Source organism: Brachyhypopomus gauderio, unplaced genomic scaffold (assembly GCF_052324685.1).
Source record: "Brachyhypopomus gauderio isolate BG-103 unplaced genomic scaffold, BGAUD_0.2 sc114, whole genome shotgun sequence".
In the NCBI taxonomy this organism is placed as follows: domain Eukaryota; kingdom Metazoa; phylum Chordata; class Actinopteri; order Gymnotiformes; family Hypopomidae; genus Brachyhypopomus; species Brachyhypopomus gauderio.
In genome coordinates, this window is record NW_027506935.1 from 489329 (window position 1) to 561174 (window position 71846).

A 71846-nucleotide genomic window follows, 5' to 3' on the forward strand; every position below is an offset into this window, starting at 1 on the left:
ACACCTGCTAAGCAGAAGGGTGCCATCTTAGTTAGAAGGGCATTTTAAGAAGCTGAAAGCAGCACAACCCGAGATACTTGGGACAAGCCATTATCTGAGAAGTTGAGAGAAGAAACCATTCAGCTCTTTTCACACCTTCCACAGAGGCCTCACAACAGTGAACTGAATTAGGAAGCCTTGGAGAGTAACATTCTCTGATGGAAGTGACCAGAGCTATGGAGCTGTGGTGCACCTCAAATGGGAAACTGCACAAGGCGTAGAAGTCAGATTGTTTGAGTCTAAAGCAAAACCACCATTCGATCAGAAAGGAGAACCACTTAAAGCTGAAATTTGTGGTGCTGTCTACGCAGTCCGACTCAGAAGGTACGTTGAAAAGCACAGTCTTATGGAGATTGAACAATGGTTACATTTACTGGATAGTCAAACCATGTTGGGAGCAATCCAAAGAGATAGTTATGGGTATCAGACATTTTTTGCAAACAGAGTTGGAGAAATTCAGAAATCTGCATATGTTGATGACTGGTGATGGATCCCTGGGGACCTCAACATTGCAGATATCATAACAAGAGGTGCAGCTCCAGATTCTCTCCAAGAAAATGCTGTGTGGCAGGGCAGACCCGAGTTTCTAAAGCAACCTGTAGAAAAATGGCCAAAAAAGTCTGTTAAAGAGGTCACAGCCTATGCCAAAGAAGGTATAAACAGACTCCAATTAAGCCAACTACAGGAAAGTCTGATGTATGGAAGTCATATTCCATTGTAATTAATGGAGAGGGAAATCGGCTTGTTGTGATTGATATCAGAAAGTGTTGGTGTACATCACCTGACAGCATGTGTTTGGACTGTGGTAAGAAATGGGACAGCGCGATCCATCGCTATATAGCTGTTTTAATAAATACCAGGGGCGTTGCCTGGGTATGTAAAGATCCGGGGCTCAGCCCAATTAATTAATTATATATATATATATATATATATATATATATATATATATATATATATATATATATATATATATATATATATATATATATATAATATAGAGTTATATATTTTTTATTCAACAGATTTAAAATTTAACAAAGGGTGCACAAATTCTGCAGAATGACTTTTGATGACCTAAAGATAGTGAGCTTTTACTAAAGGACATGGACCAGGTATATTCCATCAGTAAATCCATTCCTCAATAAAGTATGCAAAACAGTATGTCAACAATGGATTTAATGCAACTGTGTAATCACGGATGTAATTTGGAGGGGGGACGGGGGGGACATGTCCCCCCCACTTTTTCAAAAGCCGGTTTTGGTCCCCCCCAGTTTTTACGGTTAAAACCAAATATTTAAATAGCGACGAATGTCCCCCCCCCCCACTTTTGAAATCAAAATTACATCCATGTGTGTAATAATGTAAACAATTCACTTGTTTCTAAATTGTTCTTTTACCTTTTATGACACACTGAAACAAATTATTGAAAGAAATATTAATAAATATTAGTGTTAAGGGGTCTACACAATTAATACTCTTTAAGAATGACTTATTATCTATCCTGTATGTTTTTGCACAGTCTTTCTTCTCCTAACCTGTTCTTTCTTTAGATCAGTCCAGTCCTGATCAGTTCATTTCAGGTCTCTCCACATTTAATATTTCCTCTCTCTCCACTCTCTCTTCTACCCTGTTAAATAGTAATTCAGGAACGCATGCTTAAAATAAAGCTGGAAACAATATTTTAAATACAAAAGACTGTGCTAAAACAAACTACATCTGGCATTATTTTTCTAGTCTTCGTAATAAAAACACGTGTATTTTATTAATAATGTGTTTATTAGGCAGTTTTCCAAACCGCTTGTATTGTCTTCTCTCATCTCCTCTCCTGTTCTACTCTGTTCTCCTCTCCTGTTCTCTCCTCTTTCATCTCCTGTTGTCTGTTCTCCTCTCCTGTTCTCTCCTCTTTCCTCTCCTGTTCTCTCCTCTTTCCTCTCGTTCTCTCCTCTCCTGTTCTGTTCTCCTCTCCTGTTCTCTCCTCTTTCCTCTCCTGTTCTCTCCTCTTTCCTCTCCTGTTCTCTTCTCTTTCCTCTCGTTCTCTCCTCTCCTGTTCTCTGTTCTCCTCTCCTGTTCTCTCCTCTTTCCTCTCCTCTTTCCTCTCCTGTTCTCTCCTCTTTCCTCTCCTGTTCTCTCCTCTTTCCTCTCCTGTTGTCTGTTCTCCTCTCCTGTTGTCTTTTCTCCTCTCCTGTTGTCTGTGTTGTTCTCATCTCCTCTCCTGTTCTCTCCTCTCCAGGTCTCTGTTCTCCTGTCCTCTGCTCTTCTCTCCTGTTTGTTCTCCTCTCCAGTTCTCTCCTCTCAAGTTCTCTTTGTTCTCCTCCCCTCACTTGTTTTCTTCTCAATAGTTCATTCTGCTGCTCTCATCTCTTCTCCTGGTCCAAGTATTATCTTTGTTATTTTTCATTTAATTACCTACTTTTATTGATATTGTAAATGCCCTAATTTCTATCAAAACTTAAATTTAATGAATCAGTCAATTTAATTAATGTTACACTGTAATAATCTGAAGTTGATGTATCAATTTATGCTGTACTTTACTTTCTTTGCTTTAAGATTAAATGTCTCACCCTGTTTGGGCAGGGGAGAACCTGTTCTGTCACGAAAGCACAGTTATTGTGTCGTTAAATTACTTATCTGTTACAAATGTGTATAGGGTGGGCTTTCCCTTTAATTCTTTGAGTGGGGAAGCATGAGACTGTACCGCCTAGGCTTGATTTCGGCAAATCTGTTAATGATGTTTCCCTGGTCTATAGAGGTCAATAATTCCTTCTCAATTGACATGACAGCCAAATGATTTAGCCTGTCCTGACCCATTGTGCTTCTCAGCCAAGTATGTAGTCGGCGCAAAGCACTGAAAGATCTTTCGCAACTGCAACTGCTGACTGGGATGGTTAAAGCCACCTGAAAAATTGCTTTGAGGGATGGGAACATATCAACGTGCAGAAGGGAAAAGACACTTTGGATATTGGGAAGTGCATCTTTGTCTTTCCTAGAAAATAACTGTTTTGCAACCATTACTTCCTCAGGCTGTAGGGAAATTCTGTAATGTGTGGCCAAGTGCCTCAGTGATTCTTCATTAAGAAAATATTCTGAGGATGGATGGCATGCCTGTATGCCTGTCATAAGTTGGGCTCCAGCTCCTGAAAATCTAATCTCAATCTCATTCAGCATTCTGTCTAGGACTGGAAAGAACACTCTTTGCCTGAGAAGATCCCCTGTGCTGAGGTCCGATCTTGTGCCACAAGGAGACTCAACTACATATCCCTCAATCTTTTTCTGCTTCCTCTGGGTACCTTTAGTATGTTCCTCGATCCCAAGATCACTGCATATGGTCTTTGTCTTGTCAAAGATCTCCATAGCTTTTTCTGAACAGCGACAATTTTTTAGTGCATCATGCACTGCAGTTTTAAACTGCATTGCTTGAGCCAAGTCAACACTCTCCCTTTGCAAATACTTGTGCAAGCCTTCTGTGACTGAGAACAGTATTTGGAACATTACTAGCATGTACACAGTGGCAAATCTGCAGAGCTTACTCTGCAGTCCAATAGCTAATGGTGTTGAGATGTTTTGAAGTGTCTGGATCACTGCAGGGAGGTTTTTCAGGATTGCATTGATGGAGTCAATCTGGCATGACCAGCGAGTTCTGGACAGCTGGACAAGTTCCCCCTCTCCAATTCCAAGCTGGTTCTTCAAAGCTTTCAGCTTATCATGAAAAACAAGTGATGTGCTAAAGAAAGAGTAAACACTCTCCAGCATGTCAAACACATCACAGGCTTCAGGGATGGCTTTGCAAGTGTGACAAAGAACCAAATTTAGTTCATGGGCGTAGCAGTGGATATAGACTGCTTCCGGATGTTTTTCCTTAAAGCGAGCTTGAACGCCCCCTACAGCTCCCCTCATCACTGATGCTCCATCATATGCTTGAGCAACACATGTAAGATGCTCCAGTCCATGTTTGACCAGCTGTGTCTCTATGGTTTCTGTGATGGTGTTAGCATCAAAAGCTTTGAGTTTGCAAAATCCAAGAAATCGCTCTTTTACCATGTCTTGTGAATTCACATATCGAACACACAAAGCAAGTTGCTCTGAATGGTGATCCCTTGCCTCATCCACCATTATGGAATACATTTTCGCTGCTTTGATTTCTGAAACAATCACTGATGTTATGACTTCAGATGTGCTTTGTATCATTTCATTTTGTGATGATGGTGAGAGATAGGTAACATATGATGGTGGTTTGTATGTTTGCAAAAATGGATCAAATTCCTCAAGCAGCTGCATGCACTCCATGAAGTTCCCTTTGTTATTGCTTTCTTCCCCCTCTTTGTGACCTCGAAAAGCAATTCCCTGCTTTCCCAGAAACGTTGTCACTGCTGCTACACGACGAAGATATTCTCTACGTTGGACAATTTCACTGACATTTGCAACTTGCAGCAGTTCTGTTACATTGCCATGAACTTCAGTTGCTTTAAAACTCATCCAAGAGATCACTGAGCTCTTATGTATGGCAGAACTCTCATGCTCTCTAAAGGAATCTAGGGCTCTTTTCCAGTTTGTAAACCCTGTAGTCAGTAGGGAATCTCTTTGGTCTCTTGGCTGTTTTGATTTGGAATAGAGTCTGCACATAAAGCAGAATGCAGCATTTTTCTGCACAGAATATTCCAGCCACTCAAACATTTGAAACCAGCTTTGTTGGAATGCCCGTTTTTGAGTACCAAACTGGCTGTGTGGGAACTGGTAATTTTGCACTTGCTTTGGACCGGTTTGTGGGTTCCCTAAGTCAAGGACTTCTGGGACATGTGTACTGGTGCCACATGCTTCCTGGCTTTTCTCTGCCTCATGTCTGCTTCCTTCCCCTAACACTTCAAATTCCTCAGGTTGTCCTACGTCACTTTGCTTTTCTCCCTCTTCTGTACTCCCTTTCTTGTCTGTGGTATTAGGAAATAAATTACACCACAATACTTGAGATTTGAACAAACTCTAACAAACCCTAACCCTCAACTGTTCAAAGTAAATTATTTTTTGCAACATTCATTCATTTATGTATATTCTAAAGTTTTCTTTTAAAAGCACTTGATAAAGTAAGTGGTGATATGCTGTACTGTGTAAACTTTTTTTACTGTGTAAAAAAAGGATTGTTTGTTAGCTGATCAGTTGGCTCCAGTGGAAAACACACAATTTTAGGGCAGTGACCAGGGTTAAGAAACTGCTTTAAACTACCATCATAAAGTATTGTACTAAATTATGGCTATCCACAACGTCCACCTTCTAGCTAACTAGTTAACTGCTAGTTAGCTAAATGGATTTTCATTCATTATAACTTACAGTCCTACAATCCAAGCTAAAATTATTAAACACAAGCTACAAGCTAAATTATTAAACACGATTTGAAAATGAAATAGTTATTAGCTTATCAGGTACATCAGGGCATGTTGAACATACTAACTATAACTATAGATATAACATAACTAGCTATATAAGTTTTTTTTCCTCAAACCTTCACTACCTAAGCTATCTAGGTTAACCAGCTAGGTCGGTTAACTAACTAGGTTAACTAACTAGGTTAGCTAACTAATTCCGAAGCTGACTAGTGACAAGCTGCATTTTATTAAGCACACAGTGGGTTTGTGTGTTTTGATTCGGAGACGTGTGTTTTTAACCAGCTATCAGATAGCTCCACAAACAATGTCATCACAGTTTACATAGTTCACTACCGTTACCTTTCTCCTTGAAAAAATGGCGTATATCCATTGTTTTACTGTCAGCTATCTACAACCTGCTGCCAAATATGGCTAGAGCGCATGTGCGCTCCCCCACGGGGGTGGGGGTGGGCTCTCCTCCGCGCCCGCAAAACCAGCAAGCTTATTGGCTGTTTCTCCTGAAAGGCGGAACTTTATCCTTGAAGCGGCACTATGATTGGCGTTAAGAGATTTCCTATTCTCACAGCAGCATTAGCCTCCTCATTAATAGTACAGCTGAGCGAAAAGGTTCGGGGCTACTGGATAATCATTCGGGGCTGAAGCCCCGGAAGCCCACCCCAGGCGACGCCCCTGATAAATACATAAGAAAATTTCAAGTACTAAATCTAATTAATTCAATTCATATTAGGATTGCGGGTGGGGGCGACAGAAATGTGTATGTGGCGGACGGGTGCGGGATTAAAACAAGCGATTTTTTGGCCGGTGCGGGCGGGAGCGGGACTAAAACAAGCAGGTGCGGGCGGGAGCGGGATTAAAACAATCGATTTTTTGGCGGGAGCGGGATTAAAACAAGCGGGAGCGGGATTAAAAAAGCAGTCCCGCGCAGACCTCTAAACTGCAGCAAAAGAATCGATATTTTCGCTGTGGTATCGATCCGATACCGATCCTCACCTTTGTATCGATTCTATCGATATAAATATCGATCCGCCCACCCCTAGTAAAAACTAAAAACTGTGTGGACAACGACGGCTGAAAGCCAAACCGAGGAGCTGGTAACGAAGAGGAAATCCACCTCTGTAATCTGAAATTGATTCGGATTTTCTTCCACTGACCAAGACCAAACTACAGCGATATGTAAAGTGTGCAAAGAACACGTGAAAACGTCCGATGCCAGTACAACAAATTTATTCAATCACTTGAGACGTAGACATCCCAAGTAATATGCCGAAAGTGAAACAATGCGGGCAGCCTTCTCACAAGTGACCATAGCGCGCGACTCCGCCACACCTCGCGCGAACGATATGTGGTAGTATAAAGAAACATCCCTCAAAAACAGGGGAAGGAACATTTACTTGACGAAGTTTAATGTTGCTTTGTGTTTCAGGTTTGAAAAGTGCTGGAATTTAGGCTAAAGTACTTGAAAATGGTTGAAATTGTAACTACTTCGTTTCACAACAAATATCTGTCTGACTGAACAGTTCTCTCGTATTATGTTAACAAATACGAGCCTCTTGTAATTCCAGGACGAAACATGAGAGAACGTGAAGACGTTAAGATTGGGCGTTTTGAAAATAAACCACTATTAAATAATTTGATAAAAAAGCGAATTATATCGAATCATTTCGACTATATGTATAAATATTTAACTTTAACTTTAAAGTGCTGGGAAATATTTAGTGCAATAGTGCACTTTAACAGTGTAAGGAACTGCGTGACGCAGAGCAGGGAGGCGGACACAAACGCTGAGGAGAGCGAGATTTATTGAATGGACAGAGTCGTAATACCGGGCAGGGGTCATAACAGGTAGGCAGTCTGAACATGAAATATAAACGGGCATGGTGACACAAAGAACAAAACAAGGCAGGGGAAACAAAGACTAGGCTGAACGTACTTACGATGAAGACGAAACAGAAACAGTTAAATCCACTAGAGCACGAACGAGGCAAGAGAATAAAACAGGTAAGTAGCACAAAATAACCGATACCGACATGGGAGACACAGGGACTATAAATACATTGAACTAGACTAGAAACAGGCAGGGTTGCCAGGTCATACAAAAATATCCCGCACAAAGTCAGTGTAAAACCCACCCTTCAGCAGCCTAAACTAGCGTGTTTAAAATGGAGACAAACTGAGTAGCCCTACGTGACACAGTGTCACGTGTGTTGTTTACATTTTTTGTTTACAATGTTTGCACATGGAAAATTGCAATATCATTAATTAAAATCTGCTTAAAAAGAAAGCTTTGTAGCCCCAATTTTTTTTTGTTTTTTTTGGATGGAAGATCGTGATAAAAAATCGAAATCGTGATTTTATGAAAAAAATTGTGATACTATTTTTTTTCCCATATCGCCCACCCCTAGTGCAGACATAGAGCAGTATACATCTTCTGTCCTGTCCTATATACAGTTCTGCACAGACTCTGTCCTGCCAACCAAGATCATCAAAGTGTTTCCCCCCCCCCCCCCCCCTTCACACACGCGCAATTAAAAAAGATTTTTTTTAAACGCGCACTTTTTTTCACACACGCATTTTTTATTATTATTTTTTCCACATGCGCACGCTCACACGCGCATTTTTTTCACACACGCATTTTATTATTATTTTTTGTTTCACACATGCACGCTCACGTGCAATTTTATTTATTTTTTCACACGCGCACTTTTTTATATATATTTTTCACACGCGCCCTTTTTTTCACACGCGAACTTTCTTCCACATGCACACGCTCCTGATGTCCTTTTTCACACGCGCCCTTTTTTTTTCCACACGTGCATTTTATTATTTTTTGTTTCACACGTGCATGCTCACACAAGCGCAATTTTTTTTTTCATACGCGCACTTTTTTTTACTATTATAAAGCTTACACTTATACTATTATCAATAATGTAATATGCAAATAACAATAAACTTTTTAAAAAGCTGTGAGTTGCTAGTTAGCAACGTTACACTAGCCTTGAAAAAGACTGTGAACCTTTCAAAGTTTAATATAGTTGTAACGTTCGGGCGCAGCCAAGGACGAGACACGGAATCCCCGCTTACGTAGCAAACGTTACGTTTAATAACAACAGATATTGCGCAATGGCGCACGAGAACACTGAAGCACATACACTCAACGTGCAGACTTTAGACAATGACGAGCACAAGACACTGCGCGAACGCACATTAAATAGACAGACCACATCAACCCCGCGTGATGATGAGATGAGCCACAGGTGAGACAGATAATTACAAGACACACCCGCACCCACAGAGATACACTGACACAGACAAATAGACGCAGACAACGTTAACACACGCCCCAAAGGAAGGGTTCGGGGACCGTAACGTGACAATAGTAAATATAGTAATGTAATATTATATCATGTTACAGTTGTGATCAAATTTATTCAACCCCCACTGAAATAAAGTGTTTTGGCCAGTTTGACATTGATTTTGATCATTTCAGTCATCTTATTTACAATTATATCAAAGAGGCACTTATAAATTAGACAAACATAACATAATATTTATGATGGAATAACCACAAATGTCTTTACTGTGCTCACATCATTATCAGTTTTATTCAACCCCCTAGTGACATTATTTTTTAGTACTTAGTACAACATCCTTTTCCAGTTATGACAGCTTTCAAGCGTGAAGCATAGCTTGACACAAGTGTCTTGCAGCGACCTATGGGTATCTTAGCCCATTCTTCATGGGCAAAAGCCTCCAGTTCAGTCACATTCTTAGGCTTGCGCACTGCAACTGCCTTCTTTAGGTCCCACCAGAGGTTCTCAATTGGATTTAAGTCTGGTGATTGCGATGGCCACTCTAGAATGTTCCAGCCTTTCATGTTCAACCATGCTCTAGTGGACTTGGATGTGTGCTTCGGATCATTGTCCTGTTGGAAGGTCCAACGTCTCCCAAGCCGCAGGTTTGTGACTGACTCCATCACATTTTCCTCCAAGATCTCCTGGTACTGAAGGGAATTCATGGTACCCTGCACACGTTGAAGCTTTCCTGTACCATTAGAAGCAAAACAGCCCCAAAGCATAATTGACCAATGTTGGAAAAAAGAAATTTAAAGGTGAATAACAATGTTTAAACTTAATGTTTTCCTGAAAGGCTATGGAAGAGCAGAAGTGAGAAGGCCTCAATGGCCTTGAGGAGAATAGAATGGGCCTATTCAGTGTAAGCTGCAAAACAAGCAGTTTGAGATAAGGAGATGGATGGCTAGTGAAGAGCAGGGGGGGCTCTAAGGAAGAGTAGCAAAGGTGGGGGCAGATATCGAAACTTAGAGAAGAGGTATGAAAGGGAGGACATCGCCCAGCACGAGGACTTTTTGCTTGGACGCTGCTGAGATCCACTTGGGTTAGGTAGAGTTCTAGGCAACTAGTACCAGTGCACTGGAGAGTTTGTACCACGTATACTTTGACTATATCGTATTCAATTATATTCCATATAAATTAATCTAAAAGAACTTTTGGTGTTAAGACTTTGCTTGGGTAATTCAGTCAAAACCAATCGGTTCATCGGGGCAGTGTTGGGGCCTATCTGGGTCAAGAAAAATATCCCAACAAATGGTAGCAGAGGATGGTTTTGACTGGAGTCGAATTCTGCAATTAAGACGAGAGAGGAGGTCAATCCGTCCGTGAGGTGACTGAACTAAGCCGCGCGGCCTGTTAAAAAGGTAAGGAGCCATTCTCTCCTATTGACTGATTTATCATAGGCGAAATTAAAGTTCAGTCACTGAATGGTCGAGGCGAAATACTCTCTGTAAATTTAGTATTAAAATTGTATACGTGTTACAAACTCGATATATAGACAGGAGGATTGCCCTACGACTCATAAAGTCGTAGGAGGACGCCCTGTAAACTGCAGTAAATTTGGCAGGTAGCCCGATTATTCTTGGAACAATCGGAGGTCGCGCCGTTTGTTATTTTAATTAAGGCAGGTAGCCTGGAATTCTGTGAATTCCGGAGGACGCGCCAGTTTATTATTTTAATTAAGGCAGGTAGCCTGGAATTCTGCGAATTCCGGAGGTCGCGCCAGTTTGTTATTTTAATTAAGGCAGGTAGCCTGGAATCCTGTGGATTCCGGAGGACGCGCCATTTTGATTATTGGGGGCCCCGTGTGTTTTGTTAAAATTCCGTGTGAAGTTGGTGAAATTGCAGCTGTGTGTGTGTGTGTGTGTGTGTGAGAATCTGCAGTGTTCGGTTGATTCCCATGTATTGTGTGGTTTTATGCTGACTAAAGGCCTATATAAATTGTTGTTAAACAACGATGTAATAAACATTATGAGTCTTGTTTTGAGAGACTTTTTGATATGGTGAAATATATGAGCTTCAGAGAAGGAGGACTTAGAACCTGTTAAATCACATGAGCCTTGAGAAAGAGGTATTCTATAAATTAGGACCACACCCATGAGCCTCAGTTTGAGGACTTAGAGTAATAAATAAATATAAGCCTCTTTCCAGGGACTTAAAATCTAAATAAATTCTATGAGCCTCTTATGAGAGGACGTTTGAACACATGAGTGAATTATATGAGCCCCCAAGAAAAACGTTCTTTTGAAAGAAAAAAAAAAAACAGAACAGGGAGGATCATTTGTGTACACAAGCATAAGAGAAACATTTTATGAGAGGTGGTAGAGTGAAATGCATGAAATTACAACTTGGTTCATGACATTCTGAAACATATGATATAAGTGTTAGAGGAAAAACTCGCGAGAGCTGTATTGAACTGAAGTTGCTTGGAGTGTGGAGATAGTAACTTTGGGTCTGTCTGTCCTTGGTGTGTGCGCTGGCGAATTAAAGCGCTTGCGAACACGACGATAAAGTGATAAAGTTTACTGAATTGATTCTGGGGTATTAAAGCGCTAGTGAGTATAACGAAAAAGTGATAAAATTTACTGAATCGAATTGAAGCAAAAGTGAATTGGGTGTAGTTTGAAAAATTGGAGTTACATCATGGATAATATTAAAGGTTTGGAGGATTATTTGGTTGATACTATGGAGAAGCGCGCTGTGCCGAAAGTGAGATCGGACACAGTGGTGTATGTTAAAAGGTGTTTTGAGAAAATGCGATCCGAAGGGTTGTGGCCAGACCCGGACGATCGCGGTATGTATAAGGTGGATTGGGAACATAATGAGAAGCACTGGGTTACACAAATCAATAAAGAGAAAAGTAAATTAGAAACTAATGGAGTTTTGACAAAACAGAAGCGTAAAAAACAACTGGAAAAAGCAGAAACTTATGCCATATGTAAGAACATTCAGAAAAAAATGGTCTAAATATTAACTCCAAAGAAAAGTCTGAGACCAAAAAGGCAGACTCTCCTCAGCCCCTCCCTAGATAGAGGCTGATGGCGCCCTTGTTTGTGGGAGAGAGATGAACAGTATGTATGTGAGTGTTTGTATGTAGTGGGTTTGATAGACGTGCGTGTGAGAAAGATGTATGCATGTTTGTGTGTGTGTCTGTGAGTGAGTATTCGAGAAAGATGTACAATATGCATGTGTGTGTCTGTGTGGAGTTTGTATGGGAGAGATGTATGAATGTGCGAGTGTGTGCGTGGGGGACAGAGACACTCACTGTCTCCCTGACTGGACAATCCTTGTTCAAGGCGAGAACATTGTTTTATCATGAACTGGTCGATTTTGAGGTATTAGGCTATTTTGATTCTGTAACATGAATTATTTCAAACTGTTGGAAAGAAAATATCCAAATTAAACATTTAGGTGTTTATTTATCTAAACTTTGTCTGGATGCGCCTGTAGACTTTTTCTAAATTCATGAAAAGTTAGCATCATTACGAAGCATGAACAACATCGTGGGTATCGTTGTAAAGCTCTCTTTCTCGTGAACAAGAATAACTGATTCAAATATGGTCATTTCCTTTCTATCAGCAACCAATCGTGAAAGAAAAGAGGGTGATTTAAACGCAAGCCTGACATCTCGTTGGCAGGTGTCGATTTCTGAGAACGTGATTGGTTCAGATGGGTCACGTGGTCACATGCGCTTACATTTCCTGGTTCAGCTTTACAGTATCTTTATAATATAAAACGCCGAAAGTATTACTTTTAACAGCATCACAGAAAAGACAAAAACTGTCACTTGTGAGAAGATGTAAGGGAAAACTTGCAAAAACCAATTAGATAATGAAATGCTTTCACGCAGTGCATCGATGCGTAAGCTGTCCTTAAGAAATAAGTAGACTTTAGATAGCGGGTCGGACCGATGCGCCACACAGTGAAGCGCGTTTGAACTAATTAGTGGATTAATTTGTCCTAATTGTGTAGGTACGGGGCTTAAAATTAATATCAGACCACGGGGTTTGCAGCAGTTTGAATTTAGAGTGGAATATGTGTGAAAGAGATACCACAAAACTATATACATCAATGCGTCTTAAAGATGTAACTAGAGAAGATGTGGCATTTGAAGTGAACGTGTGAATGATGCTCTTAGCACATGAGTTAGGGTTGGGACATGCAGGTTTACAAAAATAATACAGGTATGGGACAGGGTTGAGATCAGTGACTGTTGAGATAGACAAGAAGCTGATCCACAGACTAATAAAGTGCCCTGACTTTCAATTTGTTGTCAGTTTTACTTTTACACTACAGATTTTTATTTAGTGGCAGAATGGACAAAACATTAAGTTTAATACAAATTACGAATAAGAGTGAATGAATACAATGTTTTATGAATAAAAGTTTTAAACACATGCCTATTTTATGTTATGTAAAAGTAAAAGTAAAAAATAAATGCACTAGTTAAACCTGAGGGGATGAACAGGTAGTGATATCCTAAACATTTAATTTTATTGGTAAATGCAGGGTTGAGGCAGCAGCAGGTATGACCATTTCTACCTTTAGTGAATGTGATTCTGCCATGCTGACTAGTATGGAGAGGTTGTGGCTGCAGAGCACAATCTTACTGTCAATGTAATGAACCTGATATGATCAGAGTATCAAAAGCAGAGGCCGTAACATCTGACATGTCCGCCAGCGTGAAACATAAATGCAATCCTGAGCACAGTGTGTGCGCTGTGTTTCCATTCTATTGAAGTTAAAATTAGTCATTACATAGTTCTGTTTTGCTGTTGTTTGTCTTTCTATCGTTGGGGATAATCTATATCACTGCTGATAACTATATGATTAGATTTTGAGTAAGTAAACAATGGTTTCCAATACAAATCCATTAAATTTCAAAATGTATATCTTTATGTAGTTAGTATGTATATATGTAGTTTCACAGTGATTGCTATTGGATAAAATTTTTAACCTAGCCACCTGTAGAGTCTTGCCTTAAGTGTGATTTGGACCATCCAAACAAACGAGTTTGTGTGAGAGAGGACAGTTTGCTGATGATTGATGTATTTTTGTGTGGTTTGACCGAATAGTGTCTGATTTATGTCAAGTTAAACACAGAGGCAAATTGTGAAAAAGCCAATTCTGATTGAGAGAAATTAACATGGGAGCTAATGGGGCAGCTTTCTGTGTTTAGTGACAAACAAATGCTCATAACTTTAAAACTGATTGATCAAATTATTAGATATCTCTGCATGCCAGAAAGGACAGGTTTATCTGTCATTTAAAATTTAAATTGAGCTTCTAGGTGAATGTGTAAGGATTTTACAGCAGTTTATCCAGGAGCGTTTTGATCACTTTCGTGCCAGCACACTAACTGGCAGTTAATATTTGAATTTATGAACATTACACCATTCATTTTAATGGGGTTTTCTTATTTTTAAACTAAATTTGATTAAAATCTAAAAACTATAATCAACTCCAAAAACAGATAGCACACCTGTCAGAGCAGAGACCTCAGAAACGAAGTTGGAACAGAGTGTACATTAAGCGGTTTGGGTTGAATTAATTGAAAAATTTGGAGAAGAATAATAAGAAGAAGTATGAGGAATAACAATATAGTGCTTTTCAAGCACTATAAATACATAACATTAATAGTTAAAATTAGCCATACACTCCGAACCGTCAGAACACATACTTAAATGATGTTAGATCCATGCAGACACTATAACACAGTCTGTGTGTGAAGTACTGCTTGCACTGATTAGTAACTAACTGTAACCATATTGAAGATATTTTTCTGCAAGACTGAAGTCTTCTGTGCAGTAGCAGAGTTAGCGATAATACTGATTATCCATTTCTATGCACCCAAGGTTGAATCCCAGGGAAACTGAGAACTGCTCCTGGGAAGCAGCATCCTTAGTTTTTTCTATACACACTTTGACTAGAAAGAATCTGGACTGAGAGAGACAGTTCAGAGTTATTAAATGAAGTGTAAGCTTAACATCATAATTCACATAGTTCTATATTTTGTAACTCTCTTGCTATCAAATAAATACTGATTCATAAATTATAAGACCTCAACTTGCATGACATCAATTCCACAACAGTGGTATGTGATGTGGAGAAAGCCATAAGGCAAGAAGAAGATGAGTTAATGAAAGATGAGTTACTCAAGCTGTTAAAAGAGAAATAATTAAAAGCCCAAGAAATCAGAGACAGTCAATATTGTCATTGACAAAGCCCACAACAGTATCTGAAATGATGTCATTATTAGGCCTGACAGGCTACTGGCGTAGCTATATACCTAACTATAGTGATTTGGCTCACAGTCTTAGGAAACTAACAGTGTCTAAGGGTCTGGGTAACGGGAAAGTGGAGCTGGACTGGATGGTTGAGGCAGAGAGGGATTTAATAACTTTGAAACAAGCACTTGCTAGCGCCACTGAATTAGCTGAACCAGTTACACCAAAACAATTAACCTTAATGTTTCTGTAAGAGACAATTTTGTTAATGATTGTCTCTTACAGTAAAAGGGGGAGGGTGAAGAAAGCAGGTTCAAAGCTGGATCAACCAGTAATAGGAACAGGACCATGCACAGCATACATTGCAGGACTCACCACAGCAATAGAGAAAACAGCACACAGTAATGTGTCATCCACTAATAATCAGCACCAATCATGGATTAATGGCGTTCATAAATTCACAAGCCTTTTCTTTATCAAGAGTACAACAGAATAAGATAAAAGCCATACTCACACAGCCACACATCACATACAATACTGAGTCAAAATTAGTGAATCTGACTGATAACATTGAAGTAGCAGAAGATGCGACACCACATGACTGCGCTGACGCCACAGAAAGATACATTCAGCTCAGACCAGAACTGCACAAGGTCAGAATTACTAAACCAGGAGCATGGGAACTCTGTTCAGATGGGAGTTGTTGGAGACAAGGTAACGAACTGAAGGCCTCTTACGCTGTGGTACAAGCGTGTGGGGGAGAGTGGGAGGAGGTGGAATCAGGAGAGATTCCACAACCAGCCTCAGCTCAACTGGCAGAAATGGTCGCACTAAACCAAACTGGCCAAAGCATTTAGCGCAAAGGGGGACATGGACTGGGTACAGGCACTAACACTAGTGCTGATTTCCATGAGAGCAACCCCATGGGAGAATACAATCTCTCTCCGCATCCCTGTCCCGATAGTAGTATTTAGATGCCACACCATGTATGTAAATACACAACAATTGCAAATACAGAGCCATTTTTGTAGTGAACTTTTTGTAATATACTTAATATTTCAAGATTTTAATTACTGTTATTACTTGTCACAGTTTTCGTTCTTTCGTTCATTTTCGTTAAGGATTATAACCTTGGTATTAACCACGATTGTTGTTAAATGTGGATGTTGTATAACATGTATCAGAGCTCTCGCCCAAAGGTTGAGCAGTGTTGTGATCGAGAAGGGGGACACGAAGAACCCACCGCCATGTACCATGCCACTGGTGACGGCGGATGATGATGACCTATCATCCGAAGAAGACAATTCTGTATGAAAAACTTGTTGTTTTTGATTAATTATGCTTGCTTTGTAGGTATTGGCAGCGTCTGCGACTGATGAAGAATGAAGACGCACCACATATTAGAGCACAACCAACAGTACATGAAAGCCAATCCACTAGTTTAAGAAGTAATATGCATGACACATGGGCACATTATTAGAACGGGTCGAGGTGATCTCCCACCAGGCGGGACCTGGGTCTCGTGGACAACGTCAAGTCACGAAACCGTGGGAGATGAAGGGGGGCATCTCCAAATAGTCTGAAAGGTCTCGGCCCACGACAGGATAGTGATCCAGAACCCACAAATCACATAAAAGAACACATAGACATTGTACTAACTGACATAGTCACACTATGAATGTATACACATTTAGGGATTTTTATGATTGTCTTTCTTTTAAGAAGTGCACTGGGCTAGATAAAATTTTGTATTAGACTAGAGTTAGACCAATGTTTTGGTCTAAAAGGGGGAATGTTGGAAAAAAGAAATTTAAAGGTGAATAACTTAATGTTTAAACTTAATGTTTTCCTGAAAGGCTATGGAAGAGCAGAAGTGAGAAGGCCTCAATGGCCTTGAGGAGAATAGAATGGGCCTATTCAGTGTAAGCTGCAAAACAAGCAGTTTGAGATAAGGAGATGGATGGCTAGTGAAGAGCAGGGGGGGCTCTAAGGAAGAGTAGCAAAGGTGGGGGCAGATATCGAAACTTAGAGAAGAGGTATGAAAGGGAGGACATCGCCCAGCACGAGGACTTTTTGCTTGGACGCTGCTGAGATCCACTTGGGTTAGGTAGAGTTCTAGGCAACTAGTACCAGTGCACTGGAGAGTTTGTACCACGTATACTTTGACTATATCGTATTCAATTATATTCCATATAAATTAATCTAAAAGAACTTTTGGTGTTAAGACTTTGCTTGGGTAATTCAGTCAAAACCAATCGGTTCATCGGGGCAGTGTTGGGGCCTATCTGGGTCAAGAAAAATATCCCAACACCCCCCGCCATGCTTCACAGTAGGCAAGGTGTTCTTTTGTTCATAAGCCTGGTTCTTCCTTCTCCAAACATAGCGCTGGTCCATTGTCCCAAACAGTTCTAATTTAGTTTCCAAAACCTGTTCCAAAACCTTTGTGGCTTGTCCACATGACTTTTGGCATACTGCAGTCGACTTTTCTTGTTCTTTGGAGTCAGCAAGGGGGTGCGTCTGGGCGTTCTGGCATGGAGGTCTTCGTTATGCAGTGCGCGCCTTATTGTCTGAGCTGAAACTTCAGTGCCCACATCTGACAGGTCTTTTTTCAGTTCCTTAGCAGTCACGCGGGGATTTTTCTCCACATTACGCTTCAGGTAGCGCACAGCAGTCGCGGTCAGGATCTTCTTTCTGCCACGACCAGGTAACGTTTCCACTGTGCCCTTTAACTTGAACTTGCGAATGATACTTCAGATAGTGTCTCTTGGAATATTTAACAACTTCGCAATTTTTTTATATCCATTGCCATTCTTGTGAAGAGCAATAACCTCTTCTCTTGTCTTCTGGGACCATTCTCTTGCCTTCACCATGCTTGGAAACACACCAGTAGATGTCTAGAAGGAGCTGAGTATCACAGTCCTTTTAAATCTGCCTAATTGGTGCTTATCATGCTTGATTGCTGCTCGTTGACATCCACAGATGTTTTCAATACCTGATGGAAAACACTGGAATGAACCTCTGTTCTTAGGAGTGGTAGTCGTAAAGGGGTTGAATAATTGTGTCAATGAAGAAATCACAAAAAGGCCATTTAATACTTTATGACAAAAAAAATTGATGCTATCTTAGTTGCATTTAGTTCTTTAACAAGTCCTTGTAAGATTTCATTATGAACACAATTACAAATGTGCACTGAATTCCATAAAACCCTTCGCAGCATTGGGGGTTGAATAAATTTGATCACAACTGTATATCATATTATATCATTATATCAATATTATATAGCCTTTGAAAATACTATAAAAAGAATGTAACAGAATATATGCAATATAGTATAGTATAATATAATATAAAAATTAGTGCTGTCAATTCCAGGTGCCGCGATTAAAAGTCCTCACCAGGATTTTGCTCAGGCTTCCTGGATTGTGTTGATTCCACTAATTTTACCTCGATTGCTAATTAGAAAATTAGAGCAAGCTTGAGCAAGCTTGAGCAAAATCCTGGTGAGGACTTTTAATCGCGGCACCTGGAATTGACAGCACTAATAAAAATATTTATATATATTATAAAATAATATACTGCAGTATAAAGGTCAATGAGCCTTTAAAAAAGCTGTTGGTTGCTGATCTGGTAATAGCAAGGTAAAAGTTGTAGTAAAAGCACAGAGCAAGTTCACAAGCTGAACTGTCTGAATGTGAGGAGTTTTGATACTGGCAGGGGGTTTTATATAGAACTTGCATATTCACTTGGAAGTTCTCGCAACACCTGATTGGCTCAGCCCCCGTCTTGATCTTGCATTTTTACTTGGAAGTTCTCGCAACACCTGATTGGCTCAGCCCCCGTGGGAATTTATGGCAATGTAACAATTTTTCACCACTGAGTGAGAGGGTGGGGGAGGGGTAGCATGTGTGTGTGTGTGTGTGTGTGTGTGTGTGTGTGTGTGTGTGTGTGTGTGTGTGTGTGAGAAAGAGAGACAGAGAGAGAGAGAGGGGGCATGGAGAGGGAGACAGGGGAAAGGTTTTGAGTATATTAAAAATGCTGTGTTAATGATATTAAATCAAGTTTCATTATTGTCAAGACCCCTTCACACTGCCTTGAAGCATGTCAAGTCATGTCAAACTGTCATTGAATGGTCATTGAATAAGAAGCTGAATAAAATATATTTTCCAATAAATAATCCTCAAACTAAATATCAGGGTTACACGCATACGCAGCCACAGCAACTACAACAAAACCACTTGCTGTTTCATCTGTCACCAAACCAAAATTGTGCTACTCAGTAAAATTAGCTTGCAGTTCTGTTGTATGAAAAGGCACTTTTCCTTTCATGCATTCCTTCAGAACTAGAGTGACCACTTGTCTTTCACTGGTAAACTGTTATTTATTAAAGGTGAAACATGAAACTAGTCAAATGGCTTGTTGTTTTCACATAAGTGAAATCACACCCTTGGCCAAATTCACTCAATTTAATCAGTGTCAAATATAGCATTCATCAGACAAATTGCTTGTCTTAAATTTAAATAATTGCAAAATTGCTAAATTAATTAATTTCTCTGCGCTTAAGAGAAATTGAACATAATAATTTTGAAACAATACAAATTCAGAAGCATTAAGTAAGGGCCTGAGTTTGTAGGTTCCTAGAAAGTCAAGGAGCCATGGTAAACGACTTCTATGGAAGTCAAGGGCCCCGTAGCAGGGGCCCTCGTGATCAAGGGCCCTCTAATGGTATGCCCTGCTCTTCTCTAGGGCCCCCTGGTAGGGGCTCTCATAACCAGGGCCCTCTAAAAATATGCCCCCCTCTTTCCTAGGACCCCTAATAGCCATAAGTCGAAGTCAGAGCAGTGCCACAACTCCTCATCCATTTTCCTAAGGGGCCCAAAAGCATGGCTAGGGGCCCCAAAAGCATGGCTAGGGCACAAAAGCATGACTAGGGCCCTCCAAAGCATGGCTAGGGCCCAAAAGCATGGCTAGGGCCCCCAAAAGCATGGCTAGGGCCCAAAAGCATGGCTAGGGCCCCCAAGAGGTCCCTAATAGTCAGAGGATCCTTAAAATGGAGGGCCGTCGGAAATAAAAATATATTGTACCATAAATGTTGATAGGCATCGCAAAAAGTTTTCGGCCAGGGCACCCCTGACCTCAAGGGCCCCTGGGCGCTGGCCCCACTGGCCCGGTCAGTAATCCAGCCATGCCTCCAACATATTTGTGAAATATGCTGATGACACCGTAGTGATAGGCTGCATCTAAATGTAAATTTAATGTAAATGTGCCATATATTGTCAATTGTGATTTTTACACCCCAATCGAAATTTGTCCTCCGCTTTTAACCCATCTGTTGTTGGAAAAAAGAAAATTAAAGGCTAATAACTTGATGTGTCAATTTAGTGTTTTTCAGGAAGACTGTGGGAAAGCAGGAGTAAGGAGGCCTCAGTGGCCTTGAGGAGAACAGAAGGGGCCTATTCAGTGCAGGATGTGTAGCAAGCAGTTTTTAGATAACCAGGCACACAGGCTGGGAGAAGAGGAGCAGGTGATTTTCCATGGAGAGCAGCCAGGATTGGGGAGTTATCGAAACTTAACAAATCGAAACTTATGGAGAGAGAGTATGAAAGAAAGGACATCGCCCAGCACGAGGGGCTTTTCGCTTGGACACTGCTGAGATCCACTTGGGTTAGGTAGATTCCTAGGCAACTAGCACCAGTGCACTGAAGAGTTTGTACCACGTATACTTCTATTATATTGCATTCATTAATATTCTATATAAATCATTTTAAAAGAACTTTTGTTGTCAAGACTTTGCTTGGACCACTCAGTCAAAAACCAGTCGGTTCATCGGGGCGGTGTTGGGGCCCGTCTGGGTCGGAGAAGAAAATTCCCAACACTGTGCAGTCAGAACACACACTCTCACACACTAGTGATTACTAGGGGGCTGTGGATCACACGTGCCCAGAGCGGTGGGCAGCCCTAGCCCGGCGCCCAGGGAGCAGTTGGGGTTAGGTGCCTTGCTCAAGGGCACCTCAGTCATGGCCTCAGGTCTGGGAATCAAACCCACGACCCTCCGGTCACAAGACCAGTTCCCTACCACCAAGCCATGACTGCCCCTAACAACAACAATCTCTAACAACAATGAAACTCACTACAGAGAGGAGATTCAGCACCTGGCACGGTGGTGCTCAGACAACAACCTAGTTCTGAACACCACCAAAACTAAAGAAATCATCATGGACTACAGGACAGTTAAAAGAACCGCACACGCCCCTCTACTCCTAGATGGAAATGAAGTGGAACGTGTGCACAGCATTAAATACCTCGGACTCCACATCACAGCTGATCTCACCTGGACTCTAAACACCTCACACCTCATCAAAGACTTTTCTTTCTGAGGAAACTAAAGCAGTCTGGACTCACCCCACAACTACTTGTGAACTTTTACACCAGCACAATCGAGAGAGTCCTTTGTCTCTGCATGACTGTATGGTATTCCAGCTGCACAGTACAAGAGAGAAAGGACCTGACCCGGGTGGTCAGAACAGCGCAGAGGGTCATAGGGAGTCCACTCACAGATCTGGACTCTGTGTATGCTGGCCGCCTTCATAAAAAAGCCAGCAACATTATCAAGGATCCCACCCACCCAGGACACCATCTCTTTGTTCCTCTACCTTCAGGACGAAGATATAGGACAATAAAAACCCGGACTAACAGGCTGAGGAACAGTTTCTTTCCCAGAGCTGTAGCATCCATCACTCCCCCTACAAACCCAAACCCTTAGGACCTATTGCACTACACTATTCATATCAGCACTATTGCACTATTTCTCATCTGCAACTTTGCACCCAAAACTTGTATTGCTGCTATTATTATTTTTACTTTAGTTATAATACTTTAATATTATACATAATGTAAATACACTATATGTTATACCATGCCACATAATCAAAACAGTTATACCATCATACTTCAACTGCCTCACCTACACCATGTTGCTGACCACTTGTATTAGATCAGGCTAATGAGTGCCAATTAATCTGCAGCACGTGACCTCCCTCTGGTGGCTGACAGCTGGTACTGCTTCAGCTTTGGTTTAAACACAGGAAAATAAAAACATTCTTTGTATTGACTTAGTTTGGTGCTTTTAATTACTTACTAAGAAAAGCTCTCAGACTCATATAATCAGAGACTCAAACACAGGTGAATCCCAATAAGCCTACCCCTTTATCATAACTCACTCTCCTTTATCATCTCACTATTACCATAACTCACTCTCCTTTATCATAACTCACCCTCCTTTACCATAACACACTCTCCTTTATCATAACACTCTCGTTTACCATAACTCACCCTCCTTTACCATAGCTCAATCTCCTTTACCATAACTCAACCTCCTTTAACATTACTCACTCTCCTTTATCATAACTCACTCTCCTTTACCATAACTTGCTCTCCTTTATCATAACTCACTCTCCTTTACCATTACTCACCCCACTTTACCACTACTCACTCTTCTTTATCATAACTCACTCTCCTTTACCATTACTCACCCTCCTTACCATGACTCACTCTCCTTTACCATTACTCACACTCCATCTTACAGGTGACACTCTTCAACTTCCTGTCACATGACAGATTATCAACAATAATGTGCTAAATAAAAAAGATAATATGTGTCAGTGATGACATGTCAAAGGTCAACAGCAAGCCTTGTACAACCAAACAGGCAGATTAAAACCAGACAAATAATGTCTCAATAGTAAACTAGTGTGCAAAATCTCAGAAGACATCAGATTGTGGATTTCAATTTTCTTGATTGTACAAAAATCATAGTGAGACACAAGAGACCATGAGACCCAATGAACACCCCTCCTTTCCCAGGACGATGGTAGATTAGTGAAGAACCAGAAAAAACACATCCAGGTCAGGTGAGTTCAGGATCCTTTTACAACATTCTGATGGAAAAATCTGCTGCCAGAGGTTTACAGATCTTGACCTTTGGTGACCCCTAATCTCTGTAATTAACAGCTGTGTTGTCTGTACAGAGAAGAAGGCTGGTGTGTTTGATATGATGGAGTAGAGAACACAGTATGTTCCAAAATATCTTTATTAATCCTAAACATGTAATGACAAATATTGTGAGGCCCAAATTGTGTCATAATCAGTAAAGTAAATTTGCACTGATTAAATAAAAACAGTAAACCAGTCAGACTATGATTAGATTAGATGTATTATACACAACAAAAATGCCCCAACATTAAATGTCAAAACTGTAAGGACATTTAGTCATGTACTTGCAAACACCTGTCTCACTCCCAATCTCCTGTCTGTCTCTCCGTGTCTTGTTTTTCTCATTCGTTTCTTCTTCTGACACTGACAGAGCTACTGTACTACTGACACTTCTGCAGTACTGACAACACTACTGTACTACTGATATTCCTTCTTCTCTTTTTTTCAGCAACATTTGTCCAGAGCACACTGCTGCTCCTTCCTGTGAACTACGGATGTACTGAGTGTTTTACAGCTACTCTGATGAATCACTACACCCCGACTTCTACAGCCAATACTGACAACACTACTGTACTACTGACACCACTACTGTACTACAGCCAATAGTACTGACAACACTACTGTACTACAGCCAGTACTTCTGACAGCGCTATTGTACTACTGACACTTCTGTAGTACTGACAGCACTATTGTACTACTGACACTACTGTAGAACTGACAGCACTGTACTACTGACGGCACTACCATACTACTGACAATACTGTACTACTGACAGCACTACTGTACTACTGACAGCACTACTGTACTACTGACACTACTGTACTACTGACACTACTGTACTACTGAGTCTTCTCTTTTATTCTGCTCACTGTGGTGCTTCTTTGTTTTGTGTTGCCATGGAGATTAAAGACTCCATTCCCACCCTCGTGTCTCACTCCCTCTTTATGTTGGTTTTCTTTTAAAACTAAATACAATTTTAGATCACAATACTATCATGCTGTTGCCATTGGAAACAGTAGAAAAAAATGTTTACTTTTATTATTGTATTGTTTTTTTTAAAATAGATTTAAGATGACAAACATTCACTCAGTCTTACACATATATGAGATGATCAGTGGAGCTGAGTTTTTACCTCCATAATTTATACCTGGGCAGAAGAAAGGGTAGAGTTTCTCAGTGAAGGACTGACCAGTGAAAGAGTAGATATGAGACCTGGCCTCCACATCATAAAAGGAGACCAGACCCTCCTCATAATCCACAAACACCCCCACTGTCTGGAGCTTCTCTCTCAGGGTGAGGGGGACAAGGGTGTCAACACAAGCTGAATACTGATTCTCATTCATCAGAATCACAGTCCAGAATCCATTCTGAGGGGTCATTGTAATCTTGCCCTTCCTGTCAACAGACTCTCTGGCCACTCCTACATCCCACTCAGTCTTCCCCTTGACCTGAACCTCATAGTAAAATCTCCCTGATGAGAACCCCTCCTTTCCCAGGACATTGACATATATATCAAATCTCTTTGGGTTGTCAGGGAGATTCCGTTTTGTGTGTCCATGTGTCACTTGTTTTCCATCATCAGACAGGACGAGTTTGGGATGAGCTGTATCAGGATCCAGAGTCACATCCACTGAGAGAAACATACAGTATGTTAAATGTACATAATCATAAACTACATAATAACACCCTCATTATACAGTATATCCTACTGATAAATATAGAGTAAACAGTGTATTATGATTGTATCTTTCACATGTATTTTGTATTGTATTTTTTCACTGACCCCAGGGTTCCATCACTATTTCATAAATATATATCTAATCATTCACCTACAGTGACAGGGGTGTAGAGGTATCTGCTATTTATTTAATATGCTGTCATACATTTAACATCTCTGTGTTCTTCACAGTGAACCACAATTAATACAGATTTATGAATCTATGCATGAATTGCATTAATGTTAGGATAATCTGTTATTTAAATAAAGTACCTGCATACTGTTGACTCCTCTTCAATTCTGTGCAGACTGAATTTTAGGAAAAGTAATAATTAGATTTTAATGAGATGATTTATTAAAGCATCTGAGCTTTATCTGAGCAAATAAATAAATAAATCAGGAGTGAACAATGTGACTTGTAATGTGAATGTAGCTTATATTTCATTATAGCTGCTGGCGATAGATCTCTTGTTTTAGAGACTTGTGCCTGGAAATTATATTTTATAGTAAATCTTCTCACCTGCTTGTTTTAACTTAGTATTCAGTGTTTCGCTGAGTTTCGTATTCAGAGTCTTCTGAAGCTGAGAGAGAACTTTCCTCACAGTCTCCACATTCACATCAGTGTCAATACTGATGTCAGTCCAGTTCTTGGTGTGTGGAGGTCTGTTCATGGTTGGGTAGATCTACAGTACAACAGGAGAGAGGAGAAACCCCTCAGCATGGGGAGGGTTGTCCTGTGATGTGCTGTGTTGTCTCTGAGCAGAGAGAGGAACACTAACCTGTAGGAGGTGGATGTGGTCCTCAGTGTGGGAGAGCTGCTCCAGCTCACTGTCTCTCCTCTTTAGTTCAGTGATCTCCTGCTCCAGGTCTTTAATGAGTCCTTCAGCCTGCCTCTCTGCTGCTTTCTGCTTCTCCTCCATCACTTGAAGCAGCTCAGCCTGTCTTCTCTCAATGGAGTGCACCAGAGCAGTGAAGACCTCAATGCTGTCTGCAATCTCTCTCTCTGTGCTTTTCTAATAGAAGAAGAAATTTTGATTAAAAAATTCAATTTAATCAAACAATGGTGAACTTTAGTTTTCAAAGTTCTGCAAAACTGTATTTAAACCTCTGTTTGTAATAGACATGAAGTAGGTGGTAGTTCACACCTTTCTGAGCTCTACTGAGTGTTTGATCTCTTCCATCTTCTTCAGTCTCTCTTGAATCATCTGCTGGACCACTGACTGTGTCTTCTCCAGCTGTGTCTGGAGTCAAATAAAAGTTTTTTATATTTCTTTTATAAATATGTGTTGTGTTTAATATTGTTAATTTAATATTGTTTAATATTTTATCCAGTGTTAGTGTCTCTCACCCTTTTCTCTCCACTCTCCTCCTCTATGGTAACAGTGTTGTGAGTCCTGTGTTCTCCCTCAGTGCAGAACTGACACACACACATCTCGTCTTCTCTACAGAACAGCTCAAGGGGTCTCTCATGTTTCTGACATATGTAGTCCTCCACGTTCTCCACAGGGTTTATTAGTTTGTGTTTCTTGTGTTTTGGAAGACTATTATGGAGCTCTAGATGAGACTTACAAAATGTCGCACCACAGTCCAAACAGGATTTTACAGCCTTCAATTTCACTCCAGTGCAGACGTCACAAAGAATATCAGGTTTATCAAGACTTTTTTTCTTCTTGAAGTGATCCACTACATCTTTCAGTGTTGTATTAATCTTGAGTTCAGGTCTCTTTGTGAATGTCTCCTTACATAGTGGACACATACAGTGTGGACTGTTGTCCCAGTATTGTGTGAGGCAGGTCTTACAGAAGTTGTGTCCACATGGAGTGGTGACTGGATCAGTGAACTCATCCAGACAGACAGAACACATGAACTGATCCTCAGACAGGAGGCTGCTGGAGTCACGTGTGACTGATAAGAAAGGAAACATGAAGTATTCAATTATTCTTACTCTATATTTTCTGTGTGAATAATTTCACACATTGTTCCTAAATAACCCAGAACTGTGTCTGAAACCACAGGAAATAATAATGTGTAGATATTTTTTACTCATGATCTGAGTTCAGTTTGATCATCATGTGTGTCTTCCATCATTCTCCAGGATTCAGCACCACCACCTGAGACTTTAATCTCCTCATCTGAATCTTTAACATGGTTTACTCTGACAACACTCCATTCTACGGTTTTATTCTGATAATACTGAACCAGTATACACTTATGCTTAAAACCAAAAATATTCCTTAACACAGAGGCTGTGTTCATGTGTGTATGTGGTGTGTGACTTACACTCAGGTGGTTTATCCATGCTCCCCCTTCTACCTTGTAGTGATGCCGATTCTTCCATTTCCTTCTTTATCTAATAACTGTTTAAAAGAAATAACACCACTCAGCAAATACATATATATCTGCCATCAGATTAATTGGACTACATGCTTCTTGCCTTAACTACAGTGGCCCTGAAAACACACACACACACACACACACACACACACACACACACACACACACACACACACACACACACACACACACACACACACAGAGAGAGAGAGAGAGAGAGAGAGAGAGAGAGAGAGAGAGAGAGAGAGAGCTCTGCTCTTTGTAAATGTCTCACACAAACATAATAAAGCAATTTCAACAATGAACATTGTGTGCACTGACGAAAATTGGGGTGAACTCAAGCTCAAAAAGGGATGCACTCAAGCTGCGAACAGCACATTAAAAAAGCATAAACGTGGATATAAACGTAAGGATCCGCAAGGCCTCTAAAACACGGCAGGGTTGGCTACGAGGCTGAAGTTGGTTACTTATTCGCAGTTTGAGATTCGTTTGGTTACTCGCATCTCCGTATTCGGCGGCTGAAGTTGGTTACTTATTCAAAAAGGGTGTGTTCACGATGCGTGTTTGCTGCGCATTTTGTTTAAAAGCGATAGATTAAACGTTACATTAAACGAGCGTAGGAGCAAACATTTAAGAGGTTATTGTTTCCCATACTGATTTTGTGAATGTAAAAAATATATATATAATAAAAGCATTTCATTTGTAAAATGGTTTCTATTTCAAGTCGATTCAAATGTATGCAATTTGTACATGATGATTGAATTCGTCAGCATTTCTAACGTATTCTTAGAAATACATATTCTTAGATTTGAAAACTAAAAACACAGAAATGCTGTTCTAGAACACAAATAATCGGAAGAAGAAATACCAGCACACAACATGGCATATTGAGCAGTGGGCAGATAGGTGAACGCATTTAAAGGGGCAGTTTCAGAGGCTTATTGAAAGCCTTATTGATGATGGGCCAGAGAAATAACAAATGCATCACTCCCTAAGAGAGAAACCTGATTTTAGCCTGATCCAACATCATTTTATACCTCAAATCTAACTGGAAACACGGCATATTGAGTAAGCGCACAGAGAGCGCACTGAAATGGTTCAATTTCTGTGCTGTATGCCTATAAGGCATCGGGCCAGACAAATAACACATGCATCATACATAACTACTTCCTATATGTATGAGCAACCTGATTTTGGCCTGGCCCAGAATCATTTTATGCCTCAAATCTAACTGGAAACATGGCATATTGAGTAGTTAAGTGCACAGGTGAAATGGATCAGAGGGGCAATTTCAGAGGCCTGCTGTATGCCTGTAATGTCTTGGGCCAGGCAAAACTCAATTGTATCATACACAACTAGTTCCTATATGTATGGGGAACCTGATTTTGGCCTGGCCCAGAATCATTTTATGCCTCAAATCTAACTGGAAACATGACATATTGAGTAGTTAAGCACACAGATGTCGGGCCAGTTGCGCTTGCAATAGTACTCTTCACTTCCTGGTTGAATGGCGGACAGAACGAAGATTTAAATCTCAGTCGTTACATTGAACACAAAACACAGAGCAACAAATATAGCTGAACATCATGCGACAGTTTGTTCGTCATTTGCGGAAATTTACAGTTTTCGGGAAACTCATCGCTGGTCAGTGAGCACAGAATAAAATATTTTAAGCCAAAGTTCAAATTGTAACAACTTCAGTTTTTCAGCTGGGTACACGGTGCCTTTCTTATAATGTCCATGAAATCCTTTGACCTTTTTACACCTGCAGTTCACTCCGCCGGCGGTAAAACATCTGAATGATTAGCTACATCGCGGTGGTGTAAAACTACTTACCTTTACTTTCCTCTTTACTGATATATTTAAAAGGCTCTAATGTCCCGTTTCTCAGAACTACTTCATGTCCAGTAACGTTGCCGTTTCACAGTGAAGATTATAAATGGTTGTTTTACTTTCACTTAGCAATATGTAGAGGTGTCAAGTAACGAAGTACAAATACTTCGTTACCTTACTTAACCCTCTATTGCATGGTCTCGCCATATGGCAACAATTACTTTGTCTTGGTTTTAATTAAAATCTAAATATAAAACCCATGTTATTATTTACTTGGGAGGGTTGGATGGACTTCTACTTTAACAAGAACAGTAACTTCTGACATCACATGACCAGCAAGTCCATGTTTGTACCTCCTTTTCCCATTGACACACCACACTGAAGTTCATGAAAATTCATAAAATTAAATTGTTGCCATATGGCAACTATATGCACATATAGTTGTCATATATAGTTGTCTTTGTGCACTTTCAGCCTATTGGACTGTAAATGACTGATGTAGTAGTAGGCTATTCTAAGACTGACTATGCTTACAACTTTTTATTACATAAAAAAAAAAAGTATTTACATTTTGTTATCTTACGTCTAAGCCTAACCCTAACATGTTTTAACTGCAACATTATCCTGATTATACATTTCACCACTGGAAAGCATAGGAATTGTAGACTGCATTTTGGCTGTATAGCCAGTTTACATGTGATGCTTCCATCATCAGAATTGATGAAAGCCAGCATCTTTTATGTTAGAGGGAAGATGAACACAGAGTTGCTCTTCTACAAGAGCAGAGTAAGGATGAACTAGTGGGCAGTGATGAGGAGAATGATGTTGATGTGAACCTGAATGAGAGTAGTAACAGGCCAGAGTCAGGTACAGACACAGAGGCAGAACCAGAAGAAACAGGTTGAGGTAATTTCTGTTAAAAAAAAGTAATAAATGTTTCATATATTGTGACATTCTATCACAATCTTTTATAGCATGGTTCTTTATTTTACATTTCACTAGGTGGGCAAGAGAGATGTGGCATATGTCTTACCTTAGATTCCAATTAAAAAGTAGAATTGTTTTGATTGTTTAAATATTGGGTTAAATACATCACTACATATAAGCTGGATTTCCTTAGTCCGATTTTCTATAAAATTTTGTTTTTAGGAAAAATATGGGTTTTATGGTACTTTTCATAACTGCGCTTTGTTGCCATTGGGCAACAATTTACCAACTTTTTTTCCCATTAAAAAAGCATTTTTACATAGGTAAAACACATTAAAACATTTTTATCATAATTAAAGAATAAGTCATGCAATAGAGGGTTAAGTAGAAGTTTTGGTTATTTATATTTTTCTGGAGTAATAACTTTTCAGCTGACTTTTTACTTCTCCTTTTTCACACCATTATCTGTACTTTCAACTCCTTACATTTTAGAAATAGCCTCGTTACTTCATTTTCATTTCGGCTTGTTTTTAATCTGGCTATCTGGAAAAATCGCACCATTCGGATAGTGTGGATTTGATTGTGGATTCCCATGACAATCACAAAATTATCAAATCTCTGTGGGTTGTCAAGAGTGATTCTGTTTTGTGTCTCCATGTGTTACTTTATAGTGTATCCCCTTAGAAAATAATGATACATTTTAAAATGGGATATGCAGTCCACATAATTTACAGGTTAACTATAGGAATTATGCACCCAAACAGAGGAGACAGATATGCAGCTTTTCTAATGACTAAACACTGAAGAAAAAGAGGTCAAGATGAAGAAATCTAACATCTAACGTACTCAAGTACCACCACTAGATGGCAGTTAAAATGTACCTTTAAGATACTGTACATCAAATTGATAATAAGCACAAGTTCATCCAGTTGAAGTATTTTTTTTCTATGTTGTGGGAATCGTGACATAGACATCTGTTCTGTAGAATGGATACACACACATCATTTATTCTGAAAGAGCTTTTTCTGACTGACTTTAAACTGGTTTTCTGAAATGACTTTTCATTTGTAGTGGATATGACATCAGTGTCCACTATTCCACAGAAGGCTTACATTTAATGGAAATAATAATTTCAGCTTTTTAAAATAAAGGTAAATTTCAAGTAAAAGTCTTTATTTTTTCATCAAAGACAGTGCATTAGAATTTTATATTTGTTGGATTTAAAATATATGCTCAAAATCCTGCCATGGTTTTGAACCACATTTTTAAATCAGTAAACCATTCATACATCCCTAGATAAGAACCCACTTCTAAAATATCATTTACATTTTCTGGTGCTGTAAGTGGAGCTTGTATAATTGTTGTTTTCCAAGCAGTTTTATAAGTTATAAGTGATGCCCCATTTAGGCCCAACATGTCCTGTTCCTTTAAGATGATGTAGCCATATTCATTCCTAGCATGACTCATCCAACTAAACATAAACTATAATGCCCAGCCTGCACACAGCGCCACCTAGTGCTGCAAATATGCATAGGTTAACACACACACACACCACACATATATACGTTTGGTTAACACACATTGGTTAACACACACAGGTTTGGTTCACACACAAACATTAAATACACCTGTTATGGTTGTAAGCTATTTTAATGTATCAAGATGTGCTTTATGTATATTATATTGTAAATGTTCTTATGGGTTTTCTTATTTTTATTTATTTACTTTTTATGCTTGGTTTTATATTTTGTATTTAAATGTTTTATATTTTAGGTGTCTTCTTGCAAATATTGTTCAGCTCTTTGGTCAGCACTTCATTTGTGCTATACAAATAAATTGACTTGACATACATAGGTTTGGTTAACACACACACATACACAGGTTTGGTTAACTGCCACACATGCAGACATATTATTCTAAATGACGAAGAACATAAATAACATTAATGAAGAAATAGCTAACACAAAAATAATGTTTCATAATTCTTTTTATTAAGCAATTAAATGTTGTTTACTTTTAAATTCAACACTTACATTTCAGGAGAATTTCAATGCCAGAATTACCAAGACAGAAAAAAATGAAGGTACTTCAAACAGATTTTTCATATAAAAATAAACAGCAACCAATTGTTATATACTTCACTTTTATTGTTCAAATGAGTTCTATTTCTTTCTAAAAGCTTTCAGATATAACACATCTGCAACCTGCATCTGATGTGAGAATCCAAACACACACCATCAGGATAGACCTGAATCTCTGGGCACAGTCGTTTCCCCATGACAGAGACTCCAGATTCTGCACCAGAGATGTGTTACTGCCAAGAAATGACTAGGACTGGTGTAAAGAAATAAGTATGTGCCCAGGTGCCCAGACACAGTACTTTTGACTAGCATTCCCTCTTGTATGAGCCACATAACCATAAACTGGTGCCAAGATCACACCAGTACTTATACAGTAGTGGGTACACTTTGTCCCAAGAGATTAGATACACATTAGGGAAAATGGAATGGAAAGCACGTTTTCTGTATTTTGGTCCAATTTGGAGAAACCGCAGGAAGTGTACATTAAAATATATAACATTAAAATCAGCTGAAATTAAATAAAATGTGAAACTTTATAAAATTGCTATTTAAATACTTGGAAGAAACGTTAAGACTCTGTAACAGCATCAGGTAAAATGAGAAATAACAGTGCGAGTGAAATAACGGCAGTGAAGTTTCAGTCAGTCTCGAATCAGTCTCATACATCAGAATTGTGCTCAGTTTATAATATATATATATATATATATATATATATATATATATATATATATATATATATATATATATATATATATACACATACATACACTGGCAGCTGCATGACCATTCATGAAATTGCAAAAGACAGTAAAACACAAAAAGACTAACACAGTGAGTTTTTAAACGCTAAATTGGCCAAGTCAATTGCTAAAAGACTTCAGTGACAGCCAAAACAATAACACTATTTTGGAATACTTGAGGTTTTTCTAGGTGTACTGGCTTGTGCTGTGTGCGCTTGTATGAATTGTATTTAGCGGTGTGTGTGTCAGGCATGCTTAAAGATAGAATAGATTTATAAAATATAAACCATTGCACGTACGGCATAGTTTGACCCTTTCACTCAAAACAGGCCAATTTAGGCCTGGAGTGAATGTGGTGGTCCCCAGATGCCACTCTGCTGCCACTGCAGGGTCCTAGCTGTCATTACCAAACACAGTGTTAAGCTGCTGAGACACTCTGATGAAGGTAGTGCGCCGACTCAGCTCCTTCAGCTTAGCGGCTCCCACGTAGGTGCAGGTGGAGCGGACTCCACCCAGCACATCTCGGACGGTGTCCTCCACCGCACCTTTATAGGTTACTTCCACAGTCTTACCCTCTGAGGCCCTGAAGAGCGTGCGTACACACACACACACACACACACACACACACACACACACACACACACACACACACGACTCATAACTGAGCACTACTGTCCATAATGTACTCCTTACTGCATTATAACAAACGTAAACAAACAAACATACAAACGTAAACTCTGCCTATATTGTAATTCATTAAATTAATTTTTTTTTACCTTAGTATTCTATATTACAGAAACAAATGCAGCACCGAGATTCAAAAGAAATACTGGACATTAAAAACAAATTTTGATAATATTTTACAGCTTTGATTTCCTCTCTACAGCTTTGATTTCCTCTCATGCATTTTTAAGTGTTCTTTATTCCAAGCTGCCCCCATTCTGCGTACTCTCCTTTATTCTTTCACCTGTGCACCTGCAGTCATTCACCTGTACTCTGCCACGCCTCCTGCATGTTTCTTCATGGCCGTGTCAGAGCTCATGCCGTAGAAGAGTTTGTACTTCCTGCCATTCTTCTCAATGACCTCACCGCCACTCTCGTCGTGACCTGCCAGCATTCCACCTAGCATCACAAAGTCCGCCCCCGCGCCTGTCCATCACAAAGAATAGCGAATCAGCAAGTTATTACAGTAACATTATACACAAATTATTTTGACAGCAAGAATAGTGACTGAATCATTTCACTAGCTTCGTATAGGAGACACCAAAACTCACCAAAAGCCTTAGACACATCACCTGGACAGGTGCATCCTCCGTCCTGGATAAAAAAAAGTGTAGTCATTTTTTTTAGAATCCCCCATCTATTCCCCCCCCTCCAAACATCCTGGCTGGCTAGTACAGCCTAGGCAGGTGGTTATGCACTGAGTGTCTCACAGAGATGATGTGTCCACCCAGGCCATGAGCAGCGTCCGCACACTCGATCACGGCACTCAGCTGGGGATAGCCCACACCGGTCTTCTTACGGGTGGTGCACACTGAGCCTGCACAGTCAAGCCAATCCACAAACAGATGTGTCAAACAATAATATAGCCAGGACAAAGGACACAAAAGCAAACAAAAGAGTGGTCAAAACATTCTTAAATCCTTCTTCATGTGATATGAGAGAAATGAGAGTGTAATTTGATCACCTGGACCAATGCCCACTTTGATGATGTCAGCGCCAGCAAGAATCAGCTCCTCCACCATCTCCCCAGTGACGACATTACCGGCCTTGGGGGAAAGTGAAACCGTTACCCACACAGAAGAACCTAGAAACTGTCTGACTGAACCACTACACCGTGTGCATGCAGACACCACGGGGTGCTAACTGACCATTATAGTGTGTGTAGGGAACTTCTCCCTCACGTCCTTGACAAAATGCACAAAGTGTTCCGAGTAACCGTTGGCTACGTCGACACAAACATACTGTATCTGAGGCACAGCTGTTAAAACAGCTCCAAGTTTCTCAAAATCACCCTCACTTGTACCAGTACTGACTGCCACACTCTGGGGAAGGAGAGAGAGAGAGAGATTGTTTATTATTTTATTCATGATACTTCAACTGTCTTTGTGTAATATTAATATAAAAGTATAACATCATACAACGCAGCATGATAGATGAGTGACAGACAGAGGGAGGCCAGGAGGCAAAGAACGATACAGCATGAGAATGTTCACAAAAGCATTCAGGTCTAACGATTGCCAATTTACAAGTGAACTACAATAGTGTGGTCAAAGCCAACCATAATCGCGGTTTTACCTCTAGGCATTCTGGGTGACCTGTTGCAAATTCTTTCCAGTCATCAATACAATAATGCTTGTGCACAGCAGTAAAAAGTGAGAACTGTAAGAAAAAAATGATGGGTTAGTGTTTAAAATTAATTCTCCAGATAAAATTCATTCAACAGAATGGCCCCTTATGAAAGCAGAGCTCTGTGAGTTCAAGTACGCACAATGTTCTTGATGTAAAAGTTTTTTTTTTTACTTCAAGAGGTCAAATGTGTGTGCCGCTGTGAGCTCAGTTGTACCGGATGCAATGCCACAGCCATCTCGAAGGTTCCAACTGTATCCATGTTTGCAGCAATGATGGGGATACCTATATAACTGCCCTTTGAGTTTCTGAATGTGAAACTGCGCATCAGGTCCACCTGAGAAAGAAATGAGCATAAAAGAGAGGAGAAAGGGAATGTGCGAGAGAAGAGAGACAATGTGAGAGGAAGTTAAAACGAATGAAAGCGTATGCAAACTGTTCTGAGCAAGAGTACAATGTGAACGTTAGACCTCATGTGGGGGGACACAAGCCGCAATAAGCGCGTTTTTCCCCACATTTACTAACAAACATATAAAAGATTATTTGACCTCGCTGCGAGACTTGAGCGTGCTGCGCTTGGGCCGAAGCAGCACGTCCTTGAAGTCCAGTTTGATGTCGTTCTCAATGCGAGGCATGTTCACTTGGAGCTGTGTTTTTACTACCGTTACAGTATCTCTCCCCGATCTCCACAGCTGCGTGCTGCAGTCTTCAGCTCTCAAGTACCCAGATAAGCAGCTAACGTCGGTGTGTTTAGGCAAACAAAATGGCTCACACTTTGAACCCTGCAAAAGCAAGAGGGGAGAAATTGAGGGGATGTGGGCAAATGTAATGTGGTCCTAGCTAATGTAACACAACTACACGCCAGAACGTAAGTAGTATTTTTCCTATATAAACGTATAATAAAAATGTGTTATATGGAGTTGTCTAAAACGACGTGTAAAGATTACATAGAGTTGTTACACCGCTGAAATAGTTACTTAGGTTTGCTACTTGTTTCTGCAAGTAAAAATAAACAACTTGCTCGCTAGTGCCCTATTTCACAAACAATCCATGGCAAAACTCAAGTCACACACATGTATACGCACTTCAGCCTGAAAATTCACACTTTACAGCGAATATCCTGTATTTCAATAGCATAACCGGTCATGCGTTACCTTCCTCTGGAGCCGTGGTCAGTGTACTGCGTGAGAGACCAACAGCTCTCTTTTCCGGAAAGTTACATGCAAACCTTTCCCTCCGGTTTTTTAAGGTAACGTTGAATTTGTCCGGAAGTGACGTCTAGCCTGTAGTTTTATTAACAAGAGCGTCCCGCTGTACCCCATTCAGACGTCCCCGTCTACGGACTACAAATATGGCCGTCGGCCGTCCACTTATCGCAGTTGAACTGTGTGCTGATTTTAGTTTTCGCTTTATAGTTTATTTTATTGTATAGCCACATAAATGCAAGTTTAAATAGTAGTCACACATTGTCTTTCCAAATGCATTAATTTATCCCCGTCGGAACACAATTCGTACTTCAGGAATAGAGGGAATTATTTTTGCGATGCTCCGGAAGCTCAGCTGAATTTGTGCAGGACAGTGATCTCTGTAGCTTCTTATTGACAGCTAGTCACAGGTCTCTCTTTTGGTTTTCCTGTTAGCTGTATAGCTTTATCTGGCATTCATCGGCTGCGTGTGATTATACAGAACAAAACTACAATGCTGATCAAAGTTAAGGTGAGTGGGTCGGAAATTACTACAATTTCATTCACGTCAGTGAGCTAGCTGGCTAGCGATGTTAGCTAGCTCCCGCTTACTCAAGCTCACTGATGTAGTCGGTTAACGGAGCATCTCTCCCTGGGAAGCTACAGTGCAGCAAAGTTAAACAATTTCTGAGGATGTGCATATGGTTTTAATCTCTTGAGACAGTGTTTATAAAGTTGTAATCATTCTATGTGTAATGGCTAATTGCTTGTCCATTTTGCCAACGCGGTGTGTTAACATGGTCTATCTGCAGTCAGATTTCCATTCAGCTGATTCACTGATCATACGCGTTTGAATTTTCATAGACGCTTACTGGCAAAGAAATAGAAATTGACATTGAACCAACAGACAAGGTACGTTCAATAATTCACAATATCTGTACAGAGTTGCTTGTAAGAAACGTTTTGCATGTATCTGTGTCAATTTTTCTGTGTCAATTTCTTTTTATGTTATTTATTAAGAATGTCAGAATTCACCCCTTTCTGTGCTTAAGGTCATCTGTGCATATCCTGTAGTGTTTTACTTATTTATTTGATCAAATGCAGGTCGAGAGAATAAAAGAAAGAGTGGAGGAGAAAGAGGGTATTCCACCTCAGCAACAGAGACTCATCTACAGTGGGAAACAGATGTAAGACAGGACGATACACGCTCACCTGACGTGACCATTTGTGTTGTTAGTGACACCTTGCAGGAAAAGACTAGTCCATGTGTTGCCACGCACAGTTTGTGTTAGCAATTCTACAACTCCTCATTGGAAAGAGTTTTACCACAGTTCTTTAAATACTTTTGAGTGGCAGACTACTGTAAAACTACATGTAAAAACACCAACAACACTGCTGTCCCCGATTTACTCATGCAACACCCACTGCCATGCAGCTGGCATGTCAGTGTCACTGCAGTGTTGAGAATGGTGTTTGACCAGCAGTAGTTCTGTGATGAACAGGGATGATTGTGAGGACAAAAAGTGTTGTCAAAAAAAGCACTCAAGATTACAGATTAAGAAACAGATTTATCAGGCCATAATCCATATCAGATGTGGTCATGAAATTGTTCAGTCGGGTTTATGTGATTTTCCACCATTTCTACCAGTTTTCTCTCTCTCTCTCTCTCTCTCTCTCTGTCTACGTCTCTTTCACACACTAGATGACTTATTCTGACAAACATTTTCACATCTCGGATGTTTTTACATATTCCAATTAGGGGTGGGACGTGATAAAAAAAATTAATCGAATTAATCGGAAGCGGTGTAATCAATTAATCGAAATTAATCGCATTTTAATCGCATTTCAGTATTTAACATGAGAAATGTGAATTTAAGTTTGAATGATGAATGAATCAATGAACATAATCATAAACTTCAACATCTTGTTTATTGTTTCACCAGTCTACTACACAGACCAATAGATGAGTGCAGAAAACAATTCAGAACACTGGAAATTCTGACCAAAAATGTTGTTTAATTTTGGGAGTTTTGCTCAGGATATTGGAAGAATTGAAGTAAATCAGCAGATGTTTTTTAATACCGTTTTAGATGGTATATTTTTCTTTAATTTCCCAGGCCTCTGCCACAGACATCTCCATAGTGCCTAGAAGTGGTCTTCTGCATGCTCAAAGTAAATGACTGGATCTTCCATTCATCATCTATAATATGAGCTGTCACACCAAGATAATTCTTGTTGCTAACAGAGGTCCAGTGATCCCCAGAACCACATTTGTGGCGCTCTTCACAATAACCTGTTTTACTTCCCTTTCCTTATCATACAGCTGCTGGATTTTCTTCGACATTGTCTTTCTGGACGGTAGTTCGTAACTTGCATCAGTTGTCGCAATGTGCAGCGCTTCTTGTAAGCCTTTATCTTCGACCACAGAGAGCGAACAACACTGCAAATAATGTGACGCGTCACTCGCGAAAGTTTAATCCAGTCTTAATGGTCCAATGAAGGTAATTTAAAAACCAGGACATTTCCTCACTTAAAAAAAACCCGGGACGCCCTGGACAGGATGTGAAATACGGACATGTCCCGGGAAATACGGACGTTTGGTCAACCTATCGTACTAGGAATACATTTAGAAGCTGAGTTATCATTACTGACCTGCGCGTTAGCCCCAACATGTTTTGCGTTGAGGTGGTAACGAAGGGTGGAAGTGCTCCTGTGATAAGCGAACTCCTTCCTACATAAAGTGCAAATAACACTATTTTTGTTTGTACTTCCATCTGGAAGTTTCTTATATTTAAATTTCCCCTCCACCAGCGTAGCCTCTTCAGTAATCTCCATCATGATCTTATTGTGCGTCCATATAATCTGTATGTCTGGAACTCGTGCACTGAGAAACATTCCACGGTGCAAAAGTGTCTCATGCGTTAAATGTGTTATTTTTTTTTGTGCGTTAATTTTCCTGTAATTAATTAATTGAAATTAACGCGTTAAAGTCCCACCACTAATTCCAATTAAATGTCCTATTTTGTCCTTAGGAATGATGAGAAAACGGCAGCAGACTACAAGATCCAAGGTGGCTCTGTGTTGCATCTGGTGCTTGCGCTAAGAGGGGGGCGGGAGTACCAACATTCCAGCAGCCAATCACAGGCCTTATAATCCCCAGACCTTCCTTCACCACCCCAGACATCCAGGCATCCTCAGCACATGCCGCTCTTCCCTAACCAACCACTCAGCCTCCACGGGCCATTGTTGGCTGTTACTGGATAAAGTCTTTCTGTTTTGTAGCATTTTCACCATCTTCCTTTCCACACCCGCTTCCCTCTAATTTATCCTTTGTAGAGAAATGTCAGATTTGGTTGAAGTTTACAAAAAGTGATGCTGAGAAATCATTGTTAAGGTGAAACCGAAGCGATAGAATCATTTGTTGAATAAAACTCCATAATGACATTTTCACTCCTTTTGCCTCTTGAGCGTTTCATCATTTAATAATAAGCAAAAGCACTTAAGTAGTTTGAATAGATTCCTGTGCATGACTGTCCACAGATTTTGAGCTTACCGTTTTGTCTCTGTAGGGGGCGCTGTTTACAACAAACCTTTTTAGACATATAAGGATAGACGCCACTCTGTAGCTCCAGCGTATAGATTTATTTTTCTCTTATTATATACACTTGAAACATACAAAACCCATAAGAAATGACATAGCTTCAGTAGAAACAACACGTGTGAGATGACATAACTAAATGACTAGGCCAAACTGCCAATATACCATACCTACATAACAGAAATAGAAGAAATGCGCTAAACATAATGTGACAAACACGTAAATACCACAAACATCAATCACTTGTTGCTGATGGTAGGTTACGTACTGAGGACACGTCAAATGAGCATCGTCTTACGGGTTGTGCATGGCTGTCGGCGCCCCATCTCCGAGCGTCTGTGGGAGTAGACGGTCCCTGCCCTGGCGGTCAGCGGTTCTCTGCAACATTAGAGCACGGCTCCTACATTGAGAAGCTCTCTGCTGGTTTTCATGATTAAGCCCAGGACTGTACTGTCATTTAAAACTTGGCCATCATTAAGGAATCATTCAAAGTAAAGTAATTATTTTCTCTGCTCTAATTTGATTAAATGGAAACAGTTTTTTTATTTATTGTTATTTTTAATTGTTTCAGGACCTCATCAGTTTAGTGTTAAACAACACACCATCAATGGTTCTCTATATGAAATCGTTTTAGACCACAGCAGACTAAATCTGTAGAACGCCACTGGGTTTATGGACAGTGGGCTGCAGTATTCATGTCAGTACACTGGGAATCAGCACAGAGCTCAGTGGTACAAATGAGAGCACTGGTCCCCTGGCTCAGAGATGCACAGTGCAGACCTGATGAAGAAGGGATTACTACAGGGTTGAATATGCCCTGAAAATCAGGTATAACATTCTATTGCTTTTTTTTTTTTTACAGCACCTATACACATTTACTATATATATGAGGGGGAAAGGGGGCGTTACAAGTGACACTCAAAGTGACAATCACTTTCTGCAGTGACAAAGTATTATCTAAGTATAGGATTGACATCACATAGACAAATCTGGGTCAGCAAATACATAAATGTGTGGTGGCCACGCGTCTGTGAAGACAGCAGCAGTATGACCGCTGCGTTCCACTGTACTGGACTCAAGCTGAATAGTGTACATCTCCTGTTTCTCCTCTCCGATTCTGCATGTTTGTGATGTTTAACTCGTGACTTGAACACACGCACGATGCACGACAATCGTACAGGAACGGACACGAGGCTGTGGCAGCACAGAACACGTTTGGTTTATGGTGCTGAAATGTCGTTTATATACTATGTAGGATTTTCATCTGTAAAAACCTGTTCACAAGAGACAGTTTGAGATTTCTGCACTGATGCTTGGTTATGTCAACACCTAGCTTCAAGGCTGTTCCACCCACTGGCTTTGGTTTGTCTTTGGTGATTACTGGGTGAACAGCGGCAAACGTAGACAACAGGCCAAGAGGCTGTGGAGTCCTGGTGTTCATGATACAGTGGCAGTGTAGATCTAGCAGTCTGTGCGTAACACAGCAGGTCAGTAAGAGGGCTGGCGTGGCCCGTTCATTCATGTTTGTTGTTGCACCCACATTAACATGTATAATACATCTGTGTAATTTCAGAGTTTTATATGAAATATTTTATCCAGCTCTAAATACATAAGCAGAGCCTGTTCAAGTCTTTTTCCACAATCACATTTAACATTTGTAGACCCAAAATTTTGCAAATATAGCACAACATGACTCCATTTACATTTGTTTAGTAGTGTAGGGGTTTTTTTTTTTCTAAAAAATATATTGTTACGTAGAGACAATGCATGAACCCCCAAAAGTGACTTTCATGAAACTTAGAGTTATTTTTAATTGACTTATTTAGTTAATTTAATTTGCAATGGAACACATGCACTTAAAGAGTGTGGGCTGTATAGGGTTTCAGGATTTATGAATGCAAAAGAAATCTGTGGCATAACAGAAGGGTATTTTTCTATTGCTCCTATTTTATCAGTCTGATTTGCCAAACCTACTACAGCCTGTGTTTTACATTCTTTTTTTCTTAAATATATTTTATCTTCAAATATATATATTTATATTTATATATATAAAAATGTTCAATAGTGAGAGGATTACAGATGCACAGGCTCTATGTATCATATTAGAATTAAGGCAATTAAAAGACCTAGAATTGTACTTGCACCAGAAAAAGAGTCTGGTAATAACTACACTAAACCACAAAATGTGGTACTGAAATATATATCTTTAAATATACTATCTCAAGCATTAAAAAGAAATCCCAGAGCTATCACCTGGATACAACAAAAAAAAAAACAATGTGACTGACAAAAGACCAAAACATCAACAATGCTGGAACGCAGTACAAATAACCAATCAGTACAAATAACCAATCAGGTCAAGACAATTAAGGCAGAAAGATGAAGGAAAAAAAAATAAAATTGGAATCAAATCCTGAAATGTTTCTTAGTGTGTTATTGTAACTGAAATGATTTATTTTTTAATCAAAGCAAACAACCATAAAAAAAAAAGATTTGACAGGAAGTGAAGGATCCTGTACGATGTAGTGACCCTGTTGACGTCGGTGTGGCAGTATAGGGAGTGTGTGGGGGAGTGTGTGGAGGAGTGTGTGGGGGAGTGTGTGGGTGAGGGGCTACAGCAAACGTCTGAGTCATTTAACGCTGAGCAAGGACTGCGTCATCAGTGTGGTTACCATAGTTACTGCTTTGTTAAAGGTATGACATCTTCAAGGTATTATTTTAATAAATTGTAGTAAATAACACTAATGTATTTTTTTTATCCGCCAGACCTTACTAAAACATCGGTATTTTATATACATCCTGGACTTCTGAGGATTTGCAATACCAGGCACTCTAAAGAGGCGGAGGCAGTTGCCGTGGTAAGTGATGAACTGATGTGCTTGAGTGATTCATACAGAGACCACTGAGGAAAGACATATGCCAAGTGAAAATGTAAAGGTGTACATCCAGTTCCCTTAACCACGCCCTCCTGACCTCTGGCTCCGCCCACCCTTCCATGCAAAAGGCGTGTTCAGAGACCAGGAGCTTGTACTAGTGTGTGCGGTGTTAGTCTTTACCCCTTTTTCCCAGTGTGTGTTAGTGCCAGTCCGGCACGCAGCATTGTGTTCCTCTGTGCACGTGACGGCTGTGCACGTGACCGCCGTGCATGTGGCCGGTGTGCCCGCTGCGTTTGCTCTCAGCAGTCGGACGGTTTCTTGGGCTCTGCCTCTGCCAAGCAGGCTGACTCCACGTTCATCTCCATGGCGTCCCCTCCAGACGGGCTCTCCGCCTTCTCCTCCTCAGCCGGGTAGACCACCATGCACATCTTCTGCCCCGCGTACGTCATCTTATCTGCGGGGAAACACAAGAGGGACAAGCGATCCTTAAACACCTGCAGCTGTGAGGCAGGAAGTCTCATAGCCGCGAAGGCATTACTGAAAGGTTCAGTGCCACTTACCGACAAACGTATCAAAGCACTGGGGCTTGTTGTCCCAGTAGACGCCCAGGAAGTAAACGGGCACGCCGGTGAGCATGATGGCCAGGCCGATGCCACACACCACGGGCTCAGAGTACAGGGAGAACACCAGCAGGAAGGCCCAGAACAGCAGATAAATCACCGGCCACACCAGACTGATCTGAGATCAGGAAACGGCTCAGTGTTATAAGATATTCTAAAAATACTAGTGGGGTTTACGTGTTTAAGTATTGCCACAGTAATGCTAGATTTGGCTTGTGCTACACATACATGATACATGTGAAAAATGGTTTAATATTTTACTAAATGATTTTATTAGTTATTCTTCAGACATACTTTGATAGGTCGATGCATGTCTGGTTGCTTGATGCGTAGTACAATCTGCCCTGCGACAGTGACACCGTAGAAGAGGTAGTTGATGAACCCCACATAGTTGATCAGTGTGTACATGTCACTGGTGCACAGCATCAGCAGGGTTGAGATACACTGCAGAAGAAAATCACAAAGAACCCAGTTTAGATTTCCAAGGTTTAAAGGTTATGGGCCAACTGAACTGGGCTGAATTAGTTCTTAGTTCAAACTTTCTGATGCATTTAGCAATTCTTGCACAGTGAATTAAGTACAATGAAGTTGTGTGTGTGTGTGGGTGTGTCTGTGTGTGTGAGAGAGAGAGAGAGACAGAGAGGGGACAGAGGGTGCAGAGCTCGAGTGTGTGTGTGAGACTCACAGTGAAGAGCAGGGCAGGAATAGGGGTGCAGCGTTTGACGTGGATCATGGCCAGCAGGCTGGGGAGATGACCCTCTCGGGCTCCGGCGAAGAACAACCTGACCCATGGGAAGACACGGTTATACTTACACACTGTAGGACACCTGGATTGAGGAAACTGAATGAAGAAGAGAATGACGAAGGAGAAACAGACAAGATGCCAGAAGAAGAAACCGGCACAAACGGTACTCCTCATTATGAGAAGCGTAAAAGGCAGAAGACAACATATCTGAACTGAGGGATCGACGCTTGGGAGTGATAGTGGTAATGAGGAGAATGATAACATACGGGGAAAAAGAGGACACGTTGGAGAAATAAATAAATAGATGGAGGGAATGGAGAGACTGACCGAGAGGAGGTGAAGAGGGAGCCGTTGACCCCCCCAAAGGTGGACAGGGCCACCGAGATGGGCATGATCCATGACATCACCCCCAACAGCTTCTCACCAAACGTCTGGGAGAGAGCAAAAAGAGTGATGACCAAAAGATGAGAGAGGGAAGAAGGAAGAGAGAGTGAGAGAGAGAGAGAGAGAGAGAGAGTAGAGGAGAGAGAGTGAGGGGGTAGAGGAGAGAGAGAGAGAGAGAGAGGGAGGGTGGAGGAGAGGAGGGAGGCCTGTTGAATTTATTTTGTCAGATGCATTTTAACTTGTGGAACTGACACTGTAGAAAGCATATGTGTAGGTATGACATACTGGCTGCATTCAGGAGTCGATATCAGTATCAATTGTGAGAAAATGAACAATTGATACTCAGTTAGATATGCCACAGAATATTAAGAATATTCAGATTGATCCCGTCTAATTGGAGGAGAGGATACTCACCACAGCAACGGCATTGGATGCCAGCAGCTCCTGAGGACTCATGGCGGTGACATAGGCAATGTTAGCAAACACATAAACGAAGGTCACCAGGGGAATAGAGATGAATATAGCGCGAGGTAGGTTTCTGTACAGAGAAAGAGGGAGAAACAGAGAGAAAGAGAAACTTAAATACACACACAAGCATTATAAGTGCTGCTTCTGTGTTTCTATTGGCTGGTTTGAGGAATGGAGAGGAATGGTGGTGTGATTGGCTGGGACTGGAGAGGAATGGTGGTGTGATTGGCCAGGACTGGAGAGGAACGGTGGTGTGATTGGCTGGGACTGGAGAGGAACGGTGGTGTGATTGGCCGGGACTGGAGAGCATTCTGGGGCACATTGGGACAGATGGGCAGTTTGTTGGTCTTGGCACCCTGTGACTAGTGAAAAATACATCCACTGAGCCCAGTGTATTACATAACTCTACACTGACTAAGACAGACGTGCTATCAGGTGTATGAGATCCAGAATAGCGCAGGTGTGAATCTTACACGTAGGGGTCCACCAGCTCTTCCGTGACATAGTTGAGGAAGTTCCAACCTCCGTAAGCAAAAGAACCTTGCAGAAATGCGAGCGCTATCAGCCCCACGTCATAGTCCTGAAAGGGCTCAAAGGCATTGGCTGGTTCTAGCCAGTAGTACTCGCCTGCAAAAAGAGAAAAGAACCACATCACAAAACACGACCAGGACAACATCTTCTCATAGAGCACTAATAAAAGTCACTATTGAATCACACAGATTGAGATATAAAGGCCTGGGAATGGTGTAACTGTGCTCTCCTTGACATTTGACCTCTTCATTCTATCTGTCCTCCCTCCCTCACACATCATCCTCTACCTCACACACATGATCAACAAGTCACACATGTGCACACGTCAGTACACACACGTGCACACGCAGCAAGCACACGTCAGTCCTGTTTCCTTGCGTTTTTTGCCGTTTGGAGTAAGCTGTTGCTCCAGTCATGTCAGAACAATTTCTGAATTAACGGTTTCATTCACACCTTCCATCACACTCCTCATCACAATACTCATCACACGCCTCATCACACCCCACATCACACCCCTCATCACTCCTCCTGTGTACTCTGTGATCTTATCTGACCCCAGTGACACTCTGGCTATAAAAACTGAATTATCAAAGCTTTACTTCAGTGCCGGAGGTTTTGAAACCGATAACATCTGTGTCCTCATTTCACTCTAATCTAAAGAGTAGAATGACCTCGGTACAGAGAGGTGAGCAACACACATACACACACACACACACACACGCACACGCACACACACACACACACACACACACACACACACACACACACACACAGCTCATACCCTTGCAGATCTGCACGATTCCCATGATGATGATGAGGATGAGGGCGAGCAGTTTTCCTGCGGTGAAGATGTCCTGTACACGCGTGGCCCAGCGCACGCTGGCACAGTTCACCCATGTCAACACCACTGCAGCAGGAAGAGAGGGACACATTAGTATGCTAAACACACACACACACACACACACACACACACACACACACACACACACACACACACACACACACACACACATTTTCACATAGAGCAGCACTGAAACAGCAGAAACAGCAAATTTAATGATAGAGACATTGCAGCTTCAGAGCAGAAAAGCACAAATATTTGACAAACTACATTCCTGTGAGTCATTTTGCTTGTCACAGATTAAGCTTATGACTAATCTAAAAAGGTTTATATGCTGACAGATCACTGGTTCATTTATTTCACAGTGTGCTAAATCATGTACCAGAAAACTGTACAGTCTTGTCATGCTGAATTTTAATGCGATTCTAAGAGCAGGTGAGTTAGTCAGTTACTCCCCAACCATTTTATACTCCGTAACTAAATACATTCTCCCAAGGTCAATGCACTTAGATGAAACAGATAAACTGCACTGTATAGTTGTATAGATTGTATAGTTGTGCAGGGCTTGTAGTTATCAGGCATGTCAGAGGCGCTAATCTCAGGTCATACCCTCCCCATCCAAAAAATCGCATTAATGGGATTTTAAAGATGAAATATCTTTAATCCTACATCTGTTCTTCCCGCATGATTTATATAACATAAAGACCGGAATAAATGACAATTCATGCAATGCATGTCCAGCTGCTTCAGTCTCCTGCTCAAAACAAGAGGAAGCAGGGTGATGTGGGTGGGCCAGTGTGGACCACACCCCACCATGTGCTCTCCACTACTCTCATGGAGGAACATGTGACCAACGTGCAGTACGAATCATAAACCCAGGGGTCATGGCAACCTTTCCAGCTCATTTGCGGTGTCCTCAGCGTGAATGTCGACCCACAGACTTCTCATGCGCTCTTAGACAGCAGACTTTCTGCCGGTTCCCTGTTTTGGCTGAACACACGTGCCCATATTGCATATTCAATGCGGACACCCCCACATTTCACCATAGTGACTCCCCCCTCTCTGTTAACTTGTAAGGCAGACACGCACAATCTGTTCCCATTCTCTGGTCATCTGATGAAACGTGTACAAACTGTTCTGTGTTGGACCGTTAAAGGGGAAGGCACTCCTCGGAGAAGCACTCTCGCTGTTGTGTGTTGAACCGTTAAATGGGAAGACACTCCTCAGAGAATCACTCTCACTTTTCTTTCACACACTCATGCACACGCCTGCTCTTCAACGGCTTTTAGCGCCTCAGGAGATACAAGCAACGAACGTTTTTATCGGAAGGGCGTTTTGTTTACATGTAAGCATAGCCCTTTGTTGATTCAAATATTCTACACAACCGTAAAGATATACCATCAAAGGAAATGTAACACAATAGTGCAGATATGTGCACTATGATAACAAGTCCATGCAGAATGATGCCTACAATGGAAGACCTAAGGGCAATCCTTAAGTCAAATATATAGATTACTCTTACACTAGCTCTTCCTTCAACTTATCTCCGGCCAAGAGTGCTAAGGGCAGCCTGGTCAAAAGTCTCTTGAAGTCTTGTTGTCAGATAAAAGCAATGGATTCTGGGTAATGAACTGCATGCCTTTGAGGGAGGACCCTTCACATGTTATTGAAATTGTACACTATACAGAGAGAGAAAGAAAGAGGGAGAGCGAGAGAGGTAGAGGGAGAAGGAGAGGGAGAGAGAAAGAGAAGGTGAGGGGGGTGAGAGCGAGAGAGACAGAGTGAGAGGAATGAGAGAGGTAGAAGGAGAGGGAGAGGGAGAAGGAGAGGGAGAGAGAGAGAGAGAGAGAGAGAGAGAGATTAGTCAATAGATTGGCCAGTGAGGTAATCTACCCCAAAGAGTGGACATGTGTTACTTAGTAAGGCAGAAAAACACTCGGATTACTGGCATTCACAGCCGTCCCATCATCCACCACTGCACATATGATACGTAGTAAAACGGATCCCTGCAAGCACACCCACACCATAAAACAAGCCTTTCTAATACTCAGGGAGAGGGAGACACTCACACACAGTACTCTCTTACTTTACTTCTCTTCTGTTATCTGCCTTTTCGGCAGTGAGTGTGTCAGACACAGAAACACACTGGGGTCAACAGAAACAAACATAATAGCATCTCCAGGTATCATTCTGTAACATAATCTTTTGCACATACTCATACAAAACCACCCCAGTCTGTCCATGTAGTCACCAAGAAAGTTTTTTGAGCAAAGAGTGAGCTAAAGTGTGATAAGGTCTTAAAGGGAATTGCCATCTGCAACGTTTCCTTTGTGAACCTTCTTTCATTTACTGTCTTTCTCCTGCACAGACCAAGAACAAAAACATGGGCACAAATCAAAGAAGGACCCTCTGTTCAGCTTTTCCTCAGCTGCCTGACAACATCTGGCCAATAGAACATCTCCTAACACAGTGACTCCTTCCTGCCACAGCCAACCAGAACGCAGCGTTCCAAGGACAATCCCACCCCTCTGATGTCTCAGTGTTGAGAAACCTAAGAAGGAAAACAGAAGTAGTGTTCTGGGACAGCCCTTCTGTTCCTCCTGTTGCAAGAGTTTGGGATAAACAGGTAAAACCAGGTCAGTGGCTGTTTGCCAACCACGCAACAACACACTCCAGTCCCTGACTGAAGATCAATGGATTCGTGATCTCCTTCATAAATACAAGATATTGTTATCAAATGTCTTATTTTTTTCTGTGTGCACAGAATCATAACAAACTCATAACCGACTCCATAAAGTGAGATCCATTACTGCATTTGGCCATAGTAAAACTATATTGACAATATCTGTGTCTACTTGGCAGATTCAAGCTCAGTATCAGTGTCTCTCTCTCTCTCTGTTCCTCTGTGTGTGTAAGATATGTCTACACTCATCCTGCAGTATTTCTGACATGAGTGTGAGGTTTGTCAAAAGGTCGTGCTCCAAGTCTGTGGACTCAAAGGCACGCCCCCCCTTCATTTTCTTACGTCTGTCAGCTCTCAATACCTCATGTGTCTGGACATGCTGTTTGGGGTTCTGTTTGTTTCCAAGGACTTTTTGAAGTGAGTTGTTATGGAAACCTAGCCCTATTACTATAAAATTACATACACCATCATTACATACACCATGACCAAGACCTTCTGGTATGAATATCAAAACAACAACAACAAGAAAACAGCAAGGCAATCACAAACAGGTGATCGAGTTAATTATTGACATAATGTGTTTACACTTTTTTCTTAACTCATTGAGCTTCTTTTAGCATCAAACTCAGCCTCTCTCCATCTCTCTCTCTCTCCCCCCTCCCTCTCTCTCCCCCCTTCTCCACCCGCTCTCTCCTCCTCTCTCTCTCTCTCCACCCCACCCCCCCAAGTCCCGTGGGGCAGCAGGACTCACGCAGGCAGAGGGCGGCGAGGAGACGCAGGCCGTTCTCCGGGGCGAAGCAGGTGGGGAACAGGGGCTGCAGCACGTAGTTGGAGAAGGTGAGAGCGATGACAGCCTGGTTAGTGGGGTAGATCACCAGCACGGCGATCCACAGCCTGAGGAACCTGGAACACACGTACGCACAACCATCAGCACGCTGGCACGACCATCAGCACGCTGGCACGACCATCAGCACGCTGGCACGACCGTCAGCACGCTGGCACGACCGTCAGCACGCTGGCACGACCGTCAGCACGCTGGCACGACCATCAGCACGCTGGCACGACCGTCAGCACGCTGGCACGACCGTCAGCACGCTGGCACGACCGTCAGCACGCTGGCACGACCATCAGCACGCTGGCACGACCGTCAGCACGCTGGCACGACCATCAGCACGCTGGCACGACCGTCAGCACGCTGGCACGACCGTCAGCACGCTGGCACGACCGTCAGCACGCTGGCACGACCATCAGCACGCTGGCACGACCATCAGCACGCTGGCACGACCGTCCGCACGCTGGCACGACCGTCAGCACGCTGGCACGACCGTCAGCACGCTGGCACGACCGTCAGCACGCTGGCACGACCATCAGCACGCTGGCACGACCATCAGCACGCTGGCACGACCATCTGCTCACTGGCACGACCATCAGCACGCTGGCACGACCATCCGCTCACTGGCATGACCGTCAGCAGGCTGACACGACCATCAATGATCAATGCGCTTTCCGGATAAGACTCAGTGCGCCGACATCATCATTACTTGAATTGCTAACATGGCATCCATGGAGGCAACCATTCGACCTTGATCTGTGGACAGATAGCTGATTCTGGTGTTGCTTTTATACGCATAAGGGAAGCGTACACACTAGATCCATCATTAATGCTGCTCTTATTATGCTTATTACAAACTGTAACAAAAGGTTGTAAACAACACGGGAAACACAGCAGCCGATTTCCATTCATCCTCTAAGGGGACGTCATCACGTCTACAGTTTACAGGTTGATAACCTTGTTAGCTTGCTGCTGCCTGTCTCACATGCCACTGTGAGGACATGAGCTCCTCTCACAGGTAATACAATCAAATCTAATCAATTGAAAACCAGTCAAAACAAACAGCTATAGAGCATTAGAAAATGTTCACAGAACCCTGAGGAAATTCAGTATTCCTGATATTTTCTAGGACTGTAAACATGGTAGGGTGTTCAGTCCTGTGACGAGGCAGCTTGAAATGAAACATGGGCGGTCCCGCATCCCGCATCCCGCACTCGACACAACACTCTCTGCTCTGTCTGCACCACTCAGGTCAGTAGGGAAATAAACAACTAACCAGTACAGAAATGTTTACTCTCTATCTGTGCCCCTAATGTCTAATCTTCATAGTAGAACAGTTTACAAAACAGTTGTTTTCTCTCTCGCTTTTTTTTTTTTTTTGGAACTCCCTCCCTTACCCTGCCAGTCCTCCGAAGATGTCCTTAACGTAAGAGTAGTCGCCCCCGGACTTGGGGATGGTGACGCCCAGCTCGGCGTAGCAGAGTGCGCCGATGGCCGTGATGACGCCAGTGACGATCCACACGATGAGGGCCAGGCCCACGGAGCTGGCGTTCTCCAACACACCCTTTGGGCTGACGAAGATCCCCGAGCCAATGATGTTTCCTAGGGAAATGTGGAAGGAGCTGAATTAGTACCATCCTGTCTCACGGAGCCAAACCTGAGACGCCAGCCCGTCCCATGTGCAGGCTGGGCGAGCCAGTTGGCTTTTCTGGACTGACTTGCATGACTTAAAGATTAATCTTTTGCTGGACTTTAAAGGAGGATCTGAATAGTTATGGTTTGTGGTTGCAGCGTAGAGTTCAGAAGATCCAGTTTGGATTGAGATGATGGCGTAACAGGTACATGCAGCAACAAACAGCAAAAACAACTACCCTCAGTAAGTCAATCAGTGTCCTTTACTAGAGGGTCACATGGTAATTAATTAGAAAACAGACATAACAGGCAACAAAGTGCTCTGGGTCTGGCAAGGAGGAAACTCAAAGGAGAGGGCAACAGTAAAAACACTTTTTTGCCCACAGAGAGAGGAGATTAATGTCATACGCTGCTTCTTTAAAGAAAAAAAACAGATGAGATGAGATAGCAAAAGGCATGATCCTGGCCGTGCGAATCACGAGGAAACGAGGATGTCAAAAACAAGGGAGAGAAAGCACAAGGCCAGCAAAGAGCAGGAGTAATCTGCTGAATCAAAGCTGAGCCTGGAGGGGTACAGTCGGGTGTGTGTGTGTGTGTGTGTGTGTGTGTGTGTGTGTGTGTGTGTGTGTGTGTGTGTTTTACACACATCTCCTCGGGGACTAGCAGGGGACTGAGTGAACTTACACTCCAACAGCTTGTGAACTGTTTAGTTTAGGCCTATGCATGCTTGCACACATGTATGTTTTAATAAGGAACAATAGCCTGACAGGGTTCATACCCATCACATGTTCATTCCTTCTGAGCAGGGCCTCCGGGATCAAAGACCAAAGGAAAATACACGTCTGGTACATGTGCAAGGCCCTGCGTGACTGCTGTCCCTGGGAAGCCCTGAATTTCCCTCTGGGTGCTGAGCACGAGTAGCTGATCTTCTTTGATGCGGGCCGAGGGTTAGCATCTCCGTCTGAAATGCTAACCTCAACCGCCAAACAGTTGAACCAAGAGATCTCACATCCCTGCAGTTCAAAGGTCAGATATGGCAAATGATATCCAATCCAGTCCCAACTAGCAGCACAGACAGCGGTGCTCATGTCTTACATAGATAACTGTGCCAAAGGTCACACACAAGGTAATCCTTCATGTCTTCATGTGTGACTGTTAGATGTGGATGGCAGGGGAGATACTAGCTATTTATTAAATGGGTCTGTGTTCTCTCCTATTAAGGTTTTATAAAGTGTGCTAGCACTTAAGGTTCTGGCACGTCTGAAGTGGTTCTCCGACATTCAGGCTACTCTTAATGTCCAATGAGACTGTGAATCATTAGTGAATCATTAGTGAGACTACTGGCTCCTGATCTTTTAGATTCTTTTTTGGTTCTCTTTTATTACACTAATCCCAATGCTAGATTGTGCAACTTCATATAATCTACAGAATCATATAGCGCCTTACTGAGACAAGGCTCAGGCAGCAGACCGGATCTAGCCGGCTCTTTCTGCTCTGTCTGCATCCTCAGAATCTGCAGCCCAGAGGTTTTAAGCCCGGTGGAAGGACAGCCTGTGTGCGGCTGGTTCCCGCGCCTCTCATAAACAGCGAGACAAAGTTCGCGTGCGGCTCCAGCGTGAGTTGATCTGTACAGTGCTGACTCCAGTGGAATACCCGTACACCAGGGCTTCCTGTCCAACACTGCTTCCCCTCGCTTCCTCTCCATGTGTGTGTGTGTGTGTGTGTGTGTGTGTGTGTGTGTGTGTGTTGTGTGTGTGGGTGTGTGTGTGTGTGTGTTTGTATACACTATTGCTTAGTGTGCACTTGCACCGTACCAGTCCAACTGATAAATGGCACATACATTTTCTATTGTATATGCCACACCTATGTCGACCCTATACTCACTGCACACTTATCTGACAGGTGCATTAATCAGGTGTGGCATCTCAGACGCAGCTGACCTGCTCCACGGTGCCCCAGTCTCTAGCCAGCTGACCTGCTCCGTGGAGCCCCAGTCTCCAGCCAGCTGACCTGCTCCGCGGAGCCCCAGTCTCTAGCCAGCTGACCTGCTCCGCGGAGCCCCAGTCTCTAGCCAGCTGACCTGCTCCACGGAGCCCCAGTCTCCAGCCAGCTGACCTGCTCCGCGGAGCCCCAGTCTCTAGCCAGCTGACCTGCTCCGTGGAGCCCCAATCTCTAGCCAGCTGACCTGCTCCGTGGAGCCCCAGTCTCTAGCCAGCTGACCTGCTCCACGGAGCCCCAGTCTCTAGCCAGCTGACCTGCTCCGCGGAGCCCCAGTCTCTAGCCAGCTGCTGGTCTGGCAGCATTTGGTCCATTTCTCAGCACAGCCGTGGATTTGTCAGACCAGGGCTGCTAATGTTTTTCCTCATGTCAGATTTTACTGCTGGGCTGAAACGGTCTCCCACCCAAAAACATCACGATAACAAGGTTGGTTTTAGTCGGAAACCAACCACTGATGTAGAATTGGTGGACAGCTATTATGAATTTACATTACAGCTAAGGAATCTAAATATATTTAATAATGTGAGGGGTGAGTATGCATTCTTATCCAAACTAACTTGTTAAAACTTCAGGTATGTTATATTTAGAAGAGTGTCATAGCATTTTCTGTTGGCGGAGGAGCCGTCATTCAATCTTTACTTCTACAAAAAATTTTATCTGTAGCTTCTAAGTTGTTTTTCCTCCATGCGTTTTGTTCAGAAGCTATACAATTTCAGAAGGACTCATCACAGTCATAATTATGTTGTCCTATAGTGATTCTAACTCTCCCACACAGACGTGTGCCTGCTAATCACCTCCAACCTCCTATTGATCCTCCCCTGTTGCGCTGTTAGTCTGGCTGTCCTTCTACAGGTTGCTAATGAGACGTGCAGAGGGAGGCATAGAGGCAGAGAGAGAGCAAGAGAGAGAGAGAGAGAGAGAGAGAGGAGGAAGAAGAACGATCTTCGGTGTGGTTCATCAGTTCAGAGGCCTCCCCACATTGAACAGTCATCGATCAGTAATGTTTAGGACTGGGTTCTTTTCTCAGAGCAGAAATAAGGGAATATGATATGAAGAATGTGACCGATGTGTTCTAGTGGTACACAGTGCTATGAGCAATGTATAATTTTTTTTTTATGACATAATTGGCCGTTGGTGTTCCTGTTAAACAATTGTGTGTATTCTGCACAGTGGGAGCACAGTGTATATATAGCTTATATATTTGTAGCAAAGAAACTTGAACTCTTTGTGTTTTCTATTAAAATAACTTTACACACAAACAGAATATATCCTGTTTACAGTAGCTAACTTCAACTCTTTAACATTAGACATTAACAATGGCAACCAAGTATGTGTCCTACAATGGACAATATGTTTGCAAAAAATCTCTTCCGCAGAACCAAAATGCTTGTGCTTATTTAATTTCTCATCAACAGGATGTTGTTAGTTCTGCTTCCAAACCCCACATGATGCCTCAGAGGCACATCAGAGCAAGGATAACAGCCGCACTGCCGGAGGACATCTCGATTTATCGCCTGGCTCCGAGGATCAGGGACAACGTAGGTAGCAGTTGTATCCCCCTTGCTATTTCTGGGACGTGAACCAACAATGTTTGGATTTACCACAGCCATTACTCCGCCCTGACGTGAGCCCCGATAAAGTCCTTACTGAGATGTAGCATGAAGCACTCAAACACTACATCATCAAGACTAGGCACCTAGGCACCTAAAAGACTACAGAACATCAGAACCTGAGCCTACAGTAGTCTTGTCCCAGATCCTCCTATGCAGCGCTCAGCCACACAGATTCCCACCTGGATGCACTCCAAGTGTCCTGGCATCACCTCCTCGTTTGTGTTTGAACCTAATCAGTTACATTTGGAGCAAATTAGAGGTGAAGAATGCATGACATCAGTGCACCTCCATCACACACCTGACTGGATCCTTAATTAGCTTTTCATTCCCCTTCCATATTATTCCAGAGAACAATAAAAACTAGAACACCCCCCCCAACACACACACACACACACACACACACACACACACACACACACACACACACACTCACACACACACACACACCTCTCAGTCTTCTGCACGAGCTAAAGGACCGGCCCACCCGCAGCAAAGCCAGTTCAATGAAATAGAGCATTATTGTCAAGGCATTATCTGGGTCAGGGGCCAGCTGTCAAGTGACCAAGGCTACTGTGTTGTCAGCACAGGGCTGGGTAGGGATTGGGCTGGGTAGGGATTGGACTGGGTAGGGATTGGACTGGCGGTACCTGGAAGTACTTTTAGTGCCTTCTGAGAAAGTCAGTGAAGTGAGTTGCAAACAAAGGCTGGCCTGTAGGACCTGGGAGAAGTAATTCCACCGTTAGCTGATAACACGGTTCACGTGATGAGCGTGTGAGTGACCGACCAGCCAAGGCCAAAAACTCAATGTTAATTAGACTCTGTTAGTCACTGAAAGGTTTGGTGGAATGTATTTTATAATGGCTGTTAATGCCTATGTTACCGCCCACACTTAATATTGCATGAAATGAGCCTTAATTCCACTGTTATCACTGACCTCTGTTCTTTAGTCAGTTACGTTCAAGTAAAATCTGGAGCACATTTGCTCACTGGTTGTGGCTCAGCAGACTTTATCCCCACTGCATGTAACTACCCCTTGCCTTCTCATCCAGATGAATTTCACTAGAAAACATCTAAATTTTCTGTATAATTACAGAACATTAAAAAGGCACCTTCCATCTAGTGTGAACGATGTGCCTTGTGGGGAACTGCATTTTATTAGCATCACCTTATTAAACAACTGCGTAGCATTTAAAAATCTCTTAGAGACAAACAAAGCGTTAACAGATGTATTATGGTGGGCGCAGAGAAGCAACGATAGAAAACTTGCAGCATAGGATGTAAGAGAGACAACAGGATGTCTAAAATATGTGTGAAAATGGTTGGTGCAGAATGACAGGCAGGCAGTTATTTAGAGAGACAGGCAGACAAGTTCTGAGACACGGAGATCCCATGGCAGAGCAGAAAGGGTGGGGGTCACACAGAAGTAGTCTGAGGTAGACCTACACACAAAGCGACACAAATACCACAGAGTAGAGTAGTTTAGGCTTTTGTTGTGTACAGAGATCTCTGTATTTTAACTTGCTTTAATAAAAGGTCAAAAGTCATAAGACAGGTGACGTTTTCTTTTGCATCAACGAACATGCTGCGTTAGGTAGGAGGAGATCAAAGCGCAAAACCCTCTAGAGATGCCTCGAAAATGTTCGGTCCATTTTGTTTCCATGGAAACCTCCTGGGCATGCTTCTCCTCAAGGTCACCGCTCAACGCTGTTCCTCAGGATCGCGCGAGAACAACGTGGCAGTGTTACACTGACTTGTGATCAGCTCTACTCGTCCAAATGCAGACAGGAGCTGCTAAATGACTAACAATCAAAACCGGTCTCAGATCAGCAGTCATGGACAACAGTTATGTTCTTTCCTACCTATATCCCACTGTTTGATACACTGACAAACCTGACAACATCAAAATGTTCCTTACGTCACAGCCATGCAGATACAGAGTGGCTTCTTCAGTGTTGTCTGATCAACTCGCTTAATCAGCCCGAACAAAAGGGTCAAATGGGTCTTTAGACGAGAATTACTCTGCAGTAGCAAAGGGCTTGATTATACAGCTATCAGTGCGTGACAGGAAACACCGTGAGGAAATAAATCGGAAAAGAACGAAAGTGACCACAAAACACCCACATGAACCCAGCGTAGTGTTGAGCCCACCTCATCCGTGAAGGTGGCGTATAAACTGACCGAGAAACAAAACGGGGATGGGGTGCGATAGAGACACGGAAAAACAGTAGATTCGCAAATACACATTATACACATGATTATGACTACACAAATTAATGTGCTACACATCCATTTAAACCCTATTTATCAAAAAATGTACCACTAACCGACAATGATCCCGCAGGCACTAACGAGACCGATCTCCTTCTTCAGCGCCACGGCTGACTCCCCGCCGGCTTTCCCGGAGTCAGAAGCTCCATCCCCGCTGGCCGTGGCTGTCGCGTTAGTTCTTTGTCTTGGACCATCCGTCATTGTGCAGATTGAGATGTTGAGTCCTCGCCACGACACACGGCGGAGTGATGGAGCGACGCGCCGCTTCTGTGCCGCACGCACGCACCGCTCGCTTGATTCGCCGCCTCGTTAAGACCAGGCGAGAGAAATAGCTGCGGAAATAAAATTCTGCTTCACACCTGGCGCATGTATCTCGGGGTGGCGAGGAGAGAAAGCTGGCACAGACACCAGCAGGGTGTTAATTGCGCTTATCTGTATTGTTATACAGTATTTAAATATTTGTCGAAAGAACGGCGTTTCGCATGGAAGGCTACGGTGAAGATAACAGCATCACCTGGCTTGGGCTGCGCGCGCCCCTTTACTGCACAAGGTGAATAATCATGTGTCTGTCAGAGTAATAAGGGGAAAACTTGCACAAGCTCAGTATATAAACAGCTACCTAGAACCTGAAATGCACAGTGTTCGCAGTGCAGATTGAAACGTGAAAGCAGCTGTCTATTCCGATTAGGAAGCAGTAATGACAATGACAATCAATATGACTGCGCAATGTAATATCAGATTAACAACAATATTCCAATAGGAATGTATCTGTCCGTTTGTTTGGTGGAGTCGAGGGCGTAAAGTCTCCCAGAGTTATATGAAAATTAAACTCAGCAGCTTACCCTGACCCACTCGAACACTATCGATAAATAACAAAAAATAGACTATTCCACTAGATGAATGTCCCAATTTGACAACCGGCACTGCTAAAAGAGAAACGATCCACAACTCCGCCTTCTTTCAGGTGTAATTTTTTTAAAGCATCCTCTGATGTCGAAAGGAGGATCCGTTCAAACCAGCCTGGTATGATCTATCAGTCTGGCTTTAAATCCCTGACACGGTGACGCTGTATATGAAGTAGCCAACCACGTTGCTAAGCAGTACACGAAGCGCTCCCAATCTGTTCTATATAGACTGCACCTCACTCTTCCCTGATCCTACCCCGTAAGGACAGTTGCCCCTCCTCTTTAATCTCAACAACAACCCCACCCCCCACTTGCCCCCGCCCTCACCCCTGCCGGTATATAATACCGACACGGTCTATAACAATGAACATATTTTCATTTACCTACTATTTGTTCTCTGCAACCTATAAAAACTGTACACAGAAACATTACTGGTTCTGTGAAACAGCTTTTTATAACTGATGGTCTCTCCGTTGTCTTCTTTGGTGACTTCTGCGCAGGCTTCATAACATTTCTGACATTTATGGTCAATACTGTAATGAGCAGATGAGGATGAAAGACATGATTTCTTGTGTTTGAGTCTTCTGGATGTGATCCTGACCATGGTCCCTCTTGAGTATGTTTTTTAGTGTGTGTGTGTGTGTGTGTGTGTGTGTATCACATGTACTATATGAACTATTTAAGGAACTGTGTACTACCACATGTTATGTACGTTAAATCTCTGATATTGGAGAGCCCTGGCATCCTAGTAAACATACCTCTACTGGGCCAGTGTGGGAAGACTGGGCAATAAGGAACTGGGTAAACCCGGTGCGGAGTAGACCGCACTGAGCCCTGTGTGGAGCAGACCTCGCTGAAACCTGTAAAGAGTAGACCTTACTGGACCCTGTACAGAGTAGACCTTAGTGGACCCTGTACAGAGCAGACCTCACTGTACCCTGTCCAGAGTAGACCTTACTGGACCCTGTACAGAATAGACCTTACTAGACTCTGAGCTGAGTAGACCTCACTGGACCCTGTGTGAAGCAGACCTCACTGGACCCAGTGCAGAGTAGACCACACATTGGCTCTGTGGGTCAGAGCATTTCTCAAAGTGAGAGAGAGAGAGAGAGCGAGAGAAAGAGGAGAGAGAGAGAGAGAGTGACAGAGAGGGTGACAGAGAAAGAATGAAATGGCATTTATCCACGTGATAAGGCCAGTAAATTTCCTTAGTGCTGTGAGAAAGATACAATAACAGGTGAGCAGGAGGCATCAGAGAACATGCTACAGGACCCAGTTAATGAAGAACTTGTGTGTTTCATTAAAGGTGTTAAGGAGCTTTACAGCTCGCCTGCACTGACCAGCTGTTTGTGCAGCTGTACTGATCCCACAAAATGATGAGCAATGTCTGAATATTCAAACATCTCTCTCTCTCTCTCTCTCTCTCTCTCTCTCTCTCTCTCTCTCTCTCACACACACACACACACACACACACACACACACACACACACACACACAAGGGAAATGGAAAGATTTCTAGAATTCTATTTATCACACACACCCCCAAGACGTGCACCCACACACAAACGCACACAAATGCACGTACTCACATACGTGCAAAAAACAAACAGCACTTTCGACCTGTTTCCATAGCAGGCTTAGAGAGTGAAAATAGGAAAGCGGATCCCACCTAAGCAAGACGGGTTTCATATCAGCTAACGGCACTCAGCCACATCAGTCTCCTCATTAAGTAGGGCACAGGAAGTTGGATTTCAGTCACTCCAGTTTCACAATCTCATACTTGTGAACATTTAACCTTTGTTTGGAATGGAGCAGATGACCCAGAAACAATACCTGCCCACACCTCTACCCTTCAGCTCCTCGCCTGTTGGGCTTCCTTTGAGTCAATCACTAGATATGACAAAATGACAGTCACACCTAAAATTCAGAATGAACCAGTGTGTGTGTGTGTGTGTGTGTGTGTTCGTTCTAATCTTGTCTGTACTTATCTGTTATCTTACCACTTTAATCAGTGCAACAGACACAGGTGAAGCACATGCATGTCCTCCTTTGACCTTGTGATTGACCACAGGAACATAGAGAATAGGATGAGGGTGCCAGTCTGCTGGGTGCCTTCCAGTAAAGCCATAATGGGACTGAAGAGTGATGAAGCAGGGTGGGACAAAATGTGCTCTACAGACGTGGGGTCAGGCCTGAGGGGGGGGGGGGGGGGGGGGGGTCAGAGAGAAAAAGGTGAGAGAGAGAGAGAGAGAGAGAACCATACCTTCGTTAACCAAATGTTTAGCTCTGTTCCAGGTTTTAAACACACAAATGCAGCATTTAGTGATTCCTGTGTGCAGTACTTCCTTGGCTCTAATCCACTGACAGTGTAAAGTTCAAGTCAAACATAATTATTCTACACCTTTTTTAATTTGACAAAAAATGTAAAATGCTGAACTAACCCACAAAAGCAATGTGTGATCACAATACTAATAATTGCATTTCTGCAGGACAATCAAGATTAGTATACCACTATTACAAATTCCAGCAAAATTTTAAAAACCACCAGGTCACACAAGTTTATCGGTCATTTTTAAAGACACTGTGCAATCCTGTCATATGCCAAAACTGGATTAGCCTATCTCTGCATTAGCAGCACGATATTTAGAAGACCAAACTAAGGCAAAGGAGCTTGGGCAGCTAATGAAGCAGATTAGAGTCATGTAAGGTGTGGGGAGTGGTGGTGGAGGTGCTGTATGTGGCCGTGCTGTCTTGGGTTTAAACTCCAACACAGCTGCCATAGGTCAGCAACTCTTCAGTGTGTAGATAAGAGTGTTACTCACACTGATTATGATTCAGATTTAACACTGTCAGCTCTCTCTCTCTATGTATTTCTCTCTCAGGCCCACTCACTCACACAGACACTTTGCTTTCTTGGTGATAACAGAGCAGTGAATGGTACATGGATTTGTAGAGATATGGGGTTAATAAATAACTGGAGCTTTTAGGCCCATTTGCTGCCCAGTGGCTGGAAAATTGGCCCAATAAGACATGTAACTGCACACATAAATCCAATCACAAGACCAGCTAAAATCCAACTGGATTTGAGATATGTTCTGTGTTTCTGTAAGAGTAATCCTGTTAAAGACGGCTCTGCAGTGCCTAGCATAGCCTCAGTCTTAATGTCTTTGTTCTTGAATGCATTGTGATGAACTTCATTCAGCTAAATTGAAAATGCAGTGATCAATGAGGTTGTTTCCTTTTGGTACACAAACCTACGGCAGTTCAATTAAATGAGGCACAGCAGAAACGGAGAACAGTAGCAGGAACCAGGACTTCCTAATTAACACCATGTCCCAAAGCTGTAGTGCTGATATTGTGTAAGGTGCCTTCAATGTTTAGTATCACCCCGAAAGAGAGACCGTTGTGGTTTTTTTTCCAAGGCCTATTGACGTACGTATGTCTGAGATGATCTGTCCTTCAGGACACAGCACCCATGGGGACTCAGAAGGTACCTTATTTACCGCAACCGGAGAGTACGCGCTTCTTCTCAGAGAGTTGCGCAACATACCCAGAAGTGCTCGCGTGGAGACAGCTGGATGAGATGAAAGAGGGAAGCTGCCGTGGAGAAGAGCTACGTGAAAAACAAAACGCATGACTGTGGGGGAAGAAGAGGGAGGCTTTGTGTCCAGGACTGAGCTTTGAGATCTTAGCATGGGAAAGAGGAATCTAGATATTTACAAAGACACAGAGAGAGAGAGGGAGAGCGAGAGAGAGGGGGAGGAGGGAGGGAGGGAGAAGAGAAGAAACATATACAGAAAGAAAATGATCTGTGATGTGGGAAGCAGGCGTGAACAGGGGGAGTAGAAAGGGGCGTGAGTATTTTGGAGACTGTAATATGAGAAACATGTTTACCATTAAGATACACACACATGTGCTTTAGAAACAATGTGTCCAGGAACACATCTCCTCTCCCCAGGAAACTCGCTCTTACTTACTAACTTAATCCTCTACTGTGTGTTTGCCTAACAGTGATGCCGGTGTTACATTTCAATTTCCATACACTATGTGTGTTGGACGACGCTCATATGATTTACTTTATTAAGTGTAGCTGGTTTCTTCTTTCTGTATCAGCAGTCTAGGCCTGGATTTATCCGCCACACTCCTGTTTTTGCTTGCATGTTTGTGTGCATGTGAGTGCGTGCGAGGGGAGCTGGAAGGCAAAATAACGTGCTTTTCTATACATGCGGTGTAAAATACTTCCTCTTTGTGGGTGTCTGTGTTTACTTCTTCAACTGCCTCAGACGTTTGAGTATCACTAACTAGTACGTTAAAGAGAAATTGTCTCCTGTTAGTGTGTGACTGTTTACGTGTGGCACACAGTAATAGTGGTGTTCAAAACCCTTGGCCTTAGCTGACCTCGTGTTCCTCTGTTCCAGCGTTTGTCTGGATGTTTGACATTTCTTCTCTGACACCTTTGTACTCAATAAACAGTACAGTGTTAGCGTAGTGCTAAATTCGTTTAGCAGAACAATAGCTGCATGCAGGTTTTCTTTGAGGTGAAATTAAAACTGTTTCATCTTTAAGCAGAATCCACAAGATCAGCCAAGCTATATGAATGGGTGAAAAGTTCATCACATGCGCAGTAATGTATACTTGACATATATGCCAATCAAACGACTTTCCTTTCATCTGGTTTCATTTTGCTGATGGTCTTGTTTAACTGCTCTGTAGATTCTTGTGCAGAAGTGGATTCTTTACATTAATGTGATTTTGTGGGTGAGAAGAGTAACTGACTGGTCCGTTATTAAAAGGACATTTACCAGAGACTTCAAATATCAGTTCTTCACCATGTCAACAGAGAATCAAGTTCATCACCGGTAATTCTTGCAGTTTATGTAGGTCAAACAATATGTGATTTTTCAAAATATGTGATTTCATTTTCTTTATTTTAGGCCATGGTAGTCCAGAGAGGCAGCTGTTATTCAGAGACTGTTCTGTACTATATTCATTATAGGACAAACATTCTGACTGAATGCCATCATTAAGGTTTTGCTGCTGTTTTTGAAAAGCTATCTTGTATGGGTAATATGATAATTAGTGATGTATTATACATTTATTCTCTCCATCTTTCCAAGACTCTGGCATAGTTACTTGCTCTATCGAGTAGCTTCTAATTACCTGTGTTTACCTTTACTGAAACTGATCAGTGCATTGTATGCAAACAGGATTCTCAGTTTATTACAAGTGCTTGAAATTTGGAATACATGCCTTGTGTGTGAGGCTGTGATTTTGTCTCTCTCACTCTCTCTCTCTCTCACACACACACACACACACACACATACACACACACACACACACACACACACACACACACACACACACACACACACACACACACACACACAGAGCGTCTCTCTCTCTCCCTCTCTCTCTCTCACACACACAGCGTCTCTCTCTCTCTCTCTCTCTAACACACACACAGCATTTCTCTCTCTCTCTCTCTCTCTCTCTCTGTCTCTCTCACTCTGTGACTGTGTTTATGACAGTCCAGTTAAATCCAGTTTGCTCTGCTTCTTCCTTTTCCTTGAAACACCCCCCTCCACCCTTACCCCCCCCACCCCTTACCCCCCACCCCCCTACTGCATGTGTGATAATTCTGTAGTCAGCAAACCGACAAATTGGTCAGACTGCAGAATGCAGTGTAGGGACATTCATTACTATGTTGTGTGCACAGTGGGTTTTAGTAGTGTGGGCATGTTTAACTACATGTGTGAATGTGTTTTTAAGATTTAGCAATTTTATGTGAAACATTCCAGTTAATCTGTTAATCTGAGGTTCTCACGTTATTGTATTTTACGTTGTTCTCTTTGTATCTCATCACATGGGAATTTTACATGCATTCTCTGTAAGTTTCATACTAAGTCAGTAACAATTTACTGGAGGAAGTGAAAATTTGTGTGCATGTGTTTGTATAATAGTGGACATGCAAAGCATTGTCATTAAAAATGTTTTCTTGCCTTGCAATAATGCACCGGTAGTAAATTATTACATCAACGTTAGGGTGTAATACCTCTCTAAGGGTATTTGTGACTTTGTACCTGTGGGTGTATCATATATGTGTGTGTAGAATATGACATCAGAGACTGGGAGTGCCATACATTTTCATCCATCTGCAGAGCTCATGAAATATTCATGCACATACCACACTGTTCTAATAATATCACTCTCATACTCACACATGTTCTCAAACAAATAGAGTTTCTAGACTTTAGGGCATTAATCCTAGAGCAACACTACAGCTCAGTTGTTTTGAGTGATAATTTTATTCTGGATTTTTTTTTCTGGATTGTTCCGAGATCAGTCTTAATGCCAAGTCCACATCAACCCCGGTTTATGATCATAAACTTTAATTTCTCAAATTACCCAAATTTTACCATCAGCTAAATTCACAAATGCGAAAAACATTATGATGGTTATGATAATTAAAAAATCACAAATGCTAATGTCATATGCTTACCTAAAGGACAAATATTTCATAGTCATTGTATTTGGCATAAATCACATAAGTGTGCTCACACACAGAAGACTGTTATGCACAGTCTGGCCCAGTAGATGGAGCCAGAGGAAAGACAATGAGCCTCCACAAATTTGCCTTGATAATGACCAAAAGGACACCTTATCACAACATGTGCTGTGCAGGAGGCAGATACACTGCCCATCATCACACACACAGCAGCTTCAGGTTGCTTTGCTCTCTTGAATGCCATGTGCCATACTGTAGTAGCAGAGTTGTAGACTCTGACACAGACAACGTCAGGCAATGAATCCACCACACATGGTGTACAGATCAATGGAGGATGGTTTGAAGTATAGTTAATATAGAATACATTTGGGGTATTCTGCATACATGCGTAGGATTAATATTTAGACAGGGAGCCTTTGATTAACTATAGATGTGCTTCATCTAAATCATTACTTAATAGAATGACTGAGATAAATGCATACACTATTTAACTGCACACTGAAAAAAGTAAGTAAGTGAATGAACAGCTTGGCAACAGCATTTGCCATCTCATCACACAAACATGGAACATGGTTTCGAACAAAACTGACTCAGTTTATCTGGACACACGTTTATTTATTTAAGTATGTTTCATCACCATTTCGAGTGACATCTTCAGTCTCAGCTATTTGTAAAGACCCAATTACAGTTATGTACATTATCATAACTTAATACAGATCAATACCGGAGCCACGGGGGCTCATGGGTAAGTCGGGTAGTCCCCCATTGGACCGACGCAAAATACCCATGAGACCCCGCCGCGGCTCCGGTATTGATAGCTTTTACATTATGGTTATGTTGTACAATTATTAAATACGTATGTAATTGTTTGTATCATTTAGTTTAGCTTGCCTCGTGTCTGTTTATGTGACTGTACAGTCGTTGTGACTCCCGCCATGTGTGTGTGTGTCGCCCTGTCATTTATGCCATTCATATATGTGTTTTATGTGTAAGTTGAATATTAGCAAAAGCTCCTGCATATAGAGCATGTGTGCTGCAATATTCCACACACCACAATTATGTCTGTCATCCTTTTAAGAACGCACTTGTCTACCAACTTTTACTCCAATGCAAACCACAATATAGCAAAATGCACATGTTTAATCATTTATTAAGCTGATTAGTCTTTGCAATACATTATTGTTATCATTCTTCCATCATGCAGCTAGGCTACTTCCGTTATGCTTTCCATTCCACAATCTATAGTCTTAAGCATAACAACTGAAACACTGCATAACAACTGAACCAGTGATCAGTTACAAAGCACTATAACTTATAAAAAAGATCATGTGTGGCACCCTCAGAACTTAAATGGCTTCTCTGAGTCCCCATTCAATCAAGCGCCTCTCTTTCCAGAATGCACATGTTGTTATCCTTGAAGGAGTGGGCACTGACCTGAACCAAACTGAAAGTATTTGCGAGGTGTCTGTAATGTTTTGTTGTGTGTGAGAGTTGCTAAGGGGCATAATTATTCCAACTGGTCAAGTCTATTAAGGGAAGTGTTGAGTCAGAGTGAAAAGAACAAAGAATACTATTACGGGCTTGTGAATTATTGCCTAAATGGTTTGTATAGGGAGGATAAAGAGCATGCATAGAAGTTGTTTGACTGTGGCTGGATAAGAGAGTCCACATCACCATACTCATCTCCAGAAAAAGGACAAGAGCTTATACCCATGTGTGGACATCAAAGAATTAAACTGCAAAACCTTTCCCGATCGTCACCTGCTTCCCTGCATCTAACATCTGCTGGATAATCTGGGATCTACTGACTCTCTAAATTTGATTATGGCAATGCTTACCATCAAGGCTTGGTTTACAAGGCCTCCAAGCATCTCTGCTGTCTGAGTTCTATGACAGGGAGTGTCTCAGTTTTGGCCTCAATAAAGCTCCAGCATTCTTGCAGAGGTGTTTGGAGAGTGCTGCTGAAGACCTGAGAGATGAACACTGCTCCCCATATTTAGGTGATGTGGTTTTTCAAAAACACTTCATGATTTCATGGTCAGGAAACTCAAATGAGTATTTTGTCACCTCAGAAGGAGTGGTGTTAAGTTGCATTGCATGGTTCCATGGTTCCTTAGTCTCTAGAGAATTTTCTATTCCAGTGATAGTGGTAGTTGACTGGAATCTCCCATTCCTGAACACTGTGCCAGCTACAGGGTAATCATGTCAAGTTATTGGAAATGAAACTACTACAAATGCTTCATTAGAGAAGGGGAGTCAGAATAGATAAGTCTATGCCCAGAGTTTACAAGATTGCTTTAGAGAATAGTCAAAAGTGCTCTGCAAAAGGAAAAAAGTAGCACTACTAAGGTGTTATAGGTGTTGCTCTTCACCCACCAGACTGGTCTGAACCCTGTCAGAGAGAGGTGGCCCAGGTAAGCTTTGAGCATGCTGGGAAAAGAGGGTGCACATAGTTATTGAAAGAGTTAAAAATGGACCAGTCTATAAGGTAGGAGCTAAGAGTGGACATAGCACCATGCATGTTTTACACTGTAACCAATCACTTATTGAACCTTGAGCCTAATGAACCAGACAACCAGACAAACAGATGAAGACAGCAGAGAAACAGCAGCAAGACAGCTGAACAGTGTTCTGATGATTTTGCTTAAGAAGATTAATACAGGTATAGCTTCTGGACTTTTGAATAGAAGACAGCACAACTCCAGGCATTGGACTCCAGACAGCTAAAATTGCCTCATAGTCTCACAGTGACTGCATCTAAATTCTGGCCAATAACATAATCAACAGGACATGAGAATATACAGAGTGAATCCATATAATAGACAGTACCAGAATTCATCATTCATCAACACCAATCCCAGATGATACACAGACTCCAGACGAAGTCCCAGAAATATGAGAGAAATACAACATGCTGGATGTTGTAAGTCCATAAAAGGAAGAGTCAAACACCGAGCTGCAAACAGAGACCTGCTTGTGAGGAGTTATGTGACCATCTTGGAAAGCCGTCATATCAGTTCTGGAGACAAGGAGAGAATGCCATGTTCACATGTTGGCCTTATTTTATTGATGTCTATCTAGCATTCTCTTCAGCCTTCTATTATCCAAGACCAATACTTTGGACATACTGAACAAGGACAAAGCACTTGCACAATTCATAGCCTTAGAAACACCCACTTAGACTGACATGAATTGTGACAGAGATTTATTAGAATGGATGTCTGCTAGATGTCTAGTTCTAGATTTCTGGAGACATCTTCTATAGGTTTGGAGAGAAATTACTGCTAGTAAGAGCTGAAGTAAAAATAAACAGTCCCTTTGTCTTGTTTGTCAATGATAACCAATGAAGGGTGACAACACCCATGTCAGGAAGTGCCTTCCTCATTTTCTCCTCCTCCTCATTAATTCACAGATCCATAGTGCCACCCTGTCTGTGGCCCTTATGTGCCAGGTTCAGACATATACCTAGGTCTGGTGTTGGTAATACCCCCTAGCTGCCACAGATAAACTTCACTTTGTGTGTTTCTTGATCAAGGCGAAATAACACTAATATCCAACACACAGCGTGACTTTGACCACAGCATATCCACACTCTTTCAGTCTGTCGTGTGTTCAGTGTGAACTTACTCTCATCTGTGAACAGGAGGGGGTGCCAATGGCAGAACTTTCCAATTCTGCAGGTCTTCAGTGAGTGCCAATCAACCTGCATGGTGGTGGTCAGCAGGCCAATGATTTCAATTACAATTTCACACTCAAACAACAAAAACAGATAGAATTCAACAAATTCAAAAACAAATTAAAAACAAAACAAAAGTTAAGATATTTGGCAGAGAGAAGCATTCTAAAATGTGTGCACATCTTAAATTAAGGAATCTAAAAAGAGATTACCTATTCAGAGACAGGAATTAAAATTTAATTCTGGGAATTCACCTTCACTCATCAAATCAATCACCAAAACAATTGGTTAATTCATCATTTTATGATGTGGCCTGATGTTCCAGGAAGTCCTATATGAACTATGCTTTTACTTCCAGCAAGGTTAACTACTATAATGGGCACCTAACTATACTTCCCAAAAAGAGGATTAACCAGGAAAAAAGAACAGAGGACTTACTTACTTCTATACTGTCTTCAATTTAGTTATATCATATCTAGTTGTAACTAAATACAAGAGAGGTCTCTAAGATCTATGGATACAAGTCAGCATGTAGACCTCAGCATTCAAACCAAACATGGTAAAGCAGCACTTGACGTTTATGCTGGACATAACTGGAATCAGTTTCCAGACCAATTTTCAATGTAGCAATTTTTAATTAAGGTTTAGCATTTCAATTCTGACATGTTTGCAGTCAGTAAGACTATGTGGAGTTGTACTCTATCGTTGCACTTCTCATCTCCTCTGCTGATGAGCTGATTTCAGGGCAGATAAACCTCAATCAGATGCACAAATCACCTTAATTTTGAGAGATTAACATAAGACATATGACTCTACTTTGTATATAAATTCAGCATTCTTTATAGTTTTATTTGTAAAGGACCTTGTGTTGCCTTGAACCCATGGGAACATTTTATAAATGGTATTCGCATTCATTTCTGTGACAGTACCCAGCTCGCCTCTCCCATCTTAGGAATTGAGAGGGTTCTGCCCAAGCCCTGCCCATATGATGCAGCACCAGGTGTTCAGAAAGGAGCTTTGTGAAGACTCCTTGGTTGCCTTCTTCAGTTGTGTGTTTAGGGTTTCTGCATTGGTTTTCTCTGTTTTGGTTGTTCTTATTGAGTTTTGTTGTATTCCTTCTACATGGTTTTCTTCCTGTTTAGGTTGGTTTTGGTTTGTTGGTTTTTCTATTCAATAAACTCTTCTTTGCAACGTTGTCCTGTCTTTGAACCCCAACTTTGAACTATGACACTATTGTAGACCATTAACACTACTTGAGCATTTTAACATGCAAAATGGAAATATAAAATTTCTCCCAACTCATCCCAATGTTTTAGTAAGACTAAAGGTTATTAAAATGCACTAGATTCAATATTATGACTAAGCTGAAGTAATATGTTTAACCAATCTGTCAATTCGTATTCCAACAAATGTTTTATGTTAATTTGTTTACAGTGTAAATAGGATGAATATCTAAAACAAACAGTCCCTCTCACCAGATCCTGGTGCAGCCACAGTGAGTTTAGCTACACGAAGAAAATGATAACGAGATGCTATTAAAACATAACATATTATGAAATGTATGTTGTTGAGAGGAAGATGTATGATGAAATGTATGTTGTTGAAAATAACTTTATATTGTCATCACTAATTTGCTGATAAGCATGAATATGAGCTCAGAGACACACTTTTATAATATTTATATTTAAGATTGTGTCTTCTTGTAACATTGTAAACCCATCATACATTTGCTGACATTGAGTTACACCTGGTACCTGTGTATCAAGTTTGGTCAACACTAGGTATCGTGTTGGGGATTTGTCTTCTTTTTTTGACGTTGCCTCTCCTTGTTAAAGCCACACCCAGTTCTTGTGTGTCAGGTTTGCTTACGCTTCATATAAAGTGTTAAGAGTTTAGAGATCTTATTGTGATGTTTCACCCAGAAAAAGGAACATCAATAATCTCCATCCATGAATCATGAAGTTATGGATCTGCTTCCATCCCTCTCAGCTCTAACCAGAACACCTCAGAATAAATTGAGGAATTAAAGGTATGTTTATCTAAAAACTGCCAGAACCAAAAACCAAAAACTGTAAAAGGAAAAAAAACTGTTAAAGTGGATTTTGTAACTTTGGTGGTTTGGTTAATGAACATTCCTTGATAATGTTCAACACATTCCTTGATGTGTTACCATAGGTGGTTTTATAATCATGATACCCTATGAACATATTATGTAAATGCTGGTTTCTCTGTTTCAGTATAGACCACAGTCACCAGAAAGAAAGTATGTTTAAGCTTAAAGAAAGATTAAGGTGTTTTTCTTTTGAATATCTTTTTTTTTTCTTTTTTTGGTTTTATTTTTATATGGAGAACTCTCAGAGCTTTATATAGATAATATAACGTATAAATGTATAATTCAAGTAGTCTCACTCTCTCTCTCTCTCTCTATGTGTATAGATAGATAGAAAGTAAGTAAATAAGTAAGTACGTAAGTACACTTAGGCCATTTTAGTATTCTGACCAAGAGCCTTTAACATCTCTTCTTCTATATGTGTTTAGTTTTACAAGATCATGCAGGAGAAAAGTTCTGAGGTGAAAAACAGTAGACACAACTCCAGAGACCACGGTAATGTGGAATACTTTACAATGACATTGACTTTTTATTTAAAGACCATTGGTCTTTCATAGCTATTTCTTGTTACATGTATTGAGTCTTTGTGTATGTCATGCGGTGAAATTTAATTTATATTTTTTGGGAATATATTCATTTATCTACTATTTATTATTAATATATCTGCTATTTATTATTCAATTGTACAGTAAATCAAGAAAAAAAATTGTGGTTGAATGTAAATAATCATTTGTATTTTATTTCACAATTTAAATTGCAGTATATTAATTTAAAGCCACTGTTTAAATTTGTAGGGTGATTGAAGCAGAGATGAAACCCCAGACTGATGTAGAGGAAGAACATTGACCTGCAGAAATTGAATCTTCTTTTTGGTCACAAATCCACAAATCCAAGAGTGTCACAAATATAATACAGCTTAAGCAATTGGGTGTAGAAGAGTATGACTTGCTTGCAAAGCAACAGTTGAGGATAATGCTCTTTAGACAATTATAGGAGTAAAAACCTTTCAGAGGATTTTAAAGATCAGCATCTTCAAACTAGAGAAAAAAAGAATTGTTGGTATTGGGCAAACTGTCACTACCATCGAAATGTCAAATGCCGTCCAATGCACTGGGTCAAATGCCCCAGACCCTCAAAGAGGAGACGAACTGCAAAGTTCTCCTGATATGCATTCTGGGCTACCAAAGGCATGTCAGTTTATTTTTTTTAAATTGGGCCTTTGTAGCTTATATCCACGCAAAATTACAGTGGCTGATCTTCTTTCCATAAACTCTTTGTCATTAACCAACAATCAACCTAGAACAGACAGTGAGCTTTGGCGTTATTTTGTTAACAAACTCATGATGTTGGATGTGAAATGTAGATATGTCCGTTGTGAACATGCTAAGGAGGAGTGCACAATCAGAAGTGCAAATGAGG

The 71846-nt window shown here is 41.6% G+C and overlaps 5 protein-coding genes across 6 annotated transcripts in view; 2 read left to right on the plus strand and 3 right to left on the minus strand.

Annotated features, from left to right (window-relative positions):
• Positions 1–23056: 23056 nt before the first annotated feature.
• Positions 23057–29139, minus strand: LOC143497887 (E3 ubiquitin-protein ligase TRIM39-like). The gene is made up of 8 exons (XM_076993509.1): positions 28865–29139; positions 26975–27051; positions 26043–26599; positions 25840–25935; positions 25474–25707; positions 25215–25377; positions 24968–25003; positions 23057–24607 (listed from the first exon to the last, which is right to left on the minus strand). The coding sequence occupies exons 2-8, from the start codon at positions 27030–27032 to the stop codon at positions 24060–24062; spliced, it is 1692 nt and encodes a 563-aa protein (XP_076849624.1). The 5' UTR covers positions 27033–27051; positions 28865–29139; the 3' UTR covers positions 23057–24059.
• A 2618-nt stretch (positions 29140–31757) lies between these two features.
• On the minus strand, positions 31758–36193 carry LOC143497886 (GMP reductase 2-like). Of its 2 annotated transcripts, none has more exons than XM_076993506.1 (10): positions 36113–36193; positions 35507–35740; positions 35176–35295; positions 34908–34991; positions 34481–34654; positions 34297–34378; positions 34043–34149; positions 33884–33926; positions 33599–33758; positions 31758–33192 (listed from the first exon to the last, which is right to left on the minus strand). In XM_076993506.1, the coding sequence occupies exons 2-10, from the start codon at positions 35591–35593 to the stop codon at positions 33003–33005; spliced, it is 1047 nt and encodes a 348-aa protein (XP_076849621.1). In that variant the 5' UTR covers positions 35594–35740; positions 36113–36193; the 3' UTR covers positions 31758–33002. The 2 variants fall into 2 exon arrangements, with proteins under 2 accessions (XP_076849621.1, XP_076849623.1); XM_076993508.1 differs by having other exon boundaries at positions 36044–36153.
• A 296-nt stretch (positions 36194–36489) lies between these two features.
• On the plus strand, positions 36490–39595 carry LOC143497872 (ubiquitin-like protein NEDD8). The gene is made up of 4 exons (XM_076993485.1): positions 36490–36674; positions 37007–37054; positions 37247–37329; positions 39175–39595. The coding sequence occupies exons 1-4, from the start codon at positions 36657–36659 to the stop codon at positions 39293–39295; spliced, it is 270 nt and encodes an 89-aa protein (XP_076849600.1). The 5' UTR covers positions 36490–36656; the 3' UTR covers positions 39296–39595.
• A 174-nt stretch (positions 39596–39769) lies between these two features.
• LOC143497871 (large neutral amino acids transporter small subunit 2-like) lies at positions 39770–58357 on the minus strand. The gene is made up of 12 exons (XM_076993484.1): positions 58074–58357; positions 57288–57563; positions 51118–51322; positions 49640–49791; positions 46146–46271; positions 45307–45460; positions 44780–44903; positions 44309–44412; positions 43922–44018; positions 43531–43680; positions 43177–43354; positions 39770–43070 (listed from the first exon to the last, which is right to left on the minus strand). Exons 2-12 carry the CDS (start codon positions 57430–57432, stop codon positions 42916–42918), a joined length of 1590 nt encoding a protein of 529 aa, XP_076849599.1. The 5' UTR covers positions 57433–57563; positions 58074–58357; the 3' UTR covers positions 39770–42915.
• A 12882-nt stretch (positions 58358–71239) lies between these two features.
• LOC143497882 (interferon-induced very large GTPase 1-like) overlaps positions 71240–71846 on the plus strand; it is a 1598-nt gene continuing 991 nt past the window's right edge. The window contains exon 1 of the mRNA XM_076993499.1: positions 71240–71846. This exon is cut by the window's right edge and continues 861 nt beyond it. Coding sequence (XP_076849614.1) covers positions 71516–71846 — 331 coding nt within the window. The 5' untranslated portion in view covers positions 71240–71515.

What these genes read in the sequence shown, in the direction of transcription:
- LOC143497887 (XM_076993509.1), bottom strand. Translation starts at nt 27,032, where the DNA reads ATGGAAGAATCGGCATCACTACAAGGTAGAAGGGGGAGCATGGATAAA. An exon ending in AGGAGAGTGGAGAGAAAAGG is followed by an intron (nt 25,936 to 26,042) that starts GTGAGAGACACT and finishes ATTTGACTCCAG; the next exon opens with ACACAGCTGGAGAAGACACA. An exon ending in GAGGAGTCAACAGTATGCAG is followed by an intron (nt 24,608 to 24,967) that starts GTACTTTATTTA and finishes TGTTTCTCTCAG; the next exon opens with TGGATGTGACTCTGGATCCT.
- LOC143497886 (XM_076993506.1), bottom strand. Translation starts at nt 35,593, where the DNA reads ATGCCTCGCATTGAGAACGACATCAAACTGGACTTCAAGGACGTGCTG. An exon ending in GTCACCCAGAATGCCTAGAG is followed by an intron (nt 34,655 to 34,907) that starts GTAAAACCGCGA and finishes CTCCTTCCCCAG; the next exon opens with AGTGTGGCAGTCAGTACTGG. An exon ending in TGATGTGTCTAAGGCTTTTG is followed by an intron (nt 33,759 to 33,883) that starts GTGAGTTTTGGT and finishes TGTGATGGACAG; the next exon opens with GCGCGGGGGCGGACTTTGTG.
- LOC143497872 (XM_076993485.1), top strand. An exon ending in ACATTGAACCAACAGACAAG is followed by an intron (nt 37,055 to 37,246) that starts GTACGTTCAATA and finishes GATCAAATGCAG; the next exon opens with GTCGAGAGAATAAAAGAAAG. An exon ending in ATCTACAGTGGGAAACAGAT is followed by an intron (nt 37,330 to 39,174) that starts GTAAGACAGGAC and finishes TTTTGTCCTTAG; the next exon opens with GAATGATGAGAAAACGGCAG.
- LOC143497871 (XM_076993484.1), bottom strand. Translation starts at nt 57,432, where the DNA reads ATGACGGATGGTCCAAGACAAAGAACTAACGCGACAGCCACGGCCAGC. An exon ending in CCTCGCCGCCCTCTGCCTGC is followed by an intron (nt 46,272 to 49,639) that starts GTGAGTCCTGCT and finishes TTCCTGCTGCAG; the next exon opens with TGGTGTTGACATGGGTGAAC. An exon ending in CATCCAATGCCGTTGCTGTG is followed by an intron (nt 44,413 to 44,779) that starts GTGAGTATCCTC and finishes GCTCTCTCCCAG; the next exon opens with ACGTTTGGTGAGAAGCTGTT.